The 61,802-nt window shown below is 48.8% G+C and overlaps 2 protein-coding genes across 2 annotated transcripts in view; both read right to left on the bottom strand.

The window, feature by feature from the left end:
- NYNRIN (NYN domain and retroviral integrase containing) overlaps positions 1–17,996 on the bottom strand; it is a 23,222-nt gene extending 5,226 nt beyond the window's left edge. Inside the window, exons 1-8 of the mRNA XM_066277583.1 lie at positions 17,870–17,996; positions 17,485–17,699; positions 7,647–8,293; positions 5,977–7,527; positions 4,563–4,693; positions 4,330–4,426; positions 2,712–2,813; positions 2,389–2,490 (exon numbers count right to left, since the gene is read on the bottom strand). Of these exons, the coding sequence (XP_066133680.1) occupies positions 2,389–2,490; positions 2,712–2,813; positions 4,330–4,426; positions 4,563–4,693; positions 5,977–7,527; positions 7,647–8,293; positions 17,485–17,682 (2,828 nt within the window). The 5' untranslated portion in view covers positions 17,683–17,699; positions 17,870–17,996. The remainder of the gene's footprint in view (positions 1–2,388; positions 2,491–2,711; positions 2,814–4,329; positions 4,427–4,562; positions 4,694–5,976; positions 7,528–7,646; positions 8,294–17,484; positions 17,700–17,869) is intronic.
- A 23,377-nt stretch (positions 17,997–41,373) lies between these two features.
- On the bottom strand, positions 41,374–50,595 carry NFATC4 (nuclear factor of activated T cells 4). Its single transcript, XM_066277581.1, has 10 exons — positions 50,235–50,595; positions 48,051–49,146; positions 46,500–46,662; positions 45,713–45,912; positions 45,227–45,399; positions 44,615–44,755; positions 43,653–43,708; positions 43,252–43,378; positions 42,491–43,072; positions 41,374–41,756 (listed from the first exon to the last, which is right to left on the bottom strand). Exons 1-10 carry the CDS (start codon positions 50,332–50,334, stop codon positions 41,689–41,691), a joined length of 2,706 nt encoding a protein of 901 aa, XP_066133678.1. The 5' UTR covers positions 50,335–50,595; the 3' UTR covers positions 41,374–41,688.
- Positions 50,596–61,802: the final 11,207 nt, after the last annotated feature.

Raw genomic sequence — 61,802 nt, 5'->3', positions numbered from 1 at the left:
CTCTCTCTGTCTCTGTAAAAAAAAAAAAAAAAAAAGAATTAGATGACTGGTACTTCCAAGCTGAACACAGGGATGAGCAAGCCAGGGAGAGGTCAAGAAAGGGAAGGAGGCCTAACAAGGGATTTGAGAGAACCCAGCAGACAAACCTTTACCACATCACTTTTTTCCAAACAGGGAAAATGAGACTGGGGGCACCTGGCCAGGGAAGCAGTGCCCGACCCAAAAGGTCCTGCTGGGCTCAGGGAACTAGGAGATGGGCAGCAAGGTGGCTCCGAGAGGGTAAAAGCTAGAGGATCCGAGTTACTGGTAACCAGTTTTGCTGGCACCAACAAAGGGACCTTAGGGAAGTATTGAGTCTCAGATTCCTCATCTATAAAATGATGACAGCAGTTGCATATGTCTAACTTTAGTTTGAGGACTAAAAGGGATAATACATGTGGAAAGAATTCTACATGACAGAGACTCTAGACAGAGTTGCCCTTGTACACAATGGAACAAGAATGAGGCTGTTCACTGTAGCACTGGTTCCAATAGCATAACAAGGAAACTGTCAATGGCCCTCCACAAGAGATCAGATAACTGCTGGGTACTCCTGTAATGGAATACCACACAGCCATTAAAGTGAGCCACATGAATTAACATCTGGGGGGGGAAAAACAATGAAAGTTGAGTACAAATGCCGGTTGTGGGCCCTGGCCAGTGGTTCAGTGGATAGAATGTTGGCCCAGCATGTAGACTTCCCGGGTTCATTCCCCAGTCAAGGCACACATGAGAAGTGACCATCTGCTTCTTTTCCCTTCCCTCTCTTCTTTCTCTCTTCCCCTCCCACAGCCAGTGGCTCAATTGGTTTGAGTGTCAGTTCCAAATGCTAAGGATAGATCAGTAGATTTGAGCATTGGCTCCAAACAGGGGTTGCCAGCTGGACTCCAGTCAGGGCATATGTGCAATTATGTCTCACTATCTCCCCTCCTCTCACTTAATTTTTTTTTAATTTTATGATAGAGGGAGGAGAAAGAGAGAGAGAGAGAGAGAGAGAGAGAGTTGGCCCCGGGTGCTGAGGATGGCTCCATGGCCTCCACCTCAGGTGCTAAGAAGAGTTCGGTTGCTGAGCAACAGAGCAATGCTCCAGGTAGGCAAAGCATCACCCCCTAGTGGGCTTGCCAGGTGGATCCCAGTCAGGGTGCATGCGGGAGTCTGTCTCTCTGCCTCCCCACCTCTCATTTAATTAAAAAAAGAAAGAGAGAGGGAGGAGAGTGAGAAAGAGAGGGGAGAAGCAGGAGGCATATACTCATAGTAGTTGCTTCTTATATGTGCCTTGACTGGGCAAGCCCAGGGATTGGAACTGGCAACCTCAGCATTCTAGGTCGACGCTTTATCCACTGTGCCACCACAGGTCAGTCTTCCCTCCTCTCACTTAAAAAAAAAAAAACAAAAATAAAATAAAACATGCCAGTTGTGGAAGAATACATATAGTATTCTTTTAATTTTTTGTGTATGTATGTGACAGAAACAGAGAGAGACAGAGAAAGGGACAGATAGGGACAGACAGACAGGAAGGGAGAGAGATGAGAAGCATCAATTCTTCATTGAGACACCTTAGTTGTTCATTGATTGCTTTCTCATATGTGCCTTGACCAAGAGGCTACAGCAGACTGAGTGACCCCTTGCTCAAGCCAGCGACCTTGGGCTCAAGCTGGTGAGCTATGCTCAAACTAGATGAGCCTGTGCTCAAGCCGGCAACCTCGCAATTTCAAACCTGGATCTTCCGCGTCCCAGTCTGACGCTCTATCCACTGCACCACCACAGGGTCAGGCTTAATTTTTTTTTTTTTTTTTTTTTAGAGAGAGACCCAGACAGACAGATAAGGAGGGAGGGAGAGGGAGATGAGAAGCATCAACTCCTGCATTGACCAGAGGGCTCAAGCCGAGCCAGTGACCACTTGCTTAAGCTAGTGACCTTGGGCTTCAAACCAGAGACCTTGGTATCATGTTGATGATCCCATTCTCAAGCCGGTGACCTTACACTCAAGCTGACAACCCCCATTCAAGCTAGCAACCCAGTGCTCAAGCCAACAAGCCCATGCTCAGGCTGGCAACCTTGGGGTTTTTAACTTAAAACCTCAGAGTTCAGATCGACGCTCTATCCACAGCATCACCACTGGTCAGACAGGATACATATAGTATTAAAGCATATGTGCAAAACTGTAAAACTGCAAAATCGTACTCGAAGTGGATTATGTATGCATAAATAAGTGGAAGAAGTATAAAGACATGAAAAAGTCAAATCACTCTGCTTACTATTAAGCACTAGAGTTAGATGCTGCCTAACACTTACAGGAAGTTTCTGGTCAGTTCCAAGAGGGGCTGGGATGCAGGGGAGGCCCATTACCTGTTTGGCTTCCTCAGAAACTCATCCAGGGTGGGGCCATCACGGCCCAGGGGGTCATCGGGCACCATGAAGAGATTTCCCGCAAAGGTGAAGGGCAGCAGGCTGGACCCGGAAGACAGGAGGCACAGTCACGAGGAGCCCTTGACCCACCCATATCCCACTGCTGCCAGGGTGTCTCCACGGGGCCGACAGCCACACCTCCTTTCAGCACGTGCTGGTGAGCACTGTTCCAAGGACCCCCTCCTTGCTCCAACACCCCACTGCCAGGGGCTGCCTGACATTCAAGGGGAAGGAACAGCCCGACTCCCTCTGAGCCACCTCACCGATCTTTGACCATCAGTTTCTTGGAATTATTCATCAGGATGTGGAGCTGCTCATTGGTGACGATGATGCCATCTGTCTCCTCTGCCAGCTTTATCATGAACCTGCAAGGAGAGGAGGAGTTCACTAATGATGCAGTAACCAGCCCCACCCTTTCCCGAGCCTCTCAGAGAATGAACTTGAGGATTCACTTTATGTTGGACAAAGGCTGCCCTTGGTAGTGGAGAAGCCAGGGCTTAGGAGCCCATCCCCTGATCTAAGCATCTATTTGCAATCACCACTATCCACTGGGAGGGTGAACTGGAAGGCATACCTCCTACCTGTATATGGTATAGGAACACAGACCCGTAGTTCACACATAGCTATTCACATACACATGTGCAGACACCCACACACTCATTCATATCCACACATGCATTTTACAGTTTCTGTTTCTGTACCTGTAAAACATAAAATACCCCCCCCCTATATTGCTGTGAGGATTAAACTGAATAACAGCACATTGAAGTATCTAGTTAATGCCTGCCACACAGCATACACACAAATTTTCCATTATTATTCTTCACCAACGCACAGCATTCATGTACTACACACATAAAACCACATACCTGAATAAACAAACCCATTTCCCAAGGATCATTTCTCCTCAAACGCTGTGACCAAGAAGGAAAGCAAAAGCCACCTACTTCTAGGCATTCCCTGAAGATTGTCATTCAGGTGGCCCCAAACATGCTATCCCACTAGTATCCAGCAGAGGGACCTTCTGCAGGAAAGCCTTTTGCCCTGAAACCTGAGCCTGAATCTAGAGGCACTCAAACACCTCACCCGGGAGGCTTGCTCTTGAAGGAGAGCTGCCCAAACTGCCCCGCCCAGCCCTTCCCAGGCCTGAAGGCTGAGTGAGTGCCAGGTTGTTGGAAAAGCGGAAAGGAACAGAATTTCTGCGTGCTTGGCATGGGAGGTGCCTGTGTTTTCCCTGGGATGAACTCCAGCCCAGGACCAGTGACTACAGCAGGGCCTTCCCCGTCCCCACAGAGGCAGCATCACAGATTCCCCTGTGCACACTGGTGTGCAGCCATGTGGGGACTGGGTGCTTAGGACTGACAAGTAGGAAAGCATGTGGGCTTTCGCTAGGAGATGGGGCTGTTCTAACCAGATCTAGAACGCAGCCAGAGCTCCCACCATGTACAGCCACACACATACCTCCTCCCAGTGCCAGGGCTGGGGAAGAGAAAAACTGAAGCAGTTCCTTGATTCATGAACTTCAACCTCAAATCAGCTGCTTGGGGGAGCAACTCCCAATGCACCAGGATCACCTGGGCTAATCCCATCCAAAGCAGCAGGTCTCAGTCCATAGGTCATGGGAAAGTCTGTTAACTAAGGGAAATGGAGCTGCAGAGTCTCAAAGTCAGGAACGCCCCTTGGCCTCAGGTAGAGCTGACATTAGAGCACCCTCCTCAGTGTCCCCCCCTCTGCCTACAGAGGTCCCCTGCCATTCTCTCCGAAATGACGCCCTCGGACATGTTTGCCTCCACTTCCTGAGAGCAGATGAAGCAGGACTCCGCCCAGCACACAGCCCAGCCTCCAGAGCCCTGGGGAGAGAAGGCCTGGGGACCAGCACACCTGTAGTCGTAGGTGGTGATCTTCTTGCCATTCTCCAGCTGGGAGGGGGTGATTGAAAGCATCTTGAGGGAATGGAGCTTCGTCAGAAAGTGGCTCTCTGGAGGTGACAGGCAGAAGGTAGAGATCGTCAGAGGAAGGGCTAAGTGGAAAAGGCCATGGTGGGGACAGAGGCAGGGAGACGAAGAGCTGGGTGCTGCAGGAAGGGAGCAGGGGGAAGCGCCCTTTATGCTTACCTCTCACTCTCCGGTTCTTCTTCAGCTGCCAGGTGGGTACAAACACAGTGACCTCTCGGTGTCCTCGGTTCCAGAAATACTGCACTGCCATGGCAATGCCACGGCAGGAGAAGAAGTGCTGGAGGCCGTGCCTGGGAGGGTGGTGGGAAGTGGGAGTAACTTCCTGCCCAAGGAACTGCCCTGCCTCTCCACCCCTCCCTCAGAGCCTGGGCAGCACTGCGGGCAATGCCAGGCCACAGCGTCAGCACCACAGGCACAGAAAATGCCCTTCACCCATCCCTCCATCATTACACATTCTGTGAACACCTACTGGGTGCCCTCACCTACTGTGTGCATGTACATCCACACGTACATGGGTACCGGGGCCTCCAGGGCAAGAGGAGGAAGAAGGCAACCTCTACCCCCGAAGAGCTCAGGTTAGAGCTGGAAGCAAACAAACATTCGCTGCCCACCTACTGTGTGCTGAGAGCGTGCTCAGCAGACACCTGCCTACCCTCCTGGCACATTAAGTGGTCTTGCATATATATTCATAACACATACACACAGTAAGTGTTGTGCAGGGAGGGCAACCTCTAATGGCTGGTCAAGAAAGACTTCATAGAGAAGGTCTGTGCTGGGCCTTACGGATCAACCTAAATTTTTTCTCTTTTTTTTTTTTTTTTTTTTTTGTATTTTTCTGAAGCTGGAAACGGGGAGAGACAGACAGACTCCCGCATGCGCCCGACCGGGATCCACCCGGCACGCCCACCAGGGGTGACGCTCTGCCCACCAGGGGGCGATGCTCTGCCTCGACCAGAGCCACTCTAGCGCCTGGGGCAGAGGCCAAGGAGCCATCCTCAGAGCCCGGGCCATGTTTGCTCCAATGGAGCCTCGGCTGCGGGAGGGGAAGAGAGAGACAGAGAGGAAGGGGGGGGGGGGTGGAGAAGCAAATGGGCGCTTCTCCTATGTGCCCTGGCCGGGAATCGAACCCAGGTCCCCTGCGCACCAGGCCAACGCTCTACCGCTGAACCAACCGGCCAGGGCTCAGCCTAAATTTTTGAAAGCTGGCCTGAGGCTGACTGATGCCATGTTATGCGAGCCAGGCTGCAGTGGACAGATTGTGGGTTTTGGCAGTGGACCATCTGAACCCAAAGGCCAGCTGGAACCCTTACTGGCTCTGAAACCTTGGTCAAGATTCATCACCTCTGGGCTCGTTTCTGCTTCTATCAAAGAGGGAGAACAGAAACCCACATTTGCAGGGTTGCTATAACAATTCCACACTCACTGCCTAGCATGCTTGCCACTCAGTGTGTGCCACTCCCCTTGCATCTTCTCCCCATTTGAACCTCACGTCACCCATACACAGAAGTCAAAAAGGAATGCCCACACTGTCTGCCCAGGGATGCCACGCCCCAGCTCCCAGCATGCTACTCACACCATGGCCACGCTGCTGCCATCAATGACCACTCGCCGCAACCCCTGGTTCCCAGGTTCTCCCGACAGGTTCAGCTCAAAGGGTGTATTCAGGGCCTCGTGGTATCTCTGAAAGCTGGTCACTGTGGTGTTCGGCTGTGGTTGTCGAGGCAGCTGCTTTGGGGACCCCTCCCAGGCCCCCAGGAGCCCACCCACCCGAGACTGGTGCTTACTAATAGGAGCCAAGGTGCTGCTGGACTGAAGACCCTGCCTCCTGGCATCCCCCTGGCCCTTCGGAAAGGAAGCACTGCCCCTTGGCAACGGCTGGACCTCTCTCAGGAGTTTGGCTGTGTCCAAGGCTACCCCTGGATCGGCAAGTGCCTTCTGAGCTACTGGTGTTTTTGGAGCTCTGGAGGCTTTGGGGGCTGCAGGCGCTTTGGGGGCTGCAGACCCTGTTTTAGCTGCAGGCCCACATTGAGCTTTGAGGGTTTTGGGACCCACACGTGATGTTTTGGCTGCAGGCATTTTCTGAGCTGCGGGAATTTTCAGAGTTGCAGGCACCACTTGAGCTGCCGATGCCTGTTGACCCACAGCTGCCAGCTGAGCTGTGGCCTCCCCCTGAGCTGCTGGCTTTGTTGGGGCTGAAGGCACTTTGGGGACTGCAGGTTCTGTGCGGACTGCTGACATCATTTGGGCTGTAGGCACTTTGGGGGCTGCAGGTTGCACTTGATTTGCGGGCAAGGTTTGAGCTGTGGGCACTGCTGCAGCCACGGGCACTTCGAGTGTATCAGACAGTATTTGAGCGTCAGGTACTAACTGAGCTGTCAGCTGCCCTTGACCCACGGTCTTCCCTTGAGCTGTAGGCATCCCCTGCCCTGTGGGTGGTGCTGGAAAGGGCCCCTCTTCTGGCCCCTTACAATCCCACTGTACATTTCCTTGATCCCTAGGCTCACTACCAGCTTGAAGTTGAGGTGTAAATGTCAAAGGTGGCCCTACCTGTGGAAGTCCTGGGCTAGCTTTGTCCTTTATACTCGAGCTCCCTGAGACCACCAATAAACTCATGACTTTTGGGGGGGTTTCTAGTCTTGGGCAATTCGGTAGGGCTGCCTCTCCTCCTGGCCCCCCATCTGGTCTACAGTCTGGGTTTTCAACACTGGGCAAAGGAACCAACTCCTTCTGCTTCCATTCCAGGTTTAAGGGCAAAGGACTCTGCCCTGGCAGCTTGAACTGGATGGGGCCCAGAGGCCTCTGCCAGAAGGGGAAACTGAAGCACGCCTGGGACAGAAGCCAGGCCAGGTGAAGAGAATGCAGTTCATTGATCCTCCAGAAGGTTGCAGCAATAGCTCCTGGCCACAAGGGCCCAAAGGCTGGCCCCGGCGTCCAGGCCTTCCAAGTTGGGCACACACCCAGGGCTGACACCGGAGTCTGGAAAGAGAGTTTGTCTTCCAACTTCTGGACCTGCCTTTGTTGTGACAAGGCTTGTGAGTGGTTCGCAGAATCCTGGCTGCTGGCGGCTGGCACTGGCCCTTCCTTGTGAGCACTGTCTGTACCACCTTGCTTGTTGGAACCGACCCTGGAGGAAGCCCGAGTTTGTTGAAAAGGTGGGGAGGCCAGTTAGGTCCCAAACTATTTCCTCGGGGTGGGGGAGCAGGGGGAGGGGCAGAAAAGCCAGGCTGATTCTCCAGAACTTACCGTACCAGCTGGTTTGCTGTCTCTTGCTGTGTGTTTTGGCCAACAGCAGCTCCCAGGCTGGTTAATTTCTTTGAATTTTCTGCGCTCCCATTCTGGAGGGCCCTTATCTCCAACAGGGGCCCAGGACCATCTCCCACGGATGTCACGGCCGAGGCTTCCTTCTGCTGGTGGGGAGGGCAGATGAGGACCTCTGGATCGGACCGGGCACTGGAGGCACCAACGCGGCTGAGCCACTCGATGATGTCCTCCTTGCCTGCAGCATCCCGCACCAGGCTCAGCAGCAGCTCCTGGACCGCTGGGGGCAGCTGCAACAGGTCCCCTGCATACTGGTCACCCCGGATCCAGACCAAAGCCCCAAAGGCCCGGGTCACCTCAGCCTCCCAGATCCCCCGGGGGGTGAACAGAGGGGCAGGGCCCCAGCGCAGCCGCCCCACTAGCTCCTCCAGCCAGTTCTGGGTCATGATGAAAGACTCGGTCAGCCCGCCCACCATTAGGGAGCCAGGTGGGCCGGGCACCAGATAAGCCAGGGTACTCCAGCAGAGGCAGTCGAGGAAAAGGCCCTGGGCCCCGAGGAAGGCGCAGTGCAGGGCTGCCGGGTAGCGAACCTCCTTCCATAGCTCTGGGTTGCACAGGCCCTTCAGATACTCCTGCAGCCACAGTGGGGAGAACACAAAGGAAGTCATTCCTTTAGGGAGCAGCCACTGGCTCACACTCCCCAAGCCAGGAGACCCACACCTCGTCAAGCAGGTGCCCTCCCCTGCCCACAAAAGGCAATGACTCTACCATGGCCAGCCCCTCTCCCTGGTCCTGCCCCCTCACACACTCACTTCTTTCCAGGACAGAATGGGGAAGATCTGGAGGGAAAGGAGCACTTGGGTCTGGAGACAAGGGGCCTGGTTTTACTTCCAATTTGACCTCAGTAGGTTAGGTTAACTGTGGAAATTCTGTCATGTTTTCAGGGCCTCTGCTGCATCACCTGTACAATAACAGGTTAAACGAGGTACTCCTAAGGTCCAGTCCTACTCTGGCTTTCAAGAATTGTGAAATAGCGAGGGGGAGGGGGATCGCACCCTCCAGGTGCCAATAACTTATGTGACCTGGAGCAAATGACTTATCCTCCTGTGCCTCCATCCCCTCATCAGTGAAATGGGGATAACAGCCCCGCCTCCTCAGGCTGTTACGGAGCTTCAGTGAGTTAATACAAAGTGCTTAACCAAGTGTCTGGCACAGCCTATTCCCACTTGCTGGCTCAGAAGGGCTATGCAGCTTGTCAAAAGTAACACAGCTAGAGGGTAACTGGGCCGGGACCACACCCATATCTATCTGACCCTGAAACCAGGGTTCTTTCCACTTCCTCAGGCTGACTACACAGTGACAACAGGGTAATCCTGTGGAATTCTGCTTAATCCCCCTTCAGAAGGTCTCTAGCACAATCTGTACCTGTAACCATGGTAACTCTGTTGCCCAGAGGGGACACAGGAGAAGAGGAAGAAGTAAATTGCAGGGCCAGCATCCAAAAGAACCCCACAGATACACACAATGCCTGAACCTTAATTAAGCCCTTTGGCTTTCTGGGCAGACCCACACTCCTCCTGTTTACAGGGCTCACATACTCCGTCCCCGGTGTGGGAGAGGTTGGGTTCCTCCACTACATGACTGAGTTCCACCAGCATGATCCCAGGAGTGCCAAGGGGCATAAGTACTCTCTCCTAATCAGCCAGCCCATGTAGAGTGCCTTAGTGCTCACGCTGCTCCACACCCCTGTGTGAACAGACCGCAGTCACCTTCTTCCTGCTCTCCCCTGACAGCTCCACTGGAAAACAAATGTTCCATTTGAGATCTCCAGCAGCCACCTGGAAGACTCCAGGCTCTCTGCTCAGGACCCAGCCCATCCTCCCTGCTTCTACCTATGCTTACCTCTCCCATCTGGCCAGGCCATAGACGGCCGATCCCTTCATCTAAGGGCCCGAAATGCACCCTGTCACTTCGACCCGGGTCTAACTGCTTTCTGATCAATCCCAAACTAGCTCATTCCACATATCCCAAGCCAACTCCTCCCACCCAGAACCTCAGCGAGACTCACTGCTTGCATCTGACCAGGTGCAGGACCCTTCTCACAGATCTTAACAAACTCCCAAGCCATGTACCCCAGATTCTAACCACAAGAAAACAACATGTGAACACGAAGAGCTGCGCTGGGGAAGAAGGAGGGTGGTTTCTTTCTCTTTATGCAAAGACCTGAAAATATTTACCGTGCCATGAACTGTTCAGCACTTTTTAAATGTTCATTGTTACCTTCTTCTTTCTTTTTTTTTTAAGATTTTATTTATTCATTATAGAGAGGGGGGAGAGACAGAGAGAGAGAAGGGGGAAGGAGCAGGAAGCATCAACTCCCATATGTGCCTTGACCAGGCAAGCCCAGGGTTTTGAACCGGCAACCTCAGCATTTCCAGGTTGACTCTTTATCCACTGCGCCACCATAGGTCAGGCCCTTCTCCTCTCTTGTTTGTCTTTTTTTTTCTGTTTCTTTTTCTTTTTTCTTTTCATTGATTTTAGAGGGAGGCAGAAACATCAATCTGTTTCTATATGTGCCCTGACCAAGGATCAAACCAGCCACCCTAGCACTTCAAGACAATGCTCCAACCAACCAAGCTATCCAGCCAGGGCTGTTCAATATTTTTTAACTCAAAGATATATAGGAACTGAAAAAGTTGTCAAAATAATAAATCTGAATAGTTATTGAACATTTACTATTATCTCATTTATTCCTTTCTCTATGAGAAAATGACTATCATCTCCACTTTAGACAAGCAAGGACAGGCACATGTGCATCCGGGACATTCAGCCACTCTGACTCCAAAGTCTGGGGTCTTAACCATAAAGTTGTCTATACTTTCAAGCAAAAAAAAAAAAAAGGATTTATATCCAGGAACAATTTTCCTGCATAAAGTCCACCCAGTCCTTTTTCCTCCACGAAGATAAAAAGTAGAGAAGAAGCAAAAACAAAATAAGCATAGAAAAAGAGTGGTGTGTGTTTATAAAACTATATTGCCCACTTTCCCACAGGTCCTTTGTCAATTTGTAAATTAAATAAAAACACCACTACAAAGTTTAAAACTGCCCTATATTCATGTGCTTTATTATTTAATACCTGACTTAGGATTCTCCTTTCTCATAAACCAGTTAACCACTGTGTAGTTTCCAGAACCACCCAAAATTATACTGCAGCACATACAAAAGGCTCAGAAAATGGCAGCACCAAGAAACTCTGGAATTGGGAATAAAGGAGAACATTAAAAAAATGAGGACTGAGCCTGAACAGGCGGTGGCGCAGTGGATAAAGTGTCAGATTGAGATGCAGAGGACTCAGGTTCGAGACCCTGAGGTCGCCAGCTTGTGCGCAGGCTCATCTGGTTTGAGCAAAGCTCACCAGCTTGAACCCAAGGTCGCTGGCTTGAGCAAGGGGTTACTCGGTCTGCTGAAGGCCCGCAGTCAAGGCACATATGAGAAAGCAATCAATGAATAACTAAGGTGTCGCAACAAAAAACTGATGATTGATGCTTCTCATCTCTCTCCATTCCTGTCTGTCCCTATCTATCCCTCTCTCTCTGTTTCTGTAAAAAAAAAAGAAAAAAGAAAAAAGAAAAGGAGAACTGAGGTAGAGTTGTCTGAGGAACAGTTAGAACCAGGACCCCAATCTTCTCCACCTACACACATACACACAGGCTGCGCAAGTACCTCCCTATCCACTGGAGGTTTGTTTTCTAGAAAGCTGAAAACAGGCCCTAGGATTAGCGATATATCAGCACATTTGACGGTGTAGGTACTATACAAAATAAAAAAAAACATGGAGGAAAGGAAGAGGGCCAAGTAATGATGTCTACAATGGAAGCTGAATGCACAGAAACCTGTTCTTTCCATTCAGAGATTCATCAGCCAGATGCTGACCCTCCAGGACAGAAAATAGAGAAATACATTCTAGAACGCCAGGCAGTCCAAGAGCAAAGACCACCAAATGAGTTCCCTAACAGACAGTGCCCTCAGATCTCTGTACAGCCATGCTCAACATCAGCCAGCCTCAGCCTCACTCCTGACTGGCTTGCAACTTGAAGAGAGAAATTAGGCAGGGAGAAGAAAACTTCAAAGAGTTTACTATCATTACTCTCCTCAGAGAGATAATAGAAAATAATGTAGGCATTAAACAAGGATAGGATACTTTTTAAAATTTTTTTTGGTTTATTCATTTTAGAGAAAGGAGAGAGAGAGAGAAGGGGGAGGAGCAGGAAACATCAACTCCCACATGTGCCTTGACCAGGCAAGCCCAGGGTTTTGAACTGCGACCTCAGCATTCCAGGTTGACACTTTATTCACTGTGCCACCACAGGTGAGGTTAGGATACTATTTTTAAAAATAGAACTCAGAGAGAGTGTAACTGACTTTTAGACATTAAAAATATGATGGCAAAAATGAAAGAGCCAAGAAAAGGGTTGAAAGATAAAGTTAAGAAAATCTTACACCTGACCTGTGGTGGCACAGCGGATAAAACATCAACCTGGAATGCTGAGGTCGCCAGTTCAAAACCGTGGGCTTGCCTGATCAGGGCACATATAACAAACAGGCAATGAATAATTAAAGTGAAGCAACTATGAATTGATACTTTTTGAGCTGCCCCCACCGCATCTCTCCTCTCTCTGTACAATCAATGAAATATAATCTGGAAGAAAGAAAGAAATAAAGAAGGAAGGAAGGAAGGAGGGAGGGAGGGAGGGAAAGAAAAGAAAAGAAAAGAAAAGAAAAGAAAAGAAAAGAAAAGAAAAGAAAAGAAAAGAAATCTCCAGAAAGCAAAGTAAAAAGTCAGGGTTGGAAAATAGGAGAAAAAATATGAAAAGTGAACCAGTCAGTCCAGAGAATAGAGAACAGAGAAAACACAAGGAATAAAATCATCTACAAAATAATTCCAGAAAATGCCCTAGACCTGAAGAACATGAGTGTCCCCATAGAAGGACACACTAAATACAATAGTAACCAACAATAGATGAAGACAGATCCACACAATGGGATCTCACTGGAAAACCTCAGAAATTTCTACAAATCTGCAGAGAGAAAAAGCTTCACATACCAAACAACCAGGGACCTAGAATAACTTCAGACATCTAAAACATAAGAAGTCTGTGGAGTAATGCCTTTACATTTCCAAAGAAAAATAATTTTCCATTTACAATTCTATGACAATAAAAACAACAATAATAATAATGATTCTATATCAGTCAAAGTGACATTCACATATGCAATCCCAACATTTTATCTTTTATAAAACCTTTTCAGGAAGCTACAAGAGATATTTTCCAGCAAATCAAGAAAGGAAACCAACATAGAAAAAAAGCAAAGGCAAGCTCTAGGATGACATTGAAGGGAACTCTCAGAATTTATTTATCCATTCAACAAATCATTATTGGGCACCTACTATGTGTCAGGCACTGTCCTAGGATGACAACTGTCAGCCGGCATAGAGGATGACTAGTTCAGATTGGAGGGGAGGATATAAGAGATGAGTACATTAGAGCTGTCATCAGTATACTCTTTACCACTGCACCATCTTTCTAACTTGATGAAATTATTGATGAATGTGCTCTAGCAAGCCAAGGAAGAGAAAGACATTCAGTCCAGGAAACAAGACACTTAACAACAAAAAACAAATAAACAAACAAACAAAAAAGACAAAGGGATGATAAGAATCTTATCTTAGGATGACAGCTATGCAGGCCAGAACAAATAGAAAAAAGGACACCTCAAAGAAAATAAATTTAACTGAAAGAACACCTTGAACTGATAGATTGACCTTGTAGAAAATTTGTAAGAGGCCACTGAAAGTCGTAAGAATTAGCAAAAAATACAAAGAAAACAAGCATATTGAAAAACAAATTCTAAACCTCAGTGAAAAAAAAAAGAAAAAAACATAATCATAGTACATTTCAATGCTTAGATGTTAATGATATATGCATAGACATAATGATGCAAATACTAAATATAGATTCAACAGAAAATTGAAAGATAACTATCTCGGGAATAAAGAGAGGATGGCAATGTAAGGAAGTTAAATCATCACACACAAAAATAGGAAGTAAAAAAATATCTAAAATGCCTGATCAGGCAGTGGCACAGTGGATAGAGGTCAGCCTAGGACGCAGAGGACCCAGGTTTGAAACCCCAAGCTCGCCGGCTTGAGCGTGGGCTTCCCAGCTTGAGTGCGGGGTTGCTGGCTTGAGTGTAGGAGCATAAACATGGCTCCATGGTCGCTGGCTTGAGCCCAAAGATCACTGGCTTGAAGCCCAAGGTTGCTGGCTTGAGCAAAGGGGTCACCAGCTTGGCTGGTTCCCGCCCCCTCCCCTGCCCTAGTCAAAGCACGTATGAGAAAGCAGTCAATGAACAATAAGGTCTCGCAACAAAGAATTGATGCTTCTCATCTCTCTCCCTTCCTGCCTGTCTGTCTCTCTCACTCTCTCTATTAAAAAATATATATATAAATGGATTAATCAAAAGATAACAGTATCTACATTTTTTAAGGAGTTTGTGGAGATGTGTAAATGTCAGAGCAAACATTGTGTACAAGAAAGGGCTAAAGAGAGAGTTGAGAAAGACAAAGTAGAAATTCACTTCATTGTATTGTGAGCTTTTTAAAAATTACTGAACTTTGCCTGGCCTGTGGTGGCACAATGGACAGAGTGTCAAGGTGGAATGCTCAGGTTGTCAGTTTAAAACCTTGGGCTTGCCTGATCAAGGCACATACAACAAGCAACTAATGAATAACTAAAGTGAAACAACTATGACTTACTTCTCACCTCCCTACCCTCATAAAAATCAATAAATATTTTTTAAAAATTACTGGACTTTTATATTGTGAATTACTTGTATAAAAGAAAAATTAAGTGTGAAAAAAAAGGAGAAGGGTAAGGTGCTCACAACACAATAGGGAGAAAGCCTTGATTTGTAGCATTTGCCAATTTCTGTGGTGTCAAGACTCCCATCATGGCTAATTTCAGACTACCAATGGGAATGCCACTGGTTTGCAAACTTTCTGAAATTTTAAAAATGGGTCAGGAGGAACCAACTCCAGCATACTCCTGGCTACTACCAACTTCCATGGTACTGTGCTCAAGTTAGTGTGGAGCAGGAATAGATGAACTTCCAATTGACAGCCAAACCAAAAGTCTGCAAACCACACCCTGTCCACTTAACTCCCTGAACCTATTCTCTGGCTCCCCTTCACCTCCCGCCCCCATCTTCAAAAGGAATCTCCCAAAAGGGGAGAAGCAAACATGTCACCTCTCCTATCTGTATACAACCTGTCCTGACATCATTGTCCAGGAGGACAGAAGGGCTTGTCCCTGGGCAACTTGGATCATTGTTAAATCCTTTCTTTGCACTTGCTGATTTCACCTCAGATGCCAGGCCTCCCCACTGTTTGTTTTTGTTGCCTGGGAATGGGATTCCAGCAATGTCCTCATTTTTTAAATCCAACCACAACAAACCACTGTAAAGGCATTCTAGAGCTCTACAGAGATTTTCCTGGAAAACCAGTCACATATGATATAGAAACACAACCCAGCCTTTCTCCAGATGGGCCCGTACCCTTCTTGACCCTTTTCCCCCTCACCAACAAGCCATTTTAAGCCTCAACCCCTTCCACATCCTGCAACTTCTAGTCTCACTGAGACCTCACTGCCAGCTGGCCTGTGTATAGTAGGCCATTATCAAAGGGCATGATTTTGTGTCCCTACAGCTGGAATTGGGGTCAGCCACAGCACCCCCACACTAAACCACAAGACATCCTTATACTTGAGAAATTTTCCTGTATCAGATCTCTGGACTTTAGAGAACATTTAACCCAAGTTTCTCACTTTAAAAACAAAGAAACTGAGACTAAGAGGGAAAAGGACTTGCTCAAAGTTACACATGTAGTTAACAACAGTATCTGGACTCTATAGTTCTCCATGTTTTGCAAAAGCACATTGAGCATGCATTTTTTCAGCTGATTCTCACAACCAACCCCTCCATGATGTGGGTATTATTATATTATTTTATAGATGAAAAAATAGGCTCAAGAAAGGGTAAATTATTTGACCCAGGTCTCCTAGTTAGAAGGTAGCAAACTACAATTTCAAACTCTTTTGCCACACCCCTCTGTCCCAGTGTGGCTTGGTGATGGCAAATTGAGGCCAGATCCCCTAACTCCTGGGGCAAAACCTTATACTCCCTGTCTTCCTTGCCCTTCTGCTAATTTTGTGAAATTAGGAAGTTACTGAGTGCCCCCTCATGCTATGTTTCCATCTTAAACGGTGCTTTTCTCCACGGGGAGACAATGGGCAAGGAGGTGAAGGCGTGGGGAAACTGAGGGAACCACTGGTTATATGAGCAGGGCCTGGGGTGTGATGGAGGGATTCCTGAGGAAGCAGTGGGAACAGGAGCCCAGAGGCCTGGAGAGGGTGATCCAAGATTTACGCAGGGAGCAAGGGACCTGGGATCTCGGAAAGCGCCAGTCCCATACAAGGGCGAGCTGTTTTATTTCAAATTAACAAAAAGATTAAGAACCTGAAACAACCCAAAATGCTCCTCTTGTTAACCCACCCTATCCCATCTACTGAAAAGTCTTCATTTCAGGGGCTTCTGCACATCTGTTCTCAGAGCAGGCACCCCTCCCCTCCCCCAGTACCTCTGTCAGAATTGGAAAAACTGCTGATGCAGCAGCTCAACAGAGGGGCTGAGGGAGGAACTTTCCAGCCTGCGTGCCTGCCTGCCTGCCTGCCTGCTGGCCAGTACATTCTGGGCCTCCCCCACCTATGGCCTTGACCAATTAGGTGTTGGTATAGACCCAGCTGGGGAAGAAGTGTGTGTTGGGGTGGTCTGGGGGTGAGGGAGGCTGTAGCATTCCTACCAGGGAAAGATAAGATAAAGGAATCCTAGTGAAGGAGACCTTGGCCACGATTGGGGGTCAAAGGGAACTTGAGAGGCCCAAGTGGAGGAGAAGCGTGTGAGAGAAGCCAGGGAGAATACAAGGGAGGAGCACGATGACCTGGCCTATCCAGTGTCCAGCCCACACAGCAAGTCCTTTCATTTGAAAGCCCACAGCCCCCCTCCCAGATTTCAACCATCCCTAAGGGCTGATGCCTTCCAGATCAGCTGTACCCCCACCGCTGAGCCTCTGCAAGAGGCTCCGGCGGCATCAAGAGTGTGCAGCAGGGAGCTCAGAGCTCTGGGTTCCTGTCCCAGACCCACCACCCCACCTACCTGACCCTGAGTACTCAGACACACCCCTTACCCTCTCCAGTCCCCAATAACTCATCTCTAAAATGCCAGCATTGCTTTAGTAGCATCTCTGAGGGCCCCTCCAGTCCCAGCACTCTGGAAGGCTCCAAGGGGCAGCACAGGATTTAAGGAGACTTAAAGAAACAGAAGGATCCTTTTGGTGGAGAACAAAGAGGTGTGTTGCAGAGGCCATATAAATGCTGGACCTTAAGTTGTCCCCGGATAGAATAGGGGAGCCCTGGATGCTGAGGCACTGGCCATGGAAGGCTCATGGAGTACACAAGCTGCGGAGCCTCTCTCGGGGCATTTGAGGGACAGAAGTGACACGCAAGAGAGGGGTGGGGCAGAAAAGAAAGAAGGAACCAGAGGGAAGAAATCAAGGCTGCAGATCTGGAAAGGGAGGTCCAGTACCTGCCCGCCATACTGCCGAATCCAGGTGGGGGGATCTAGGGAACTCCTGTCTCCCTGGATGGCAGCGTAGCGGGAGAGGGGTCTAGCAGGAAGGGACTGGTGGGGGCAGGGAGAAGCTGTTTACCTTGGCTTTGCCCATGTTCTCCCTGGGCCCCTCGAGCTGCAGCCAGAAGTAGGAGCTGTCCGGGCGGCTCTGGAAGGCGTTCAGCTTGACCCTGAAGATGCGCTGCACTTGCAGTCGCTGCCTCTGCACCCGGGGCTTTGATTTGGTCTGCACCATGACCCATTCCTGCGCGGGAGGGTCGCCCCCGGCCAGGAGCATGGCTGCCCCGCCGGCCCCTGTAAGGAGGGAGCCCAAAGTGTCACCAGGGGCGCAGAGCCGAAGGCTCCCCAGCCCCCCTTCCGAGGAGCCCAGGCCACGCCCCCGGTTCCCTGCGCCCCCCACCCACCCCCCCGCCCACCCCCCGCCCCCTCGCCTCAGCCTCCGTCCTCCCGGCCTGCTGACCCACCAGCTACCGCTCCGGCGCCCGCCCTTCCGAGCTCCGTCTCTTTCCGCGGCGCCCGCGACAATCTCTTCCTGCCAGGGGTTGCAGCTAGGGGTGGGACCGGTCGGGCTCCCGCCGCCCTTCCCTCCGCCCCCAGCCTTCCCCCTTCACTACTCGGCCAGCCCCTCCGGGAAGAACTCTTTCTCTGTCAACTGGGCAGCTTCAAGGGGCGCGGAAGGGGTGGGGGAGGGAGAATTGGGGGTGGGGGGGAGAGGGCGGGGAGGGTCCTGGAAACCTCTGCCTTCCGCCCAACTTTTGGTTCCAGAGCCAGAATCCAAGGGTCAAAGTTAATTTCCTTCCACGTTCCCCTTCCCCCAGTGGAAGGAAGAGGAAGGGGAAGGAGGGGCATTCGGGTGAGAGAGAGGGGTCTTGGTTTCACGGGCCCGGCCTTCTCTCGGTTTCTTCCAACCACCCCGCCGCCTCCTGGGCCTCCCTGGAGAACTGGAACCGCCGCTCCTTCCCTCGAGGAAAAAGGTTAAGGGAGGGCAGGGTGGGAAGCCGAGGAGGCCAGGGCCCGAGGAAACTCTGGGCTGGAAACCGGGAGGGCAGGAGAGGGTAACAGCACCTCCTCCCCACCCTTCCCGCCAAGTCTGGGGACAGCCAGAAGCTGGCAGGCAGCCCAGACCCTCCTGAAGCCCCCAGGGCTGGAGGGGCCTCCCGCCCAGTTTTCAGACTTGCTAGGTTGTTTATGAAAGCCCTTTTTTAGCAAGTTTGAGTTATGCCCTGAGGCTTTAGGATTGGAGTGAGGGTCTGGTGGGTAACAGCCTATGAGGGTTCCCATTGAGGAAGGGTTGACCTTGACCCACAGCCAGCTGCTCAGCATCAGTGGTCAGGGACTAGCCCTTCACTTGTGACCATCTCCAAACACTGGGCCCTGTACGCATCCCCAGCACAAAGAACACCTTATGCAGCCCTGTGGCCTGAACAGAACCTGGCTCTGTGGAGGGCACAATCTGTGTCTGGGCCTCAGTGACCTTTACTTTCCAAACCAAAACAGAATTGCAGTCTGACGGGCACAAGTGTATCTACGGGGACAAAAGCAGTGGACTTTAAATGAGAACTACCCTGGAACATTTGGGCTGAGGGGCTATCCTGTGTTTGTGTGTGTGAGTACAGGCAAGGGCCAGGAGTGCCCCACTACAAGGAAGGGGCCCCTTTGGGGAAAGGGAGATGGGCTCATGCCACTCCCAATCTAGACTGAACTTGGCCTAACCAGTTCTCCCGAGATTGGAATCCAGATAAGGAAAAAAATGATCTGTATCACTTCTGGCTCCAGAGCCTTCTGCTCTGCCCCATGTTATGTCCCTATACTGTCCCTCTAGTCTACAGCCCCTTGACACAGACTCTCAGGGTGAACTTGTATCTCTCCACTCTTCTCACCTCTAACTGTGTTCCCTTTATTAAAAGAAGCTGCTGTCTTATTGTGCTTCAGTGTCTTGTTGCTGTCTTCCAATTAAGATGGTGTGGACCACAAGCATCTTAAAGGAAAACTCTCAGTATTAATCCTATTTTCAAGGAGGCCATGTGGAGAGTGAGAAGAAGTCAAGTTTAGGAGTAAGATATTTGATAAATGGGAAAAATAGGGTAATTTTTTAAACTCTTGTGCCTCCATTTCCTTAGCTCATAAAGAAGGGGATGATACTGTTGGGCGGATAAAGTGTATTATGCTCACTTTGTTAAAGATAACACGAGGAGGCCACCGCCCAGGTGATATTAATGTGTGTTGGGGTGGGCTAAAGGCAGGCGGAATCCTTGTAGCCTGGGGCTTGGTTTTGGGATTAAGCCTTTCCTACCCTTTTTGATGTAGGGCAGTACAATCCAATCATGCCTCAGAGAAGTGACTTTGTATTAGAGACTTCCCTATTTTGTATATTGGATTAAGGGTTTGGATTTCTACACTATAAAAGGGGGGCGGAACGAGAGCTTGGTTCCTGAGGTTAGCATGAGAGAGCAGAGAAAGTAGAGCCAGCAGCGGAAGGGATGCCACGTGGAGGAGGCCAGGAAAAGCAGCCAAGATGGCGGAGTGCTGAGTGAGATGCCAGTTTGTGTAGAGTTTGTATTTGGGATAAGGAAGGAGACGGGGAACAGAGGTGAATAAGTCTGGTGAGCTAGAAACCTTTGATTCTAGGAAACTCGGATAAGTCAGTGGCTTTGTGAGCACTGAATGTGACTGGGTTTTGGAGCCCAGTGTGAATTTTTACTTGCCCGCCGGGTGCAAGGTAGAATTAAAGACTATGGCTCACCAGTTTTTGGCTCCGCTGTTTCTTTACCGACTGTCCGAATCCAATGCGAACCTGCATGGGCCAGGCGGCTGCTGTGATGGTGGCCCTGGCCATGCCTACTGGCTCTACAGATACCTACAGCACAGGTTGTAAGTCAGACCACACAGGTGCAGGTACCATACCTGGCACATTGCCTGGCAAGGAGTAAACATCCAATATGTTTTAATTTTTTCTTCCTAGATCTTGTCTCTTCTCCACTACCTCAGCTCTGGCCACTATGTCACCATGCTTTCCCAAAGATTCCTGTCCTTCCTGTCCTTTTGAATCTCATTGACACACAGATGCCACTGATCTGGCTCCTAGATCAAGCTCTTCCTATCCTTCCTGCTAACCCATTCCCTTCTGCCTCTCCACCTGGATGTAGTGGATTTAGTTAGATATCTTAGTTTTAGTCCCAGCTTTCCAGTGATGAGTTGTGCACTCTCAAGCCAGTAGCTAAATCCTTTGACCTCTCTGAGCTTCCTCATCTAAATTCATTCATTGGGCCAAATTAATTCATTCATTCAATAAATTCAACACACATTTATTGAGTGCTTACTGTGAGCCAGGCCCTGAGAATATAGCATTGACAAGACAGGTATGTCCCTGATTTCACAGAATAGGTGAAGAAAGAAGAAGAAAACAGCTGTGATTTCTGGGAATGATACAAGAGAGAATCTCACACTTTGTTTTATTTCCAGTGGGGCCTCTCTGGTTGAGGTGATGTTTCAGCTAGAGGGAGAGCGAGAACATGAGCACTGAGATCACAACACCCTCAGCTCTTAACAGTTTTTGATCCAGGAGTCTCACCAGCTTGAATACATTTAGCCATTCCTTGACTACAGTATTAGGTTAAAATTTGCTTGTGTTGGAGGCTCTCCTCACCCTGACCCAAATCTACCTTCCCAACCTTGTATAGAAAGGTTCCAGATCAAGTCTAAATAGAATCAGATATGTCTAGGCAGGTCTGTCAACAGGGTAGCACACCCTGCCAGGAGCCTGTTTGCATAAGGAATGAGAAGCCTCCAGGAGTAAGCTCATTATGACTACAGGAGGGACCTGCCCTGTGATCCTGACAGTGATAGATCTTATCCCTCCAAGGCTCCAGAGAGGCAGACATTTCTGTCACCAGAAGACCTCCCCACCTAGCCCAGACCATGCCTAGCCCAGTCTCTGGGGATGGGGGTGGGGAACGAGGTGCTTGCTCGGGATCTTTGTGTAGAGTAACACAGAGGGGAGATAGGCTTCTCCCCAACTTTGCAAGAATCTCTGAGCAGTTTGTCTTCCCGGAGGGCTCCCATCAGAACAAAAGTAGCTTCCCAGAGGCAAATAGAATTCTCAAGGCTTAAGGCAGTGGTTCTCAAACTTTTTGAAGTCGGGGTGCATTTAAAATTCCACAAATAATTGTAGGCACACTATATACAAATTTCTGAGAAATATGTTTTAATAGTTAAGTCAAATATTAAAGAAAAAATATAAAGTCCGAGCATGCTTTTATGGTGTAAAGCCAGGAGGCAGGGCCATGGCCAGCATCAGAGCTGCCTGGCTCATGCAGGTTCGCATTGGATTCGGACAGTCGGCAAAGAAACAGCGGAGCCAAAAACTGGTTGGCCATAGTCTTTAATTCTAGCTTTGCACTCAGCGGGCAAGTAAAAATACATACTGGGCTCCAAAACCCAATCACATTCAGTGCTCACAAAGCCACTGACTTATCCGAGTTTCCTAGAATCAAAGGTTTCTAGCTCACCAGACTTATTCACCTCTGTTCCCCATCTCCTTCCTTATCCCAGATACAAACTCTACACAAACTGGCATCTCACTCAGCACTCCGCCATCTTGGCTGCTTCTCCTGGCCTCCTCCACGTGGCCTTTCTCTGCTCTCCTTTGCTCTCTCTTCTAATCTCAGGAACCAAGAGCCCAAGCTCCCACTTCGTCCCCATTTTATAGTGTAGCAATCCAAACTCTTAATCCAATATACAAAACAGGGAAGTCTCTAATACAAAGTCACTTCTCTGAGGCATGATTGGATTGTACCGCCCTACATCAAAAAGGGTAGGAAAGGCTTAATCCCAAAACCAAGCCCCAGGCTACAAGGATTCTCCCTGCCTTTAGCCCACCCCAACACACATTAATATCACCTGGGCGACAGCCTCTCGTGGGCAGCGGAGCCATCTTTAACAAAGTGAGCATAATACATTTTATCTGCCCAACATATGGTAATTAAACAAAATAATTATGACAAAATTAAATTTATTCTGACATTAAAAAACATCTTTATGTTACATTTTCTGAGTTATGCTTTTTAGAATTCATAAGAAAGAGGGGGTAAAAAATTAAAAATTGACAAAATGTTATCTTTTTATATATATAGATACATTCTTAGTAAGATTTAGTAAATTCGGCAGGTCCCAGTGCGAATGTGTTAAGTTTTTTCATTCTTGTAGGTTTTCGGGGGGTTGTTTTATTTATTATTATTAATTTTAATGGGGTAACATTGATAAATCAGGGTACATATGTTCAGAGAAAACATCTCCAGTTATTTGGACATTTGATTATGTTGCATACCCATCACCCAAAGTGAAATTGTCTTCTGTCACCTTCTATCTGGTTTTCTTTGTGCCCCTACTCCTACTCCTACTCCCTCCCTTCCCTCCCCCCCCCCCCCATTCTTGTGTTTATGAGAAACATGAGCCTGATGTGTCCTAGGGATTTCTTCAATGTTTGGTCATATATTTGAAAGGCAACTCTCATTTCCTCACCAATACATTGAAGAATTCCTCTCTTTTTACTCTTTATTGTGTTGAGTGCAGAAAACTCCACCATACATATCATCTTAACTTGACACCAAACAAAGGATAGAAGAAACTTGCCTCCAGTCTTTCCAGAGAACATGGGGGGTAGTGTAAACAATCCAGCACCACAGCTTAACAGCCTTTTGCAACGTAATCAGGCAAGTGAGGTGGAGGACTGGGCAGACTTTCAGCTTACAGCTAATTCCCCACACCTCTGTCCCCCAAAAATCTAAACTCCAAAAACCTGTTGGTTTTTTGGTCCCCAACAGGCATATATTTCTCTGGAATACCATAGAGTGCACCTGGAAATCTAGGGTGCACCAGTGTGCCCTGGCACACACTTTGAGAACCACTGACTTAAGATGTTTTCAAATGAGCAGGGAGAGACAACAGTCAAGGAAACTGGAATTACTCTGAGGTTTGGGAGGGCAGCGCCCCCTGTTCATCAGGGTCTGAGTAAGAAACACATGGTCCTTTCAAAGGGATGGCAGATGGAATTCTAAAGAATCAATCTTTTATGGGGATGTGGGCAGGGTTAAGGAAAATCAATAAGAGATTGGTTCTGTATTCTAGGACTAGTATGGGGGAAGCTGTAGGCTTGAAAGGGAAAAGGGAAGAAGTGGTCACTGAAATAAACAAATGGGCAAAAGCTGGAGCTATAGAAGGCCACAGAACAGGAACTGTGGCCTTAGGTAAAAATTCACAGCCATTGACAAGCTGAGGCCCAGCATGGAGGCAGGCCACCTTCCAATTTCCTTCTGGTGCCTGGTATTGGCCAAACCCAATCAGAAGTCAAAGGGCAAAAAAGTGGGGTGAACTAATCCAGGCCACTGAAGTCAACCTCAAGGACACAAAGCAGGATGGAGAAAAGCAAAGGGACACAGAATAGTCAGCATACCCCATAGTTTCTTAATATCCATAGGCTGATGAGATCCAAAGAAATTGGCATTATAGGAATTTTCCTTGAATTTCCCCCAACAAACACTCTCTCAGGAACAGGGCTGACTATCCATGAGTTCTGATTCAGAACACAGGGCTTATAGTCAAAAGCTTGTGTTCAAATTCCAGCTCTGTTACTATATGTTTTCTATAGCTGCCTTTACAAGTTAGCACAAACTGGCTAGGTTAAAACAACAGAAATGCATTCTCTCACAATTCTGGAAGCTGAAAGTCCAAAATCAAAACAAACAAAGCATGAATGAGCAAACTATTTGGTGGAACAGACCAAAAAAAAAAAATCTAAAAAGAAAGCCTGACCAGGTGGTAGCACAGTGGATAAAGCATTGGCCTGAAATGCTGAGGATTCAGGGTTGAAACTCCGAGGTTGCCAGGTTGAGCATGGGATCATAAACATGACTCCATGGTCGTTGGCTTGAGCTCCAATGTCACTGGCTTGAGTAAGGGGTCACTGGCTCGGCTGCAGCCACCAGTCAAGGCACATATAAGAAAGCAAGCAATGAACGATTAAAGTGCCGCAACTACGAGTTGATACTTCTCATCTCTCTTCCTTTCTGTTTATTTGTCCCTGTCTGTCCCTTTCTTTCTCTCTCTCTCAAAAGAAAGAAAAAGAAAAAAGAAAAACAACAGAGCAACCACATACTGGAATTTAGTATATTGCAATGATAGCCCTTCAGCCAATGGAGATAAGATGTAATTTGCCATAAATGCTCTTGGGACAATGGATAGCTCTTTGAAACAAAGTAAAATATTCACACCTCACCACCTACACCAAAATAAATTCCTGAAGGATCAAAATTTTAAATATTAAAATGAAATCACAAAAATACTACAACAAACCATGGAAGACATTATTATTTTGTGTGTGTGTGTGTGTGTGTGTGTGTGTGACAGAGACAGAGAGAGACATAGATAGGGACAGACAGGAAAGGAGAGAGATGAGAAGCATCAATTCTTCATTGCGGCACCTCAGTTGTTCATTGACTACTTTCTCACAGTGCCTTGACTGAAGGGGCTACAGCAGAGCAAGTGACCCCTCGGTCAAGCCAGCGACCTTGGGTCCAACAAGCTGGTGAGCCCTGCTCAAACCAGATGAGCCCCGCACTCAAGCTGGTGACCTCGGGGTCTCAAACCTGGGTCCTCCATATCCCAGTCCGATGCTCTATCCACTGCACCACCGCCTGGTCAGGCTTTATTCTTACATTTCTTACATTGGGAAAGAAATGCCTTCCCGAGGATGGCACCACATCAGAAGTAATTAAAAATTTGCTTAATACAGGTATTCACAGCCACCGTTGCTCTCTAACACCAGCACAACCCCTAGCTTGCTGAGCTCCAGCCCAAGAAATGGGATAAGTAAAGAACTATTCATATCATCGCTTGTTCAAAGTAGAGGAAGTGCCAATTGAGGGGCTGTCAAGCACCGGTAAGCAACTGGCTACAAAAGCTGCTTGCAAGGTGCGCCCTCTACTGGAGGGGTGAAGAAACCTCACCATTACAAGCCTGATACAGGGGCACTCCGTGAAATTAGACGTTACCAGAAATCCACTGAATGTCTGATTGGCAAATTTCCCTTGCAGTGGCTGGTGCGAGAAATTATTCAGGACTTCAAAACAGGTCTGTGTTTTTAGGGTGCAATTACTGGTGCTTTGTAGGAGGCATGGGAGGCCTATCTGGGTGGCCTTTCGAAAACCCCAAACTGTGTGCTGTACATGCCAAATGTGCAACAGTTATCCAGAAGACATTCAGCTAGCATGCTGCATGTGTGGAGAACGTGCTTAAGAAACTACTAGGATGAGAAACATTTCATTCTTTAAAAAAATAATTTCTCCTCTTCTTCCTGTATTGGTAGCTCTGAACATTAGATTATTTTTCCCCATTGGAAAAATAGTACCTAAGTGTATGATTATAAGTGGAAAATAAGGGACAGAAATCAGGCATTGGCAGTTTTTCCATTTTCATTTCCTTGTGAATATTTGTAAATAAATCAGGGGTGGAGGCAGAAAGCATTAATGCAAGTCAAAATGTTTCAGTGAACAAGTTTCAGCAGTTCAACTGTATAACAATTATAAATAAACCTGTTAAATTTTTTTGGACAATACCAGCATTTAAAAATTCTTTTTAAAAAGACAAGTAAATTTCTTATTGACGGCAAAAGAAATTGCTTAATATATTCAGTTACAGAAATACAGAATTTCCCCCCCCATGGGAAAATAAACACCATAAACAAAGTCAACCAACAGATGAAAATTTAGCAAAATATATTTGCCAATTATATCACAGACTAAAAGCTAATTTTCTACTATTAAAGCCATCTTTATAAATCAATAAGAAAACGATGAACTCAATAGAAAAATGGACATAAATGGCTCTTAAACATATGAAAAGATGTTACTCTTCCCCATTAATAAGAGAAATGCAAATTAAAACTACAGCAAGATAGCATTTTATCACCTACAGAGTGAGAAGAATCAGCAACGCTTGCTAACACGCAGTGCTGACCACTCTCATACCCTGCTGGTATGCCGGCAAGGACAGCAAATGGCAGTATCCTCAAAAGTGTAACTGGGTATACTCAGAGGCCCGACAACAGCATTGTAAGAATGTATTTTATGAATATGTTCTCACAGGCACTTATAAAACATGAGTAAAAATATGCTTTCTAGCATTGTTTGTTATGGCAGCTGGAAAGAATCTAAATGTGGGTGTTCATATGATGGAATACTATCATTCAGAAAGATGGGGGTAGAATTAGGCTCCTCTTTTTGTCCAGAGACGGTACTAGGTCCAAGACATACAAAGGGAAACTTTATAAAGCCAAGTGCAAGGGAAGGAGGGTTGGAGGGAACCAAACAACTGCTGGCCAGCACCCCACACCCAGGGGTACATGTACGACGTCCCTACGGAAGCTGAAGCTTCAGGACCTACCCTTACACGGGCCCCTGCCGAGGTCCTGGAGGGGTCATAGCCATGTATTCACACGGTCCTGTGTTTCTGTCAAATTTGCAAGAAACATTTTAACCCCAACTAGTTAAGATCACTGTGCCTTTCCCTTTAGACTTCCCTCTGTCACACTACCCCTTGTGCCAGGTGACACTGGAGCAGCCAAGCGCCTTTTGGAGATCTGGCTAAGGGAAAGGTAGGTCGGAGACACATCACCTGTATGCTTCATGGGAGAGATTCGTGTGGCTTGCAGGAACTTCCATGCAGACCTAAGTTATTGCTTGCCTTCCCTGTGCTGAAATGTCTTCCAGGAGTATTCCTTCTGCCCACTGTGCCATCCCATCTGGGATGCTCACACGCTGTACATGAAGCAGTTAGTTATTATTTTAAAGTACCATGCTAGTTTTCTGAATTTTAGAGTGTTTGTGGTAATTACGGTTTTTTGTTTTTTTTTGTATTTTTCTGAAGCTGGAAATGGGGAGAGACAGTCAGACAGACTCCCGCATGCGCCCGACTGGGATCCACCCCGCACGCCCACCAGGGGCGACACTCTGCCCACCAGGGGGCGATGCTCTGCCCCTCCGGGGCGTCGCTCTGCCGCGAACAGAGTCACTTTAGCGCCTGGGGCAGAGGCCAAGGAGCCATCCCCAGCGCCCGGGCCATCTTTGCTCCAATGGAGCCTTGGCTGCGGGAAGGGAAGAGAGAGACAGAGAGGAAGGACGAGGGGGGGGGGGGTGTGGAGAAGCAAATGGGCGCTTCTCCTATGTGCCCTGGCTGGGAATCGAACCCGGGTCCCCTGCACTCCAGGCCGACGCTCTACCGCTGAGCCAACCGGCCAGGGCAATTACGGGTTTTTTTAATGTGTAATTTAGTCTTTAAAGAAAATAGAAAAAGTGAGGAGTCCCTCTATTGGCATAGACCTTAGGAGTTCAGGTAGGCTGACACTAACCACACTGTTTGTACCCCGAAAAAAGAAAACCTTTATTAGTAGGAAACACATGTCCTCTATTTCATAATGGCTCTTTGTTTCCCTTACAGAGTCCCCAAAGTCAGAGTTTCTCATACCTCAGTGGTTTGCTTTCTGTCTCTCTTCAATTATATTACAAATTAAGAGACTGACTCCATTATTTCACTGTTGGCAAACACTGGGGTGATACAGTCTTTCACACTGGCGTTTCTGCAGGACAAATTCCTAGAAACAGAATTGCTACATTAAAGGCTGTGCATGCTTAAATTGTTCTCCAGAATTATGGTACACTCACGCTGTTAAAAAGTGTGTGGCCAAACAAAATAATGAGGTAGATTATTTATCAATTCCTTAAATTGGAGGAGCAGGGCACAAGCTGCAAAAGAAGACACATGGCATGATTTTAGATTTTCAGGGTGGTATGGCCGTAGACACATGGCATGATTTTAAAATGACGGTGGGTAGAAGTGGGTAGGGAATGCGGGCCCAGACTGTCACTTCCACTTTCTGCTTCTGAGTGCTTCACAGTTTTTTAATATTTTAAAATATTTTAATAAGAAGGTATTGCCTTTATAATTTTTTTAGAAATATTAATAGGAGGAAGACAGACCTGTTCTTATACAAATGTATCAATATCTAAGGAGGAAATTTTTCTTTCTGCTATTAAGACCATTCCAAAGGACATGAAAGGGCTTTACCCACTTCTCTCTTGAGCTCATTTCTGAAAGATCATTCCTAGGACTTTAGGATTACTGTTTATCTTGGCTTGAGCTGGCAAAGAGAGCCTCTGTCCCTAACAACATACCAGATACGGTGATTTCTGCCTTGCCTCTGTTCTGGCATATTCCCAGCCCTTCTTAGAAAAAGCCTGGGTAGTGCTCATGGGGATCTACTCCCTGGCTTCCCAGGGACACCAAAGAACATTGGTGGCTTCCACAATTACCACTTATTTTCTGCCATGAGACACCTATGTACTTTGGGAAATTGTTGCAAAAACAAAGAGCAACATTTCAGAGCTGTATGGGTGTTGAACCCCAGCTTTGAGACTGGCTGAAAGGGCATTTAGAGTAAGTGGCTGCAGGGTAGCTGGAGGTCTCGTGGGGCGACCATGAGCACAGTGTGTGCTGGGGCAAATGCAGAGATTGCCTGGAAGCCACTGAGATGGGCCTGGGGGGCAAAGCTGGTCAAATGATCTCCAGAGGTCAGAGGTCATCACCAGTCAAGCAAAGTAGGGTAGGCAGTGGGGAACTTTGGGAAGGAGGGTATCTAGCAAGTGTATAATTACTTAAAGCCACTCCAAAGCTATAGCCATCTTCCCACTCCCTCACCTCTCTCATCCAATTGATCTTCAAGTCTTACAAGATTTACAAGATTGATTTCTCTTTTCTTCAGGGGGTAAGTATTGAGTGCCCACCATCTGCCAAACTCTGTTCTAAGTGCTGGAGAGCGTCAGCGATCATGGTGTCTGCTCTCATGGAGCCTATGCACACAGCTGAACAAATAATGGCATCATTATATCATTGTATTTGTAGTGAGTGCTATTGAGGGGAAAGGAATGCTGTATGTCTTGCAGTTAAAAATAATTAACTTTGGCCTGACAATGGTGGCAAAGTGCATAGAGTGTTGTGAAGTCTCAGGTTTGAAACCACAAGGTCACCAGCTTGAGCACAAGTTTGCAGGCTCAGGCCTGGGATCATGTCATGTCATGGTCACTGGTTTGAGCCCAAAGGTTGCTGGTTTGAAGCCCAAGGTCACTGGTCCAAGCCCAAGGTCAGTGGCTTGAGCAAGGGGCCACTGGCTCTGCTAAAGCCTCTGATCAAAGAATGTATAAGAAGCAATCAATGAACAACTAACGTAGCAACTACAAGTTGATGTTTCTCATCTCTCTCCCTTCTTCTCTCTCTCTCTCTCTCTCTCCCTCTCTCTGTCTCTCTTTCTCTTGTGCGCATGTGCTAAAATAATAATAATGATAACTTTATTTATTTGTGTTTCCTATACCTACCTCAGAAATCACTACCTTGCTCTTTTTTTCTTGTACATACAGACTTTATTTTAGAGCATTTTGGTTCTTAGTAAAGTTGAGTGGCAAGTACAGAGTTCCCCTGGGCTTCCTCCCTCCACACATGCTTAGTTTAGCCTCCCTCACTGTCAACACCCAGCAGCAAGCAGTGTGCTACTTTTGTCGCAATAGATGATCCAGTATTGACACATCATTACCAACCAAATTCCATTTTTTTTCTCTTTCTTTCTTTTTAGATTTTATGTATTCATTTTTAGGGAGAGAGAGAAAAAGAGAGATAGAGAGCAAGAAGGGGGGAGGAGCTGGAAGCATCAACTCCCACATGTGCCTTGACCAGGAAAGCCCAGGTTTCGAACAGGCGGCCTTAGTGTTCTAGTTCGACGCTTTATCCACTGCGCCACCACAGATCAGACTCTTTCTTTTTTTCAACATAACACTATATTAACACTTTAATTCACAGCTCTACGCAGTAGAGAGCCTACAGTTTGTAAGAGGGAACTGACCATTTAGATTAGCATTTTGCACAAGCAATTCTCTCACTGCCTCTCCTTATCTGACCCATGAATAGGTTCTTCTTCTTTTATTTTTATTTATTTTTTACTAATTTACTGATTTCAATGAGATAGGAAGGGGGAGAGAGAGAGACAGGAACATTGAGCTGTTTCTGTCTGTGCCCTGACCAGGGATCAAACCACAACCTCTATACTTTGGGACAATGCTCTAACCAATGAGCTATCCAGCCAGGACAATCGGTTCTTATCTTCTGAGATTTGATTCAGATGCCACAGACACCACTCCTGCCCAGGCTACTGAAGTAACCTTTAAATTGGTCTGCCCACCACCAGCCGGTTCTCCCCACTGCCACCCCTGATTCAACTCTGAATCCAGCCCCTCAGTTAATTGAAGAATACCACTGTCTTTTTGGTATAAGCTTGCTCAGACATTTTCAGTAACTCCCTAGAAGTAGTTTTCCAATATTATTGTCCATGGAACTTCTTTGGGGATGGTAGTTGAGTATCGTGGTTAAAAGTGTAGGCTCTGATATCTGGAGCCCAGAGACTACATCCCAGGTCTAAGAATCCCAGCTCCCTCATCTTCAAAAAGGGTAATTATACTACCTAGTCAAGGAAGTAGGAGATTTGGGGGACATTAAGAGAGATAAAGCATATAAAATGCTTACTAGAGTGTATAATAAACATTTATAATCATTAGCTCTTAGTGTTGTTGTTGTTACTGCTCAAAGGAAATCTTAAAGGAAGTCCAAAATATGATTTATAAAGTCATTTGATATGATTTAAACACCATGGATCTACCAGCATACAACACTATGTCTGACTTCTCAGCCCTGTCTGACACTCCCTACCCAAAAATTTCACTGTTCACCTTTACGACATTCAGACCATACTGATCATTTACTTTTTACATTTAAAAATAATAATGTATCATGAACTCTCTGAATTTTTCTCCATGCTATTCTTTCACTCCTCTTACCCATCTAAACCCTACTGCAGTCTGAGGTCTCAATCAAAGACTGCTTCCCACTTCTTTTTGAAGCTGCTCTTGGCCACTTCAACCTCTTCTCTGATCAAGTAGCACTTGCTATCTCTACCAGCTGTCTTCAGCCTTTCCCTTCTTGTTCCTCCTCCTACCCTGGAAAATTCATATGCCAGATATACTCTCTGTGTATGATCACAGTAGTACAAAAGTCCTAGTTATATGCTGTTGATCTCTCACTCAATAAGGAATATTAGATCACAAGTGAGTGTGAGTGGCATTTCCATTAGGCATAAATGTAAAGATGCTCTGTTTCATCTAGACCAGCGGTTCTCAACCTGTGGGTCGCGACCCCAGCAGGGTCGCCTAAAGCCATCGGAAAATACATAATGCATATCAAGTATTTACATTCCGAATCATAACTGTAGCAAAACTACAGTTATGAAGTAGCCACCAAAATTATTTTTTGGTTTGGCGTCACCGCAACATGAGGAACTGTATTGCGGGGTCACGGCATTAGAAAGGTTGAGAACCACTGATCTAGACGAATCACTCACTAGGAGAGTGGGTTGAATAGTGTTCTCTGAAATTCATGTCTACCTGGAACCTCAGAATATGACATTATTTGGAAATAGAGTCTTTGTAAAAGTAATTAAGATGAGATCATACCAGATAAGAGTGGGCTCTGAGTCCAATAATGACCAGTGTCTTTACAAGAAGAGGAGAAGTTGCAGAGACATAGAGGAGAAGAAGACCATCTGAAAATGAAGCCAGACTGCAGTGATGCAAGTAAGGAACAGGCCAAGGATCACTGAGAACCATCAGAAGTGGAAGAGGCAGAAAGGATTCTTCCCCGGAGCCTGCAGAGAGAGCACAGCCTTTGCTGACACCTTGAAATTGGACGTCTGGCCGCCAGACTGCAAAAGAATCGATTTCTATTTTGTTAAGCCACTAGTTTGTAGTAATTTTTATGGCAGCCCAAGGAAACTAATACAATTAGCTTTAACATTTAAGCTACTTTTAGTAAAAAATTATTTCTGTGCCATTTTCTGGTGTCCACCAAACACCTCAAGACACTAACTAGGGGTCTCTTACCTGTGAACCCCTGGAGGACAGAAATTGTCCTACTGATCTTGGTATCCTCGGTGCCTACAATCACTTGGTACTTACTACTTAACAAATCCTATGTGAATAAGCGTGGCTATGTGACAAGCTCCTGCACAGCTGCAGCCTCCATGAGGACAGGTCTTTGTCATACATGACTTTTTCATCCCAACAGAGATCAACAGTTTTCCCTGCAGTTCTACATTTCTTTTGAAAAAAATGTTTGCTAAATAATAAATTAGTAGTGTAAATTGCATAATAGAATGGAATTTTGAATAGCTAATGAACACTTAAGCCAAGAATTTTGGTGACAGTGTGTGACACCTTGGGAGAGCAAGAGAAGGTCACCCAACCACAACCTCAAAGAAACAACATTGACAACAATGAGGAATCTTTTCTTTCTTTTTCTTTGTTTTCGTTTTTTAGTATTTTTAGTATATTCACTGCCCAAGCAAGCACAAAGAAGGACGGGGGCGGGGTGGATCTTGATGGAGGCAGGAAACAGAGTGTAGCCAGGTCCACCTGAAACTGGGAAACTCCAAAACCAGGCGAGAGTGTGCACAGTGGTCACGGGGAGTGATCAGTTAGGAAGTCTTTGAATTTTTAGGATAGAGAAAATAATACAAAAACAACCCAAAATGGAATTGCCATGGAAAACCTCGTGTGCTCTACATAATCACTCATATTACAGATAATAAAGTGTTTTAGCACCTGTATAGCTCTGTCTGCTCTGCCAGGGTGTGGGGCTGGCCAGGTGCCAGCAGGTCAAGGCCCTGGCCTACCTTCTTCCTCTGCCCTCTGCCACCAGGGGGACAAGGACTGAATAAAACTTTTCTCTGAGGCTGAGCAACATCATTAAAGAACCTAAAGAATGGAAAGGAAAGGGGCTCAGCTCTCCCCTTCCCCCATCTGCACTCCAGCCAGCCCATACACCTCTTCCCCACTCTAGGGACAGGGGTGGGGGGCGACTTGGCCATCTTGTTTTATATAGCGACCCTGAGTGGGAAGGTCGCCTTCTGCAGGCTCCTCTGCATACTGCCTTTGTGACATAAACTCCTGAAGAGGTAGAACTGGAAGGGATCTCAGGCACTGCTTGGACCAGCCCAACCCCTGCATTTTACTACTTAAGTGAACAATTTCCAAACGAGGCCATGAAGCCCAGGGCCTTTAATTAAAAGTCTGAAGTTCAGCCTGACCTGAGGTGGCACAGTGGGTAAAAGCACTGACCTGTAACACTGAGGTCGCCTGTTCGAAACCCCGAGCTTTCCTGGTCAAGGCACATATGGGAGTTGATGCTTTCTGCTCCTCCCTCCCTTCTCTCTCTCTCTCTCTCTCTCTCTCTCTCTCTGTCTCCTCCCTCTAAAATGAATAAATAAAATCTAAAAATAAAAGTCTGAAGTTCAATCAGTCTCTGGGTTGTCTGGCTGCTTCATTTGAGGAAGCCCTGAATGTTTACTTTTTCCTTTTTTTTTTTTTCTTTTTGTGAGAAAGACAGAGAGAGGGGGACAGATAGGGACAGACAGACAGGAAGGGAGAGAGATGAAAAGTAACAATTTTTTTGTCGCAGCTCCGTAGTTGTTCAGTGATGGCTTTCTCATATGTGCCTTGATTGGGGGGCTACAGCAGAGCGAGTGACCCCTTGCTCAAGCCAACAACCTTGGGCTCAAGCCAGTGACCTTGGGCTTCAAGCCAGCAGCCATGGAATCATGTCTATGATTCCACGCTCAAGCCAGTGACCCCACACTCAAGCTGGATGAACCCATGCTCAAGACACCGACCTCGGGGTTTTTTTGTTTGTTTGTTTGTTTGTTTGTTTTGACCTCGGGGTTTTGAACCTAGGTCCTCTGTGTCTCAGTCCAACACTCTATCCACTGCACCACTGCCTGGTCAGGCTTTTTCTTTTTTTTTTTTTTTTAATTCATTTTTTAGTCATAGTTGATGCATCATATTATATCTCTGAGCTTTGATTTGGGATTGCAGCAAACTTGGAGTCAAATCAGGTAAAACATTCCTCTAACATGCAGCTTTAGTTATTCACAAGGAGATACAAAGAGTTATAAATATAAGCCTCTCTCTGCTCTTTGGGCCTTACAATCTAGTGGGGAGACAGGGAAGTCTCCCTAAAAATACAGTTAACAAGGCAAATCTATTATTACTAAGTGCCGAATGACTGATGATCCTGAGAAGGAGAAACAGTTTTGGGGGGATGGTTTGAGCAAATGCAGAAGATATGGATGTGAAGTTCTTTTAAGAACAGGGGCATTCATAGCCTTTCTAACCTTTCTTCTCTCCCCACCTTCCCACTGCTGCCCCCTGGTGTCAGTCACCTTCCTAGCACTCCTAGGCGATACCACTGGCACTGCACACCGCAGGGCAGTCTGCAGGAAGGGGCTGCCACATACCCCAGGGCACAGACAAGCAAGACTTGAAACTCAGCCAGGTCCCACTGGGAAGGAAGAGGGTCTCTCTTCCTTAGGATTTACAGTGGGCCCTAAATCCAATGACCAGTATCTTAATAAGGAAAATTTGGACACAGAGACACAGAGGAAACACTGGGAAGAATTCCATGAAATGACAGAGGAGAGATTGGAGTGATGCTTTTACAAGCCAAGGAATACCAAAGACCCAGCAACCACCAGAACCGGAAGACAGACTCCAACAGATCCTCCCTCAGAGCCTCCAGAACAGGGGTCGGGGATCTTTTTGGCTGAGAGAGCCTTGAACACCACATAATTTAAAATGTAATTTAAAGAGCCATACATCGACCTGTGTACCTTACGCATTATCCAATAAAAATTTGGTGTTGTCCCGGAGGACAGCTGTGATTGGCTCCAGCCACCTGCAACCATGAACTTGAGCGGTAGGAAATAAATGGATTGTAATACATGAGAATGTTTTATATTTTTAACGCTATTATTTTTTTTATTAAAGATTTATCTGCAAGCCAGAGGCAGCCATCAAAAGAGCCACATCTGGCTCTCGAGCCATAGGTTCCCGACCCCTACTCCAGAAGAAACCAGTTCCGCCAACACCTTGATTTCAGACTTCTGGCCTCCTGAACTACCAGACAATAGGTTTCTATTGTTTTAAGCCACTCAGTTTGTTCTGACAGCCCTAGTAAACTAAGACATTTAAAAAGGACTAAAAGAGCCTGACCTGTGGTGGCACAGTGGGTAATGTGTTGACCTGAAATGCTGAGGTCACTGATTCGAAACCCTGGGCTTGCCTGGTCAAGGCACATATGGGATTTTATGCTTCCTGCTCCTCCCCACTTCTCTTTCTCTCTCTCTCTCTCTCTCTCTACTCCTTCTTTCCTCTCTAAAATGAATAAATAAATCCTTTTAAAAAATAAAAATAAATAAATGAAAAGGACTAAAAGGATACTGCCTGATGGCTGGTTGGTTGGAGCCTCATCGCAATGCACAGAGGTTAAAAAATTACATATAAATTTTAAAAGGGCTAAAAGGAATTAGAGGAACATAAAAGTAGAGTGCTCCTAGTCATGGAGCTGCCCCTTTCCCGCCTTGGCCCCTGGCTTCCTGCCGACCAGAATCCTGTCTCTCTGCGGCAGAGGCTGCTTGGCCACTCTCAGGCCTGACCAGATTCTTCCGAGCTCAGGCCCAAGACAGAGAAGCAGAGAGAGATGCTCCTTCTAACTCTACCCAGGGCCTCAGCGACAAATCCACACTTCCTGATCTTGGCTGCTCTTCGCCCAGGAAAACACTGACATTAGAAATATCCCTTCTGCCTGGCCTGTGGTGGCATAGCAGATAAAGCATCGACCCAGAATACTGAGGTCGCTGATTTGAAACCCTGGGTTCGCCTGGTCAAGGCACATATGAAAAGCAGCTACTATGAGTTGATGCTTCCTGCTTCTCCTCTCTCTCCTTCTGTCTCTCCCTCTCTTTCCTCTCTCTAAAAATCAATAAATTAAAACAAAATTTTTTAAAAGTATCCCTTCCTTTCAAAGAATGTCTTTTTCCCATCCCCCACCAAAAAAAAGATTAGATCCAACAGATTTTCTCAAAATAGTCAGTGGTCCGCCATTGCTGCAAGAGATCCATAAGCAGCGGGAGAGAACAGGTTCACTGACCTACCTTTCTTTGAGGTCCCAAAGCCCCAGTATTCCCCACCACTATACATTGTTCTGTAATTTCCTGTAATTTTTTTTTCTTAAGAGAGAGAGAGAGAGGCTAGAAGGAAGAGAGATGAGAAGCATCAATTCATAGTTGCAGCACTTTAGTTATTCATTGACTGCTTTCCATACATGCTTTGACCGGGGAGCACGGGGCTCCAGCCGAGCCAGTGACCCCTTGCTCAAGCCAGTGACCTTGGGCTCAAACCAGCGATCTTGGACTTCAAGCCAGTGACCCCAGAATCATGTTGATGATCCTGTGCTCAAGCCATCAACCCTGCACCCAAGCTGGTGAGCCTCCGTTCCAGCCAAAAATCTCGGACTTTCAAGTCTGGATTCTCAGCATCCCAGGTAGATACTCTACTCACTGCACCACCACTGGACAGGCTCCTGTTAATTCTTGCATCCCATGAGAGAATGAGCTGTATTTGTCTCATTTGTTGTTCTACCCTCTGTAGCTAGCACAGAGGCCAGCACATAGTAGGAGCTCAGTAAATATTACAGCTGGCTATTAGGGCCCAGTTACTGTGACATGTGCCAGAGATGACAGAGATAGTTAACTGAGCTAGGACCTCAGCCCAGGACCTATCTTGTTCTGTTAGAAATAGCTCATCCTACTTCGCTGAGCTGAGCAGTAAGTAGTCTAGACTTCTCTTGCCTGAACTACAGCAAAACCCTTCTTTCTGGCCACCCTGTCACTGTCTCTCCATACAGCTTCTAAACCTTGAATCACATACATACACCTGTAGACCCTTGAACAACTGTGTGAGTGACTACCCATTATTCACATTCCTTAGATGGCCTATTAAAGCATCTCAAGTCTGATTCTTTCTCACCTCTTTGGTCTTGACCTCATGTACTCTAACTCCCAGGTATGACTACCTTTCTCATCCCTATCTTGTTTACCCAGAAAACTCCCACTCCTCCTTCAAGACCCAGTTCAAAATCACCCACACCTTTGTAAAATATTCTTTGACCCTTCCCCTTGGTCTCAGCCCCAGTGTTTCCATATCATGGTATCATTTCTGCCTCTCAGACAGCTCAGATCAATACCTCCCATCTCCAGGTAGGATGGTCTCTCCCACTGGTGACTGGGTTGTCTGTTCCTCCAGGGCAAGTCCCCAGTGAGATGCCCATGTCCCTCATACCTAGTACAGGATTAGGCACAGATCAGGGGCCCTGGGGGACTTTGTGAGGAGTTGGTTAAGTGAGCAAGCAGAGACTGAGGCTACTAAAACCAGCTCCTAAAAAAGCAGCCAAACTCCTATGCACTTCCCACATCTGAAATTTCCAGGAAATGTGAACGATGCTGCTTCTCTGCAGCTTGTGACAACTTAGAAGGTCTGGAGGCATGCTCCAGGGCAGCACAGAGCCAGCTCCAAGCACGGCCCAAAACCCAGCTGGAAGGCCCCTCACTGAGTCTCCCCAGCATCCTGGAGGCCCAGAGTTCCAGGCAGAGAAGGAGACTCAGCTCTGGGGAAAATGCTCCAGCCCCAGGCTTCCAGGCTGTCCCTGACACCACCTTACATTATCTGAGCAGCAAGACAGAGCCAGACGAAGGAAGAGAGGAGTTGTAGCATCAGGAATGTGTGTGCTCTTCTCCTCCCCTAAATACACTTTTCCAGGTGACCTCCACATACAGCAGCCCAGACAAGATCTGTGAAGGGGGGAAGGAGAGATTATAGAGTCCAGAGGGGAGAAGCTGGCATTCATTTGACAAGTGACACTAGTTCTCAAGCTTTCCTGTGTTGAAGAATCACCCAGAGTACTCTTTAACTTGCAGTTACCTAGGCCTGCCCTGCGAGAATATAATTGAGAAGGTCAGGGGTTGCCTAGGAATCTACAGTAAAAAACAAAACAAAACAAAGTAAACCCTCCCCCCCCCTCCCACCACCACCACCTAGTGACTCAAATGCAAGTAATCCTCAGACCACACTTTGAGAAACCCTGGCCAAGAAAGTCTTTTCTGGCACCAGCTGAAGACCCAGCATCCTTCTACTCTCCCAACTCCAGCCTCAGGGAGCTAGACGTGTGTGGGGATCCTGAGAAGAGAAGGATCCTGATGAGGCTGAAGCACATCAGGGTTCCAGTGGGGAGAGGGTTAGGCATATAAAGTTCAGGCTTAGCACAAGCACCTTACGGAGCAGTCACAGGGAAGCCGGTGTCAGCTCACCCGGAGAAGGAACTTTATGGCAAATCTACTGTATCACTCCCAGATGAAGGCCTATTATCTAGTGGGAAAGAGCTCCCATAATCCCTGGATAACTCGAAATTCCCTGGCATGAATACAAGAACCCTCAGAATCCAGCCTGTGTGTTACTTACCAGTCCCTTCTCAGGGCTCCCCACTTCCAGAACGTAATCTTTCCCCACGCCATCACACAGAACTTCTCTTGGTCCTTCAGGTGTGGTGAGTCCTCCAGCTGTCAGCCTTCCCTGTTTGCTTCCCCAGGGCCTGGCCCATGCCGGTGGCTCTGCCTGGCCTGCCTTTCCCTGTCCTTGGGCTGGTCCGGTCCTTCATGCTTCAGCTCTCAATCTAGAAGTCACCCCTGACGTTCCCTTCAGGGACCACACAGCTGGATGGGGTACGCTGCTCTCTGCTCCTCTGCACCCTGTAATAAAATTGTCCACTGTCCCCCCAAGACCTGACATACTAGATGAAATATTTACTGAGTTGAACTGTTGAGTTTTAAGGAAATCTTGATTTACCGTTGACTCGTGGAGCTAAGAGGCCCTCCAGGACACATTGGCTGACACTGAGCAGCTGCTTGATAAATATCTGGCAATGAATGAATGGCAGTACCCTGTCAACAACTGCAATCATCTACCTTGGGACACAGTGAGCCTAATCCACTATAGCTTTTCATTCATAGAAGCTGACCAACCCCGTGTTAGAGGTCTTGGGATAGGGGTGGGGATGGGGGGCGAAGAAGAATGCTGGCTATAACACATGTATCCCAGGGTCCCTCCTGACATGGAAATTACAGGCCCTTTCTGGAGGGTATCTTTTTTTTTTTTTTTTTGTATTTTTCTGAAGCTGGAAATGGCGAGAGACAGTCAGACAGACTCCCAAATGCGCCCGACTGGGATCCACCCGGCACGCCCACCAGGGGGCGATGCTCTGCCCCTCCAGGGCGTCGCTCTGTCGCGACCAGAGCCACTCTAGCGCCTGGGGCAGAGGCCAAGGAGCCATCCCCAGCGCCCGGGCCATCTTTGCTCCAATGGAGCCTCGGCTGCGGGAGGGGAAGAGAGAGACAGAGAGGAAGGGGGGGGGGGGGTGGAGAAGCAAATGGGTGCTTCTCCTGTGTGCCCTGGCCGGGAATCGAACCCGGGTTCCCCGCACGCCAGGCCGACGCTCTACAGCCAGGCCGACGCTCTACAGCTGAGCCAACCGGCCAGGGCCTGGAGGGTATCTTTAAAAAGCAGCCAAGGACCAATGAGCTGATCGCTTGATGTCAGTTTGGTTCACAGCAGTTTGCATTCAGGAAGATAAACGAAATTCCTTGTTGCTGAGGGTTGTCCTGGTTCTCTTGTTCTTCGTTCCAGAGCTAGCTTCTCTCACACCCACCCCTGAACACATGGGTTCTTGCCAGATCTGTCTGGACCCACTGGACATAGAGAGGCCCCACCATCCTGGAGGTGAGGCCAACACCCTGAATATATTTTGTTTGGCCTCCAGCAGCCAGGTCTAGCCAACTCAGGCTAGGGTACTCAATACCTACCATGTGCCAGACCCCATGTGAGCAGGGCTGGCAAGGCCTGACTCCCCATTACACTGGGGACTTGGCCACATTGGCTGTCAGGACAGAGGACATACCAGGTTTTCAGCACAGTCCTGTAAGTGGTGATATGTGGACATACCTGCAGGACAGGACAGGATCTCAAACAATACACTGGGCCCCAGGGCAGGTAGCACTCAGAGCTGCTAGAGAGGCTGCTTGGCTTCCTGCAGCCTGCCTCCAAAGCACAGATCTTTCCAGAATGTTTTCACAGTCCCAAGAATCCAGACTGTGGACAGATCCATACCAGCCTTCCCTCACCCCCAATCCAGCTCCAGGGAGATGAGCTTCAGGAACTTGAGCCCGGTGAGTCAGGCTGGCTGAGAGTGGGCTGGGGATAGGAGCCCAGGAGTACAGCATTCAACCTGTTACTGATTAGCTGTGTGACCTTGGGCAAGCCCTTTCCATCTCTGAGTCTCAGATTCCTCCTTTGTAAATAAGGGAAAAGAACTAGATTGGTGTTTTCTGACCTTGGATATGAATCACAATCATCTGGGTGGTAGCAAGAGAAACGAACTTGAAAATATTGATCCCTGGGCCTCATCCCAAAGACCCTACAGCAGTGGTTCTCAACCTTTCTAATGCTGTGACCCCGCAATACAGTTCCTCATGTTGCGGTGACCCCAAACCAAAAAATAATTTTGGTGGCTACTTCATAACTGTAATTTTGCTACAGTTATGATTCAGAATGTAAAATACCTGATATACATTATGTATTTTCCGATGGCTTTAGGCGACCCCACCGGGGTCACGACCCACAGGTTCAGAACCGCTGCCCTACAGGAATCTGAATCTCAGGGAAGAGAGAGGCCTACTGAAGCTCTGGTTCCCAACTTTGACCCAGTTAGGCAGTCTCTGGAAACCCTCCACAGACCCCTACTCTGAGGAGCTCTTTGGGATACAATGATTCCAGCCACAACCTCTTTCTTTCCAACCTCTAAGCCACCTCAGGCTAGAGCGAGCTGTCCCTCTTTTCTCTCCAAAGAGTTCTGGAGCCTGAAGCACTGTCAGTGAGCAGTTTATTACCCATCAACCTGTCACAGGCTCCCTGCACCACCGTCCACAAGCTAGACCCAGCCTTCACTCCAGTCAGTCCTCACAGCCAGCAATCCCCATCTTCCATGCTCTTCCTCCCCGAGCCCTCCCTGGCAGCACCAGGCCCCGGGGGCCACATCTCAGCTAGGGGCGGGGACCGAGAGCAGGAGAAAAGAGGCAAAAGCTGGCGAAAGAAGAACCAGACTGGCCCCAAGCCTCTGGAACCACCGCCCCCGGATGAAGGGAAAGTGGGCCGGGCTGGAGGAGGCACAGAGGCTGGGGCTGCCAGGCGATGTCTCAGGCAGGAGGCTCTTCTCCAGGAGGTGCAGGGAAGCCACTCAGGTCTCGACCAATGATCTCACTCACTGTAAAGGAGAAACAGTTGAGAGACTGGGCTAGGGACAGTCCCCTCCTTTTCCAGAGACACACACACAATTCATTCAAGGCCAAGGCAGGCCTCAGTTTAGGGTGCCTCTAAGCTCCTCCTCCACTGGGCCTCAGTTTCCCCAACATGTGCTGACACCTGCTCCAAACAAATCTTGCTCAACTACATCCATCAGGGCTCCCAGACCCCCATCCCAGCCCTTTCCTGCGTACTCAGTAGCCTGCAATGTCAGGGCAATCTCTGTCTACAGGGCCAGCGATGGGTGTAGTCAGTGGGAGGAAGAAAAGGCAAAATATGAAGGTTCTTCATCACCAATCCTGACCACAGTTGCCATGTTTTGGGGAAGCTGAGGCAAGGGGAAGCATGCTTGACTGGGCCTCGGCAAGCCACTGCTCCGCTCTGAAACTCAGTGCCGAGTCTGCAAACTGGGGAGCTAGATTGAACGATCCTGATAATACTTCTAGCCTGAGATTCTGTCATCTGGGACAGAGGCAGAAAAGGGTTGGGGCAGAAACTCCATGTGCCCTTCAGAATTAAGTTCACTGGGTTCAGGTGGCCACATGAACCAAGAAATTGCCTCCTGAGACCCTCTGAATAGCTCTGAGCAATCAAGGAGGCGCAATCTCTGAGAAGCCAAGCTCTCGCCGTCTGCGAACTTGCAGAGCAATCACTTACACACACTCTCACACTTGCAGCCCCCAGTTCCGCACCCACCTTCCTCCAGCGTGATACCCTGGATAGGGACACTGTCTCGGAAGCCGCTGCCGTAGCCACCCCTGGATTTCTCCTGCTCCAGAGTCCCCTCCCCAGGGCCATAGCTTGGCCCTGCCTCATTGTACCCCTCAGCCGGTGGGGCATGAACAGCACTCTGGGGCGGGAAGGGCCCGTCTAGCGGTGGGGAGGAGGGCAACGGAGGCCGGAAAGGAGGTGGAGGAGGGAATGGCAGCCCTAGGGGAAAGGGGGAGCCCCGTCCCCCATAGGGGTCACTAGGGAAGGGCCGGGGAAGGAAGGAGACTGGAGGGGGGCGGGCACAGCCTGTGGTACCCCCGGTCTCAGGGAACATCCGAAGGCCAGGTCTGTATGATGTTGGGGGCCCCGTTTGAGGGTACAGGGGGGGTGTGCCATAGCTGAAGCCTTCTGCCAGGTAAGGAGGTTCGTAAGCAGGGTCTTCATGGGGATAGGAAGGGTAAGGGGGCCTGGATGGTGAGAAGTCCATGTCAGTGCCAAAGGGGGAGCCTGAAGCTGAAGGGAAGCCCCGGAGAGATGAGTCCGGTAGGGGCTCCTCCTTGAAGATCACTGGGTGGATGGGAAGCAGGAGAACACACTGGTGAGAGGCTGGCAGGCTCCCACAGCACTTCCATCCACCTTTCCAGCCCCAGGTTTCTTCTGTCCCCGATGTTGATGGGGCACACATCCCTCTGCCCTCCGCAGCTCCCCGTACCCCCACACTCCACTCGGGCTGTCTTAGAGCTCACCGGGCAGGAACTTGAAACTCTGGGTGGGGCTGCGCTTCCTGCGCCCATTGGAGACATAAAAGTAGACTTGGATGGGCCGGGACACTCGCTTGTTGCTGTACTCAGGGACAGTCAGGGTCAGTGTCACCTGGGAAGAAGCAGAGGATGAGTCAGGGAGCACTCAGGGACCTAGGCTCAGCCCAGCCCTTCCAAGGACCTGAACTTCACTTCCTGGATTTTTCCATTTGCTAAGGAGCAAAGTTCATTCCCTAGAGAAGAACTTGCTTCCAGAGTGGCTCAGAATGCCTCCTCTAGAAAAGAACAGGTCATTTCCGGAGTCCATTCCCATGGGCAAAACACACAGCTGGGAATTTCCTGACTGCTCCCCTGCCCCAGGATGGGCACCCCAGTGACACTGGTACCTCATTGCTCTGCAACCGGTTCACGGTGGCCTCCTCCTCCCATTGCAGCTTTCCATCTGTGCAGGGGGAACAGATTGCTCCAGCCCGGACCCAGGGCCCCTGTCCCACGCCCAGTCCTCTGCCATTTCCCTCCTGCTAGAGCCGAGACCAGACTCAGAAGGCCCCTACAAGGGCTCTCTCACAGAGGAACCCACTGTGTGTTTATTCAATTGAATAAAAAAGGCATGGTTTAAAACTGTCCACTAGATATAGAGCAGCAAACTGAGACCAAGAGAGATGGCCAGCCTGGGGACCAGAGAGCATGGGTGACAGAAGCAACTTTTGAATTCTTCCATCCAACTCCAAACATCCCCTTTCATAATCATCCTGGGAGGTGGTTCAAAGGTAGAAAAAGGTCCTAGCTTGAAGGAAGGCAATAAGACCTCAAGTCTCATGATCCAACACCTCAAAATCTGCTATACTTTAGTGTAGGGGCTAAGGCTCTTGGTGGTCAGGGTTGGGGGAAGACAAAGACCTCAAACTAGCGGGTGCATCTGGGCCCCTCAGCCTTCCCGTCTCCACCCTGAAGCTCCATCCTGGGGTATGTCACAGGCTCTCGTAGCCATAGCTATGCTGCTAGACTCATAACTCAGGAGGGGCTCAGTGTGGAGCGTTGAGGATGTAAGTTACCTCTTCCCTTCTCCTTAGAGACCTTATTCATGTGGGGTCAATTATCTCAAAGCCAACTTCTCTTTAAAAAATAGAATGTCTATTTCTTACACTTTTTTGCCATCCTGAGCATTTTAGATCACTGTCACGCCCATGAAGCAGACAGTCTAAGAGGAAGGACAGTCTGTTGGCCCCATTTCACAAAAAAGGACACTCAGGCTCAACTAGCTAGTTTACTGATGGTGCCACAGAGTTCTTTCACCTGCTTGCTCCATCTCTGCCAGCCTGCCCTCCCCTCCCCAGAGGGTACTTACCAGGGCCCCTCTCGATGAACACCACCTTGGAGTCTGGCAGGAAGTTGGAGCCAGTAAGCACTAGCTCCTCTCCCCCTCGCACGGAGCAGGCACTAGGGCTGTAGGCCTCCACCTGGGGCAGCTCCTGGGCCGAGCGCTGGGCTGCAGGGCAGAGCAAGAAAGGTCTGGCTGGGCTGAGTATGGACGGGACGGCCTCCTCTGCCCCCACCACCTTGGAATCACTGCCACAGGGCCCTGGAGGAGCCCTCCTCAGTGGCAGACACATATGTAAACCCACGGAGTCCTTGAGGTGGTACCTACCATGTAAGGAGCCACCGCTCAGAGAGGGGGGCCGACAGGGCAGGCCAGAGAGTTATCCAAACAAGGGCACAGGGCTACCCGGGGAATAAGTAGGACAGAGACACTCTAGTTCAGCCCAAAAGACAGAGTCTGTAGCAAGGGTAAATCAGAACACCCCTCCCACCCCTCCAGGAGAGAGATAAGGGCTAACTCCCTTATGGGGCTACCCAGGACAGACGGGACACAGGGCACTATGCAGAGGAGGTGAGGTGAACAGATACACAGACAAGAGGGTCACCAAAGAGAGAGAGAGCATAGGGCTTTTTTGCTCACAGCACTCGATGGGCACTGATGCTGTCTGCACAGAGACGACCTTCCCGCTGCCCTGAGGCACGTGTACCCGGAATACCAGCCGCACACGTGTGTTCTTGCGCCCGATGTCCGTCTCACCCTTCCGCAGCTCAATGTCTGAATTCCGAAGCTTCAGGATTCCAGCACAGTCAATGCTGAAGGCAAAGGATGGGAGGCAAGCCTTCCCAGCTAAAGCCAGAATGGCAATGCTCCCCCACTCCCACACAGGAAACCCCGCCTGAAGACCTTCTCCGGGAGCCTCGGAGGACTATTTTAACCCAGAGATGGTCTCCACAGAGTACTCCCCAGACCCAAAGGTCCTCTTCTCTATGATGAGAAGGCCTGAAACTGTTCCTCTGAATGATGTCTATCTCTTCTGGGAAGAGGAAGGGTGGGCCTAGCTTAGAAACCATGGGAAAGACTGGTCCTAAAGCCTGAAGCCTGAGGGGAAGCAGAGTGGGGACCTACTTGGCTGCCATGTTGTTCTCAGGAAGCAGGGTCATCTCCAACACCTTGGTACCACTGACTACAGCTTCATAGCTGGCTGTGGCCACCATCTTGCCGGTGATGCGGTGCACCTGATAGAAGGCATGAGGCCGCAGGTTCCTTTCATCTGCAGTGCCAATGAACATCTGTAGGGTCAGTGGCTTCTCACTGTAGCCTAGGAGCTGGCAGAGGGAGACAGAGACACAGGCAACTCAACTGAAATCTCCACTGGCTCATCCTTCATCCATCCCAGGGTTTTCAGTCTGCTAAGGGGTAAGGGTGAGGATGGTGAAAGACAAAGGATATCCTGGAAGGGGTTCCCACAGGGAATTGGGCACCAGTTGTGGAGAGAACGTGGCCTGGAGTTCACAGTGTTATTCTTGGAATAAGGCTCAAACTGGGCTGGGCAAAAGTGAAAATCTCCCAAGAGAGACTGGCCCAATTCAATGGAGACAACCTAACTCCCAGTGAACTTTGGCCTCAGCCTAAGCCCTCCCCCACATCTGGCAAGCCATCATTTTCCAGAGTAGATATGAGGCGGGTGTCTCATGGGATGAGGGGAGCGGGGGTGGAAGGATAGAGGGGTAGAAAGTATATCCGGGTCCTTGAAGGGCACCCTTCCTCCCCCGACTCCAGCCTGCCTGCAGGGTCACTGCTGAGAAAGAGTGTGGGAAAGGGCAGTGCCACAGGTCTGCACAGCTGAAGCCCATCGACAGGGATCTGGGACTAAAGAGAAGAAAGGCTGTCAGGCCTGGCTTCTGCCCCTTACCTTGACTACAGGATGACCACCAGGGGCAGCTTTGACAGCACCTCGGCTGCCCTCTGTTTCGTAGTGGGCCCGGTGGTGGGCTCTAGGCTGCACCTCAATCCTCAGCTCCAGCTGCTCATACTGGCTGGGCAGTGGCCAGTCCAGTGGGGGTAGGGCTGAAGTCCTGGACAGAAGAGAAGAGCACTGGTCATCTGCAGCCTCAGATGCTTGTCAGGGCAGTGCTGAATCTCAGCTCCCTGGGATATGAAGAAGGTGAGGGTTTGGGTGTAGAGAAATCACAGCAGAAATAGAACAGTTCAAAAGCCCAGAAGAAAGGTGGTAGGAGACAGGCCCCTCAGAGCCCCTCAACGTGAGGGTATGGAGACTCCTTCCTTTCCAGCTCTGAGCACAGGGTCTGAGGTGGTAAGGGTTCAGTTGGATATAGAGGAATCCAAAGCCCATTCTAATCCTTAGACCTATATGGGAAGATTCAAGCAAAGAAGCACAATTTCAGACTGGAAATGGCCTCAAGATAAACCCTTTTGTTTTTCAAGTAAAGAAACTGAGACCCAGATGATAGAACACAGTGGGTCAAGCAAGTCAGTGACTGACAGAAGCCCGGGTCAGTGCCCATTCCTCTAATTGGGGCTGGACAGGTCCATTCCAGAAGCTGGGGTTTCCAGATGTGCAACTTTCTTTTATTGGGCTCTCAGATACCCTAAGCCAGGGGACCTCGACTGGTAATTGCCCCAGGTGACATTTGGCAATGTCTAGAGACATTTTTGGTTGTCACACTAGGGGAGGGGGTGCTACTAGCATTTAGTGGGGTCAGGATGCTGCTAAACCTACAATGTCCAGCATTGCCCCCACAACAGAATTATCCTGCTCAAAATAGCAATAGTGCTGAGGATGCGAAACCCTGCCCTTCAGGAGCCCGGGGAGCAGGTGTTAAGGTCTCTTCCCCCCCAAAAAAACTTGCCTGGATGGAGCCAGCTCAATATGACATCTTAAGACTTAGAATTATTGAAATTTGCAGGATTATTTGAGGGTAAAATGGATAGGAGAATCCAAGAACTGCTTGTTTTAATGAATTTTTGTCTTGCAAATATATGCTATTTTAATTCAAATGAGCAGCTATACTTTTAAGGCACAAATCAGGCTCTGGAAATTAAAAGTCAGAGAAGGGGGACTTCCTGCTGACCACTGTAGGTCTGAAACCCAGCCACAGTCCATGTCCAGACCGTGCCAGCCCAGGGTTAGGTGTGGGCAAACCCAGAGGAACTCCCCGGTTTTCCTCCACGGTGGTGGTGGTGGGGTTTCTAATTGGTCTACAGGGAAGATTTTTTTTTTTTTTTTTTTTTTTTTTTTTTGCAAATCATTGGTTTATAGAAGGCATGCTGTTGTTTTAATTTTTCCTAAAACTGGGTAAATGGTAGCAGCCATGCTGGTTGAAGATTCTCTATTGAAATGCCAAGGGCACAGAATGAGGACCTTTCTCTAAGCCCAACCCTTGACCTCCTGCTCTGAAGTGGAATGGCTGGAGATAGCAGTGGTGCCAGGTAAAACCCTCACCTGAAGACAGGACTGTGACCCCCAATCCGGGCCTTAGACCAAGCCAGAGGGGAGGGCACTGCCAGGTAGTCCATGCCAGCCACCTCCTTCCGAGGACCACCTGGAGGAGCTGCACTCTCCTCTGCTCCTGAAGGCAGCTTCCCGTTGCATGGGGCGGGCTCCTCAGACCGAGACAGAGCCACTGCCTGCTCACTGGAAGTCCTCCTGGTTTTCTGGGGGATGCTTTCCGCTGGTGGGGCTCCCGCATAGTCAAAAGGGCCAGGGGAGCCAGCATCCCGGGACAGAGGCAATGGGGGTGGTGGAGGTGGGTCAGGCCCCTCCTCTCCCAAGCTGCCCCGGCGGGACAAAGCTGGAGAGGCTGAAGATGGGGTTCCAGAGCTGGAATAGCGCCGTTTGCCACAAGGAGAGGCAGGCCGTGGGGAGGCTGGGGTGGGCCCAGGAGCACTGAGAAGTAGCCAGCTATCTTCTGGTACCCTGCCTCCAGGGCTTGGACCATACAGGCTCCAGGGATCATCGGGTGTCCATGGCCTAGGTGATGACCGGGGTGAGGGCAGCGGGGAGCCCAGGCCAAAGCGGGAGGCTGCTTCATTCAGCTCAGATTCCACCTCATCGCAGGCCGCGTACAGGGCTGCCTCATCAGAAGCATCGGAGAAGAAGCTCCACGAGGACAAGCTGCTGCTGCCCGGGCTGGGGCTGAAGAAGGGGCCCCCACCCTGGCCCCCTGCCTCTCGGTAGCCTCCGAAGCCTTCTGGTGGTGGGTAGTCCCTGGGGGAGCTGTCTCCCCAGGCATCAGGGTTGTCCTCCAGCGTGGCTGGTGGGTCGGGCGTGGGAGAGATGGAAGTGATGCGAATGCTTGGGCACTCGAGGACGCGGCCTCCCCCAGACACACCGGAGCTCCCTCCCGGGCCCCCCAGCCTCACCGACCGGGCTGGCTGGCTCTCCCAAGTGCCAGGTGAGGGGGCTGGGCGGGGTGGTGGCGAGTGCATGCCAGGCCGAGGGGGTGGTGGCCGGGGAATGCCAATAGGGGCAGCGCCATAAGGAGGGGGCTCCCCCAGGGCCAGACGGCAGCATGGCGGAGTGTCCTCTGAGTCCAGTTCTGTCAAAATGGGAAGGGAGGGAGACAGAGAAAGGGATGCCACAGGAGATGGGAAGAGAGAGAAGCAGGTGAGATGTCTAGGTTCCTTGAGTGGCCATCCCCCTAAGTCCTGTATACCACCCCCTCCTCAGCAAAGAGGGGTCTCTACAGTGCCCTTCGGAGCCACAAAGACAGAAGCAAAGTTGAATCTCGGAAAGTGGAAGAGATAAACTCAGAAGAGCCTAGTCTATTCCTACACGGAAAAGCTCACACTCTGAGCTCCCTGCCCGGGGACCTCGGGTACCAGACCGAATGGGTCTTAAGATGAGGGAGGTGTGTCGAGAGGGGCTGGAGTCGGGCCTGGAGACATGTTTAGAGAGGCGCTGGGCTGGGCTGGGGGCGACTCACACATGAACCCAATTAGCAGCGGTTCCCAAACCCCCAAACGGCGCTGGCAGGAGCCCCAGTTGCTATCGCAACAGTGGCCAGGGGAAGGGGGGCACCAAGGCAGTGATGACGAGGGGAGGTGACTCCTCCCTCGCTCCCCCCAATTTGAGGGCGGGGGTGCTGCCTGCCCAGCCAGCCCAGTGGGGGGAGGGGGGTGCACGCCGCACGGATTCCGTGCGAGCGGCGGCCGCCGCCCCCGGCTCAGTCCCAGCCATCTGCCTCTCGTTGCGGCCAGACGGGGAAGGGGGAGGGGCGTCCTGGTGGGGCCCGATGGTGCCCCCGGCCCCGGACGTCGGGGCTGCTGGCTCGGGGCTCGGTCTGCAAGGGGCAAGCTCCAGAGTCTCGTCTTTCCTTCCTCCCGTGGCACCGGGGGCTCTCGGGACAGACGTGCCCGTCCGCCCCCCATCCCAGTGACATTCGGCCCAGCCGAAAGGCGGCGCGCAGCTAGCGTCACCCCCACCCCCACCCCAATCAGGACCTAAAAAGGAGAAAGTGATGCTCGGCCCCCGCGGACCTCCGCAGACCCCCTGAGCCCCGCGACTCCACTCAACCTCTGATCCCCTCACCCCCACCCCGGGCTAGCTACCCTGACGTCCCCAGACTCGGGACCCCTCGGCCCTTCCGTCGCTGACCCCAAGACCCCTTCCCAGCCCCGCACTAACCTTCCCCCGACCCCCCCGCGCTCAGCGGGGGGGCCTCCTTTTCCTCCCCGAACACCAGCTTAAATTCCAGCTCCTCATCCTCGCAGCTCGCTGCCCCCATGGATCCGGCCAGTGCCCCCAAGTCCTGGTCGGGATGGGGGGGGGAGCTCAGGAGGCTGCCGTGGCTTCACCCTTGGCTCCCTCCCTCCCCTTCTCTGAGACGCCCCCTCCTCTGTCGCTGCCGCCTCCCTCCGGACGCCCCCTAGTTATTATAGAAACTTTTCCAAACTTTTTTTCCCCAAACTTCTTCAAAGCGGCCCCCCCCCAGCCTGTCCCTGATTGGCTGCCTGGGATGCTCCAGCCCCTCCTCCAAGGATGAGATGGGAAAACCACGCGCCCCTCGTCCTCCCCCACCCTCCCTCTCTCCTTCTGTCCTCTATCCAGTCCCTCCCCCTCAAAAAAAAAGAGAACAAAACTGAATTGGAAAACAGTCCCTCAAGCGTGGTATGGCCATAATGATGCCGATTGGCCCGCAGTTGTGACAATCATTTCCCGCGGGGAGCACTAACACACACCCCCCTCAACTTAGTTTAAGTTCAAGGGGTTCCGGGTTCGAGGGCCTTAAAGGAGCCACATTTTGAATCCACCGTGTAGAGTCCACAGAAGACCCTTTCTTCAGTTCTGAAGAGGTTCTGCAGCTGTCAACTAGCTGGGAAGGTCTTCCTCTCCCCCCTTTTCGCTCCAAGCTTCAGGTCAAGCAGACTGTGGGGTGCAGAATGGCTCCAGGCTGCTCTGAAGAGCTAAAGGCCGTTCCTTTGAAGTTCCTTTTCTGAGGCTGCCCTGCCTGGGCCTTTGGGAAGCCTTTGCTCTGGCAAATCAGCCCCTCCACCGCTGTCTTTCTCTTTCCCCCAAAGGTGAAGAACATTTAGCTGTTCTGGAGGACTGTTCATAGGTCCACGACCCCAGATGGGCGATGATCCAGGCCGGACTTTACTGCTGCCCTTGTCCCAGGCGCCCAGAGGAGCCATTAATTAGCCTCCACGGGAAGTCGGCTACCTCCTCCCTAGAACTGTAGTCTGGAATAAATCTCTGAACCTTTGGCATCCCGCTCCGGCTCTCCTAAAAATCCTGGCCAGGTTTACCAGGGGCCCAGAGCCCTGCGCCTAGGTGGGCCCCTTTGTAGGACACCTGTCACCTGGGCGGGAGGAGGAAGGAAAACTCGGAGTGGATTTTCTAGGAAAGGCAGGCAAGAAAAGGTCCCTGTTGTGTGAGAGGGATTTAGATCAGAAGTTCGTGCCTAGGACAGTGGGCAGGGTGGGGTGTTACCATTTCCCCACCCTGCATGCAGATTGTGTAATTCAAACCTTTCTAACATGCGATCTTTAATCTAAATCCTACCGGCTCAGGGCTGCGACCCCATAGCGCCCCCAGTCCCGCATCCAAAGGGTTAAGCGATGGCCCTCGGGTCAGACGTTTACAAACACTCGGGAGCCGGGCGGGGACCGCGCCCGTTACTCTAATGAGAAACAGGCTCTGCCGGGCAGAGAAGGAGGGGAGGGCTGGCTCGGCGGGCCCGAGCTGCGCGGCGGGCGAGGCGGCTCCCCTCCCTCCTCTCCCTCCCCTCCCGTCCTCCCTCTGGCCCGCCCTGGGGACCCCCCAGCCCCCGGGGACCCCGGTGACGTGCGGAGCTGCCCCGGCTACGAGCCCAGGGCCGCGACGCTGGAGAGGCGGGGAGAAGAGGCCAGGCCGGCGGGGAGAGAAGAATGTTCCGAGGCCGAGCGGGGAGGCGGCCTGGTTTGATTCCCTCCCCCCACCCCTTTGGTTGGTCTCCTCAGGTTACATTTCCCTTCCAGCTTCATCTCGGAAATAAAAGAAGGAGAGATGGACGGGGAGGGAGAAGGAGAAACACCCTGAGACCTGAGTCTAGCGTCCACCTAAGGAGGGGGGGGGGGGTGCAGAGGGAGGTGAGAGCGCGGGCGAGAAGGCCAGGCTAAGGACCCCGACCCGGACCGGCCCCTGCTGCCCTCCGCCCTGCCACCCCCGACCGCCCTCCCCCACTGCACCGCCCCTGGGGCCCCCTCCGCACCACAGGCAGACGCGCACATTCTTTTCAAATGTCATATTTCCTTTGATCCTGGGCAGCGTTTCTCCATGTGTCTGGCTCAGCTCCTGCTCAGCCAGCAGCCTCCCCCTCTCACCCCCTTTGTATATTTTCCTGGAGAACCTCCCCCTCCTCCTAGCATCTGGAAGGCCCTGAGGGCTGGCGTCGGCACACTTTCCCCTGGCGACTCTGGCCTCGCCTCCCAATGACTCAATTTCCCCTTTGCGGGTGTTGGGGGAGGGGAGGAAGCAGAGGGGAGAGTTGTGAAGCGCAAATGTTGTACAAACGGGCCTGAAGACTGCTCAGGATGCCAAGCTTCTCTCTGGAGGGAGGACCCTCCAATCTGAAAACCCTCCATTCTGTCCGGGCTGCAGCAGAAAGTTGGAATTTATGATTTCTGCCATGTCCTGCCAGGGGAAGAGAGGGAAGTTATAAATTTACGATGCCCTACATTTCTACACCCTGGCTACTACAAAGACCCAACGGCCTTCCCTCGGGCAGTTTGAGTTTTCTCGCCAGCCTGGTCGTTGTCCTGGCTTCGCTGCCCCCTAGCGCGCGCACCTGAACACAGCTCGGCCCTCTCACCTGGAGCTCAGTGCTTCTGCGCTTTCACAAGCATAATTCAGTGGCCTTGGAGGCAGAGACGCTTTAAAAAAAATTACACAAGATACATTCTTCTTGTAAACTATTCAAGCCATACAAAAACATGATATTTTTTATTTAAAAAATGTGTGGAAACCGTGATAGTCCATCATTATATATGTATGTATGTATGTATGTATATATATATATTCAATATATATATATACACACTAACGTTTATATGTACACACACAAGATCTCTTTATGCATATGAGACCATACTACAAACATTTTTCTTGCCTTGCTGCTTTTTTTTTTCTCAGTTAACAAATGGCTTGGAGATCTTTACCAGTCAACATATGTGCATTGAAAATGGTGCTAAAAGTGCCTATCTCTATTTGAGGTTAGTGACAGAGCTCTGTCAGGAACCCAGGCTTTCTGGGTCCCTGTCCAGTGCTAATTTCATTTTACATCTGTCTTAGGCTGGGCTCCCCCAAAAAGCAGAGCCTGAGACAAGAACTAGAAGCACACAGTTTACTGTGGAAAGCAATCCCAAAGGACAAAAGTGGGGGACCAGGAAGAGTGAAACAGGGAGAGAGGGAAAGCCTGGCCAAGGGTGCAGTATTTAGCCACTCAGACACTAAAATATTGTCCCCCTGGGGACTGTCTGTGGAGCCATATACAGTGTGATTCAAGAGACAGAGAGGGGAATATCTATCTACTTGCTCCCACTCCCAGTGGTCAAAAGTTGCCCCTTAAGCGTTCATTGCCTACTTTGTCCAGGTTTACAGAATGTCAGAAAATGGTAGGTGTCCCATGAGGCTGCAGCAAAGAGGCCCCTGAGATAGATGCTGTAGCTGAAAGCAGGCACTGTCAGGTGAAACCTGCAACCTACTGGTTGCACAGTAATAGCTGGAGTAAAAAAGTGGATGGAGAGTATGTGAGGCAGATATGACCTTGATAAGATCATTCATTTATTCTAACAAAAATATGTATTGGGGCCTGACCTGTGGTGGCACAGTGGATAAAGCGTTGACCTGGAATGCTGAAGTCGCTGGTTCAAAAGCTGCACTTGTCTGGTCAAGGAACATATGGGAGTTGATGCTTCCTGCTCCTCCCCCCCCCCCTCTCTCTCCTCTCTAAAATGAATAAATAAATAAATAATATGTATTGGGGAGCCTCTTATGCTCAGAGGCAGTTCTAGGCATTGTGTACCTACACCTATAAACCAAGCCCCCAAGAATTCCCAGTTATAATTAAGCTGCAATATATTTCATATTTGGCATCTCCCTCTTCTTTTTTATTATTTTTTTTTATTTTAGCTGGAAACGGAAAGAGACAGTCAGACAGACTCCCGCATGTGCCCGACCGGGATCCACCCGGCACGCCCACCAGGGGCAACGCTCTGCCCACCAGGGGGCGATGCTCTGCCCCTCCGGGGCTTCGCTCTGCTGAGACCAGAGCCACTCTAGTGCCTGGGGCAGAGGCCAAGGAGCCATCCCCAGTGCCCGGGCCATCTTTGCTCCAATGGAGCCTTGGCTGCGGGAGGGGAAGAGAGAGAGAGAGGAAGGAGGGGGTGGGGTGGAGAAGCAAATGGGCGCTTCTCCTGTGTGCCCTGGCCGGGAATCGAACCCGGGTCCCCCGCACACCAGGCCGACGTTCTACCGCTGAGCCAACCGGCCAGGGCTTGGCATCTCCCTCTTCATTGCCCTCATAACTTTAGAAAACTATCAGTGTTACTCGTGCAGTGTCTATCCTTCCTTTCCATTCCTTTCATTGCCATTCCAGTTTAGGCCTTGATTTGTCCTGACTGCAACTCTCAATAACAGTATCTAACATCAGTGGCATACTTTACATATTTGAGGACTGAAATATATCAATTTTATTTTATTTTTTTAGAGAGAGAGAGAGGAGAGGGGGTGGGGAGCGGGATGTAGCAGTTGCTTCTCGTATGTGCTTTGACCAAGCAAACCCAGGGTTTCAAACAAGCGACCTCAGCATTCACAGTCAATCCTTTTTCCACTCCTTTTTCTACTGTGCCACCACAGGTCAGGCACATATAATTTTTAAAAAATATTTTATTTATTGATTGGAGACGGGGAGCAGGAAGCATCAACTAGTAGTAGTTGCCACTCGAATGGACCTTGACTGAGCAAGCCCAGGGTTGGTTTGTTTGTTTTTAAATATTTTATTTATTTATTCATTTTAGAGAGAGGGTGGGGAGGAGCAGGAAGCATCAACTCCCATATGTGCCTTGACCAGGCAAGCTCAGGGTTTTGAGCTGGCGACCTTAGTGTTTCCAGGTTGACACTTTATCCTCTGCGCCACCACAGGTCAGGCAAGCTCAGGGTTTTGAACTGGCAACTTCAGCATTCCTGGTCAATGCTTTATCCATTGTGCCACCACAGATCAGGCTGAAACATCCATTTTTAAAGCCCTTCTGTTCTCTAACAAAAAATTATTTTTAGTATTAATAATAATATGAAACACAATAATGTACAGAAAATAAATGCAAAGAGTAAAAATATTTTTATTGAACTCATATTTTCATATGTATAATCACAATGGTAAATATATATTACAGTACAAGAAAGTAAAATAACAATGTATTAATAATTGTGATTATATTCATATTACTTTTCATTTTAAATAAAAGAGAAAACATACTTATTGGTCTATCGTGGTGATAAATCATAACATTACAACTTCTGTTTCAGTTCTTTTGCAAATTTGTCAATGACTTTGTCAAACTTCATGTAGACACATATAGACAGTATTACCAGAATTGTTGATCTATCTCACTTATGTTGATTTAAAAAACTTTTTGGTAATTATACTTTTTAAATAATTTTTAAATTTTTATTCATTTTTAAAGAGAGGAGAGGGAAGGAGCAAGAAGCATCAACTCCCTTATGTGCCTTGACCAGGCAGGCCCAGGATTTCAAACAGGCAACCTCACCATTCCAGGTCGACGCTTTATCCAATGCACCACCACAGGTCAGGTTAATTATAATTTTTTTATTGAGGTATAATCCACATGCCATATAAGTCACTCTTTTAAAATGTACAACACAGCCCTGGCCAGTTGGCTCAGTGGTTGAGCATTAGCCCAACATGCAGATGTCCTGGGTTTGACTCCTTATCAGGGCACACAGAAAAAGCTCCCATCTGGTTCTCCACCCCTCCTCCTCTCACTTTCTCTTTCTCTCTCTCCTCTTGCAGCCATGGCTCAGTTGGAGCGAGTTGGCCCCTGGCACTAAGAATGGTTCCATGGCTTCTGCCTCAGTCACTAAGAAGAGCTCGGTTGCTAAGCAATGGAGCAATGCCTTAGATGGGTAGAGCATCGCCCCCTAGTGGGCTTGCTGGGTGGACGCCTGTGAGGGCGCATGCAGGAGTCTGTCTCTCTGCCTACCTTCCTCTCACTGAAAAATAAATGTACAACTCAGTGGGTTTTAGTGTATTCACAAAGTTGTACAACCATTATCATATCTAATTCCAGGACATTTTCTTCACCACCAAAAATAAATTCTATACTTATTAGTAATCACTTCCTATTCTCCCCATATCCCAACACCAGGAAACCAACAATCTACTTTCTGTCTCCGTAGATTTGCCTATTCTGGATGTTTCCTATAAATGGAATCACATAATACATCACCTTTTGTGTCTAGCTTTTTTTTTAACTTAGCATAATGTTTTCAATTTTTATTTATTTATTTTTAGCAAGAGAGAGAGGAACAGTCAGGGACAGACAGATAGGAAGGGAGAGAGATGAGAAGCATCAACTCCTAGTTGTGGCTCTTTAGTTATTCATCAATTGCTTTCTCATATGTGCCTTGACCAAGTGTGAGGGGACTCCAACTGAGCCAGTGACCCCTTTGCTCAAGCCAGCAATCTTTGGGTCATATCTATGATCCCACACTCAAGCCAGCAACCCCACACTCAAGCTGGATGAGTTCATGCTCAAACTAATGACCTCAGGCTTTCAATCCTGGGTCCTCACCATCCTAATTCAATGTTCTATCTACTGCATCACCACCTGGTCAGGCTTAATCTTAATTTTTGTTGTAGTATATAGCAGCACTTCATTTCTTTTTATGGCTAAATAGCCATTTTTTTTGAGAGAGAGAAATAAGAAGAGAGAAGAAGAGTGAGAAGCATTAGCTCATAGTTGCTTTCACTTTAGTGTATGTGTCTTGACTGGGACCACGCCAGTGTCCCCGTACTCAAGCCAGCAACCTTGAGCTGTTTATGCCAGTGATCTTTGGGTTCAAGCTGCTGAGCTTTGGGATCATGTGGACAATCCTCCACTCAAGCTAGCAACCCTGTGTTGATGAGCCTGCACTCAGAGTCAAAGACCTCAGGGTTTCCAACTGGCAATCTCAATGGTCAGAGTCAAAGCTGTATCTGCTGCACCACCACCAGTCAGGTGATTAAATATAACTTTATTTAGAAAATTTTCTTCACACAAAGCAACAGGTACATAAATAGTTAGAAAAAAATCTTAAAGGTAAGGATAAGATTGGAAAGATTCATAGAAATCCCACTTCACAATAAATTCCCAAAATTGCAATATGTCCTTATTTCTCCAGGATTGAAGCTAATATCTTTCAAGTGATTCCTTTGTTGAAAAAATTGTAAACACAAGCCCTGGCCAGTTGGCTCAGTGGTAGAGTGTTGGCCTCGTATGTGGAAGTCCTGAGTTTGATTCCCGGCCAGGGCACACAGGACAAGTGCCCATCTGCTTCTCCATCTTTCCCCCTCTCCTTTCTCTCTGTCTCTCTCTTTCTCTCCTGCAGCCAAGGCTCCATTGGAGCAAAGTTGGCCTGGGCGCTGAGGATGGCTACATAGCCTCCATCTCAGGTGCTAGAATGGCTCCGGTGGCAACAGAGCAATGCCCCAGATGGGCTGAACATCACTCCCTGGTGGGCATGCTGGTTGGATCCTGGTCGGGCGCATGCGGGAGTCTGTATATCTGCCTCCCCGCTTCTCACTTCAGAAATATACAAAAGAGACCCTGGCCAGTTGGCCCAGTGGTAGAGCATCGGCCTGGTGTGCAGGAGTCCCGGGTTCGATTCCTGGCCAGGGCACACAGGAGAAGCGCCCATCTGCTTCTCTACCCCTCCCCCTCTCCTTCCTCTCTGTCTCTCTCTTCCCCTCCCGCAGCCAAGGCTCCATTGGAGCAAAGTTGGCCCAGGTGCTGAGGATGGCTCTATGGCTTCTGCCTCAGGTGCTAGAATGGCCCTGGTTGCAACAGAGCAATGCCCCAGATGGGCAGAGCATCGCCCCCTGGAGGGCATGCTGCGTGGATCCCAGTTGGGCGCATGCAGGAGTCTGTCTGACTGCCTCCCCATTTCCAGCTTCAGAAAAATACCAAAAAAAAAAAAAAAGAAATATACAAAAGAAAAAGAAAAAAACATTGTGAACACAACAAATAAACACTTCAAGTTTTTTATGTAATGTATTAGTTTTGATTACTGCATTGCAAATCACTCCCAAAACTGTGTGGCTTCAAGCTGCCATAATCATTTATCTTTCATAGTTTCTATAAGTAAGAAATTTAGACAGAGTACAGTAAGGAAAGTTCTTATCTGCTCCACATTGTCTGGTGGGGAACTTGAAAGCTAGGAGCTACAATCATCATATGTCTAGCTGTTGATGTTGACTGTTGGCTGAGATTATAGATATGGCAATTGGCCATACCAACCTACATGTGGCTGCTCCACATGGCTTGGGCTCTCTTACAACATGGCAAACATTGAGACAGAGAGAGAGCTGCAGGCAGGAGTTAAATCCTTTTTAAGATATACCCTTGAAAGTCATCATATGCCATTGGGGAAGGCAGTCACAAGCCCCTAGCCAAAATCAAAGTATGAGACCATAGACCTCACCTCTAGATGGAAGGAATATCAGTTACACTGTAAGAAGAGCATGTAGAATGGGATAAACACATACATGTGGCCATCTTTAGGTGGTCACAGTCTGCGTTCTGGTCACAATTTATATCCCTCCCATAGACATCCTCTCACTGTATACCCTCAAGTCTCAGGATCATCATGGCACCAAGCCAAGGCACAAGGCACCAGATCTTATCACCTAGATCTTGGTGTAACAAATCACACCCAAAGTTAGTGGTTCCTTCCAGGTACGCAGTATCTGATTGAAAGATAAGACATAAACATACGAAAGGTTATATACAATGTGTCCATAAAGTCATGGTGCACTTTTGACCGGCCACAGGAAAGCAACAAAAGACGATAGAAATGTGAAATCTGCACCAAAATAAAAGGAAAACTCTCCCAGTTCATACCTATTCAGTGCAGTTCGATGTGGGCTCACGCACAGATTTTTTAGGGCTCCTTAGGTAGCTATCTCGTATAGCCTCTACAGACTCATCACTGACTGATGGTGTACCAGACTGGGGTTTCTCCACCAAACTGCCAGTTTCCTTCAACTGCTTATCCCATCGAGTAATGTTATTCCTCTGTGGTGGTGCGTTGTTATAAACGCGCCGATATTCACGTTGCACTTTGGTCATGGATTCAAATTTAGCGAGCCACAGAACACACTGAACTTTCTCTGTACTGTCCACATCTTGACTGGCATGGCCGTGGGCTGCTCCGCTGTATACACAGTGTTATGTCATCATCTGCGCATGCGCACATGCTGCCACATCATCCTACAGAAACTGGGAGGGTTTTCCTTTTATTTGGTGCAGGTTTCACATTTCTATCATCTTTTGTTGCTTTCTTGTGAGCAGTCAAAAGTGCACCATGACTTTACGGACACACTGTACTTATACAAGAGTTTAACGAATAGAGATGTAAAAAAGCTATCCTATTAGTAAGAGCTGTTTGGTTGGAAGCAACAGAAACTGATTCATATAACTTAAGCAAAAGAGTGATATTTAAAGGTGAGATCTTAGAACTAACAGGGAAAAAGGAATCAAGCTTCAGGAAGGATGGAAACCAGTGGTTCTGGGGAACTAGTTCTCAAGACCTAAGACACAGTCTCTTTATGGCAGGGGTCCCCAAACTTTTACACAGGGGGCCAGTTCACTGTCCTTCAGACCGTTGGAGGGCCAGACTATAAAAAAAACTATGAACAAATCCCCATGCACACTGCACATATCTTATTTTAAAGTAAAAAATCAAATTGGGAACAAATATAATATTTAAAATAAAGAACAAGTAAATTTAAATCAACAAACTGACCAGTATTTCAATGGGAACTATGCTCCTCTCACTGACCACCAATGAAAGAGGTACCTCTTCTGGAAGTGTGGCGGGGGGGGGGGGCGAATAAATGGCCTCAGGGGGCCGCATGCGGCCTGCGGGCTGTAATTTGGGTACCCCTGCTTTATGGTGTTGGATGTTTTCAGTTCCCGGTATGTACCAAGTCCTTCCTGTTTCCAGAACTTTGAAGATTTGGTTCCTTCTACCTGGTTCTCTCTCTCTCTCTCTCTCTCTCTCTCTTTCTCTCTCTCTTTTGTGACAGAGACAGACAGACGGGTAGGGACAGACAGACGGGAAGAGAGAGAGGTGAGAAGCATCAATTCTTTGTTGCGGCACCTTAGTTGTTCATTGATTGCTTTCTCATTGTGCCTTGACTGAGAGGCTACAGCAGCCTGAATGAACCCTTGCTCAAGCCAGCGACCTTGGGCTCAAGCTAGTGAGCTTTGCTCAAACCAGATGAGCCCACGCTCAACCCAGTGACCTCGGTGTTTGGAACCTGGGTCTTTTGTGTCCCAGTCTGACACTCTATCCACTGCACCACCACCGGTCAGGCTACCTGCATCTCTCTTTACATGCAACTCTCTTTGCCTGACTTTTACTCATCTCTAGATCCCAGCTACAATCTCATAGCATTAACATAGCATTCATAACACATATTCCATTTGTAATATAATAATTGTGTACATACTTGTTTCGTGTCTGTGTACCTCACTAGAACATACAATTCTCTGAGAGGAACTTTATGTTTTTTTATCTACCAACATCTTTTACTTTTTAACTTTTATCTATTTAACAAACATTTCTGTAAATAAATGAATACCAATAAAATGACAACAGGCAAAAGCTATTTATTCAGAGTTTGTTACAGCAAGGGAGTCAGCCACCATCCCTTACATTTTGGCAGAGACTCAAAGTCAGGTAAAAGAGTGGGAAAGTTTTGAGTATGCTAATTTCTAGGGAAGCTGTAGGTGAGCTAAATGGAAGCAGGGAGTCCTGTGTGATTGGTTAAGGGTGCATTATTTGGCTTTCTCTGTTTGGTCTTATGTTAAAAGCAGGGACAAAAATTAGGGAAGCTATCCCTTATTAATCAAGATGCTGTTTTAGGAAGATTGTTGCAGGGATTACTGTATGGCTTTCTAGGTTGGTTGATGAAGACAATGGTCTGACTTACAGATAGTAGACTGGCTTCCTGAGCTGGTTAATATAGTTTATGGGTTGATTTCCAGGTGCTAGTTGCTGCAGGTTGTGAGTCAGAATTCTATTGTTATATATGATCTGGCTATTGTCCATTGTCTATTCAGTCTCTCACATTTATCAAAAATTGATTATGTGACATGCTAAGCTCTGGGATACAGAAATTGATAGAAGATAGTTGGCCCTGGGCAGTTGGCTTATGGTAGAGCGTTGGCCCAGCATGTGGATGTCCTGAGTTCAATTCCCACTCAGGGCACACAGAGGAAGTACCCATCTGCTTCTCTACCCCTCCCCCTTTCACTTCTCTCTTTCTTCCTCTCTCCATCTTTTCTTCTACTGCAGCCATGGCTCAAGTAGAGCAAGTTGGTTCTGGTTGCTGAGGATGGCTCCATGGCCTCTGCCTCAGACTCTAAGAAGAGCTTGGTTGAGCAATGCCACAGATGGGTGGAGCATCGCCCCCTAGTGTGCTTTCCAGGT

Source organism: Saccopteryx bilineata, chromosome 4 (assembly GCF_036850765.1).
Source record: "Saccopteryx bilineata isolate mSacBil1 chromosome 4, mSacBil1_pri_phased_curated, whole genome shotgun sequence".
NCBI classification, from domain to species: domain Eukaryota; kingdom Metazoa; phylum Chordata; class Mammalia; order Chiroptera; family Emballonuridae; genus Saccopteryx; species Saccopteryx bilineata.
Note: the sequence above shows the minus strand (reverse complement) of the source record. Positions and strands in the feature narration are given on the sequence as shown.

What these genes read in the sequence shown, in the direction of transcription:
- NFATC4 (XM_066277581.1), bottom strand. Translation starts at nt 50,334, where the DNA reads ATGGGGGCAGCGAGCTGCGAGGATGAGGAGCTGGAATTTAAGCTGGTG. An exon ending in ATCAGTGCCCATCGAGTGCT is followed by an intron (nt 44,756 to 45,226) that starts GTGAGCAAAAAA and finishes TCTGCCCTGCAG; the next exon opens with CCCAGCGCTCGGCCCAGGAG. An exon ending in ACCGGTTGCAGAGCAATGAG is followed by an intron (nt 43,379 to 43,652) that starts GTACCAGTGTCA and finishes GCTTCTTCCCAG; the next exon opens with GTGACACTGACCCTGACTGT.